Source organism: Clytia hemisphaerica, unplaced genomic scaffold (genome assembly GCF_902728285.1).
Source record: "Clytia hemisphaerica strain Z4C2 unplaced genomic scaffold, Clytia hemisphaerica genome assembly, whole genome shotgun sequence".
NCBI lineage: Eukaryota > Metazoa > Cnidaria > Hydrozoa > Leptothecata > Clytiidae > Clytia > Clytia hemisphaerica.
The window spans coordinates 401,690-462,637 of NW_027103430.1; the positions used below are offsets into that span (position 1 = coordinate 401,690).

General features: G+C 37.1%; 3 protein-coding genes across 3 annotated transcripts in view; 1 reads left to right on the forward strand and 2 right to left on the reverse strand.

Moving 5' to 3' along the window:
• The window catches only part of LOC136798020 (polycystin family receptor for egg jelly-like), a 31,121-nt gene extending 16,619 nt beyond the window's left edge, over nucleotides 1–14,502 (forward strand). Inside the window, exons 21-36 of the mRNA XM_067054611.1 lie at nucleotides 1–182; nucleotides 639–922; nucleotides 1,373–1,573; nucleotides 1,827–2,156; nucleotides 2,952–3,197; nucleotides 3,397–3,958; nucleotides 4,088–4,407; nucleotides 4,812–5,042; nucleotides 5,337–5,460; nucleotides 5,833–5,973; nucleotides 8,398–9,326; nucleotides 9,934–10,034; nucleotides 10,585–10,801; nucleotides 11,540–11,708; nucleotides 12,367–12,972; nucleotides 13,179–14,502. The exon at nucleotides 1–182 is cut by the window's left edge and continues 141 nt beyond it. Coding sequence (XP_066910712.1) covers nucleotides 1–182; nucleotides 639–922; nucleotides 1,373–1,573; nucleotides 1,827–2,156; nucleotides 2,952–3,197; nucleotides 3,397–3,958; nucleotides 4,088–4,407; nucleotides 4,812–5,042; nucleotides 5,337–5,460; nucleotides 5,833–5,973; nucleotides 8,398–9,326; nucleotides 9,934–10,034; nucleotides 10,585–10,801; nucleotides 11,540–11,708; nucleotides 12,367–12,972; nucleotides 13,179–14,374 — 5,839 coding nt within the window. The 3' untranslated portion in view covers nucleotides 14,375–14,502. The remainder of the gene's footprint in view (nucleotides 183–638; nucleotides 923–1,372; nucleotides 1,574–1,826; nucleotides 2,157–2,951; nucleotides 3,198–3,396; nucleotides 3,959–4,087; nucleotides 4,408–4,811; nucleotides 5,043–5,336; nucleotides 5,461–5,832; nucleotides 5,974–8,397; nucleotides 9,327–9,933; nucleotides 10,035–10,584; nucleotides 10,802–11,539; nucleotides 11,709–12,366; nucleotides 12,973–13,178) is intronic.
• A 6,857-nt stretch (nucleotides 14,503–21,359) lies between these two features.
• On the reverse strand, nucleotides 21,360–38,366 carry LOC136797979 (protein MTSS 2-like). Its single transcript, XM_067054565.1, has 9 exons — nucleotides 38,165–38,366; nucleotides 36,913–36,974; nucleotides 36,640–36,713; nucleotides 30,179–30,263; nucleotides 29,422–29,513; nucleotides 28,144–28,265; nucleotides 27,609–27,899; nucleotides 27,081–27,411; nucleotides 21,360–23,148 (listed from the first exon to the last, which is right to left on the reverse strand). Exons 1-9 carry the CDS (start codon nucleotides 38,213–38,215, stop codon nucleotides 22,295–22,297), a joined length of 1,962 nt encoding a protein of 653 aa, XP_066910666.1. The 5' UTR covers nucleotides 38,216–38,366; the 3' UTR covers nucleotides 21,360–22,294.
• A 10,184-nt stretch (nucleotides 38,367–48,550) lies between these two features.
• On the reverse strand, nucleotides 48,551–54,708 carry LOC136797980 (ectonucleoside triphosphate diphosphohydrolase 3-like). Its single transcript, XM_067054566.1, has 10 exons — nucleotides 54,545–54,708; nucleotides 53,941–54,049; nucleotides 53,066–53,213; nucleotides 52,547–52,700; nucleotides 52,194–52,388; nucleotides 51,669–51,825; nucleotides 51,009–51,151; nucleotides 50,115–50,228; nucleotides 49,449–49,580; nucleotides 48,551–48,890 (listed from the first exon to the last, which is right to left on the reverse strand). The coding sequence occupies exons 1-10, from the start codon at nucleotides 54,650–54,652 to the stop codon at nucleotides 48,699–48,701; spliced, it is 1,452 nt and encodes a 483-aa protein (XP_066910667.1). The 5' UTR covers nucleotides 54,653–54,708; the 3' UTR covers nucleotides 48,551–48,698.
• Nucleotides 54,709–60,948: the final 6,240 nt, after the last annotated feature.

Genomic DNA, 60,948 nt, shown 5'->3' on the forward strand with positions numbered 1-60,948 from the left:
AATTGACGAATCAGTTCTGCTGACAATGGTGACAACGCCGCTGTCTAGTTTTTTCTACAGCGCACGCGCGAACGCTTATCAAGGTGACACGTGGTATATGCTCTTTTTCAGGGCATATCGAAGTGAACATGTCTTTGGAGAAACTTCAATGAAATTCTTCGTCAACAACGCCCCTGAAAATGGTATGATTCTTGTTTTTAACATTTGTTTGGTCAAGAGACCAAAAAGCCCAATATTTCAAATTTCTAATTCCTAAGGAAAACAACAGAAATCTAATAAACAAATAACAGGGGGTTTCAAAGGGGACCCGATTTCGCCATTCCGTCAAATTCTTATCCAATTTCGGTCGTTGATTTTTTTCTAAATTCTGTTTCCCCGGACAAAAGTAGCCTGATTTTCCGTCTTCGACAGTGAACCTAAATTCTGCAAATCCGTATAAAATTTTGTAGAATTCCGCCATTTCGTAAGGAAAAAGAGCAGATTCTGTTCGTCCGCCGACCTTGAACCCCCTCCCCAAAATCCATTTAACTGTGTGCATCAAGTTTGTTTCTTAGAGATCTCTGGTAAACAGAATTTCTTTGATTAATGAATTGAGTAAGAAAGTCACAGTCGGTGTTATCTAAAACTTTTCGTGGTAGGTTTTTGCAGCATCGCACCAAAAGTGGGCACCTTCATGGTCGATTTCTTCAACCTATCGTGTCATGGTTGGCAAGATCTCCACAGTCCATTATCGTATCGTTTTTACACGAAGATGGAAAATGTACTGAGTGAGATCTACCAGGGATGGCTCTCTAACGTCTCCAAACAACTTGCGTTGAAAACCGGAGGAGATATGTCGGATAGTGAAAATATGGAGCAAACCATTTATTTTGAAATCATAGACGGTGTAGGAGCAAGAACGATTGTCAACGATACAGTGCAGGTATATGCTTTTTTTTATAAGAACGACCCTTCGGATGTTCTTAGCTCTTTGAGTTTCAAGCCAAATGCTCTTAAAATTGTCACTTTTTTGTATTTGTAGGTAGTTTTGTTCAAATTCTTAAAAAAAATTTTGGCCATCGCCGAAGCCTTATTGTTCTTACATAGTTTGTTATTATAAAAAAAATGTGCATAGCATCGGTAGTACATAACTTTGTGTTTCCAGGACTCATTCGACACTCGCCAGATAAAGTAAAACTAAATACTAATCTAAATAATGTAGATATCCAGAAGTTTGTTCATACATTTTTTGTAATATCTTTTAATTTTCTAACAAAATTAATTTTGATATCCATTTTGAGAATTTCGTTTCAACAAAGATAGTTGCCATTCAAGATATCATAATCGCAAACCATATTTCTAATGTTTTGCATTTCATCATTAACTTCAACAGGTGAACTTGCCACCGGACATCGACAGCGTGGTGAATGAAGTTTCGGACACTTTGACTGGTGAAAATTCTCCTCTCGATGTTCTCTCACAAAGTGGTGATTATCTGGAGTTATCGAGGCAAGTTCAAATCTACGGCTCATTGTTCAACGCACCACGTGATAAAGACCAAAACAATGATACGCAAAAGGGTGCTAGGGTCCAGGTAGGTGTTGATTTTATTTAGTTGGCTTATACTAAGCATGGCTAAACATAAAATTTCATCCTTCTTAGCTTTTTATTTTTTTACGAGGTAATGAGCTTTTTTTTTTAAGTATCAGATATGGAAACTTTCCTTTTATACCATCAACGAAGAATCGAACTATTGTTTGTCAAACTATAACTTATTGAGAATAAAAACTTTACTTTAGCCAGTGAGATTATAATGGTTTTTCGCTTTCCTATTTTACCTTTTTTAGCTGCGGTCATTATTATACGACAAAGTTTCCAGCATCAAAATGAAATCAACGAAAGACATCAACCTCATTGCTGGCCCATGTGGTGAAGTCTTACAAAACCCGGACGAAATTTCGGACAACACCCGCAAAAAAGTTCAGAGCAAGGTGGACGAAATGTTGGGCGTTTTGGAATCCGATGAACAAGCGCCAAGAAGTGTGGTTTTGGGTGCGCTACCAGGTGTTCTAAGCATGACCAATAAAGTGGCGGAGAGCGCGGCCAATTTGGTGTCCGTCGAACGTGAAGTGGATGGAAAAGTTGATGAAGTGGTCAAAAAACAAAATTTGGATAACGTAAGTGACGTGATTATACAAAATTTATACTCCACTCAAGTGGGAGCTGTATTTTTTTTACCTGGGCCAAAGACTCAACAGTGAATTAATGTATTCGAGATGTAGCTAAAGTCACCATCTACTTTTCTTGGCGACGGTAAAAACACCTAAATACCATTGTCTTTTTAGGTGAGCAAAGGTGATTTAGAGTCGTACATCAACTATCGACTTTGTTTTGCGTCGACTTTACTTACCGTTGGCCTCGATATCCCCCGATACATAAGCCCGCTAACCAATTTTCTGCCACCCGTTTAGAAATACATTATGATATTTTTGCAGTTGATTATCCATAACTCGAGCACGCGCTAAGATTTGTTTGACTTGAATATCTTAAGTTATGTACTAAGGTTTGAAAGACATTGTTAACTGAAGTGATCATAAAACTTGTTCGAGTTATAGCGGTTCGACTTAAAGAGACAGCACTGTAAAATGAATAATCTACCCTTTCATATATATGGTTTTTTCTTTATAAGCATTGCGCTTATAAGCATAACTAGGCTCATATATGGCAAAAATTTAAGCATATGCTAAACATTACCTTGAGCCTTCATACTCAGAGTTTGTTTCTTTTTGACTGGAATTTTACGGATTTTCTAAATTTCTCTAAAATTTTGCTTAGGATAAGCATCCCTCAAAGCATTTTTCAGCTTTGTAAATCTCTCGATCGAAGCATTTCCGAGCCAGCTTTTGGATTTTTGTATGCTTATAAAAAAAAACATGTATATGGTAGGTCATAATTCCTCATCTGTTTTTCAGTCACGACGTCAAGTAAAGAACGCCCGCCAACAAATGAACAAAACTTCAGAAATCCTCAAACACTACAGCACACCCGGCGCTGGTACCATCGTCATAGAAACCAAAGATCAAGCATTGGGATTGGCCAAAATATTATCCAATGAGAAAGAAGCTAGCTCAATGGCGGGTGGAGTTGGCCTTACTTTCAACCCGGGTTTATATCGGAGTGAACAAAGCGAAGATGATAATGATTTTGTAACTGTTAAGGTCGGTTCCCTTGAAATCTTGCTCCATTACTATTATTTTTTCTCTTTTACAAGTCTGTTGTTTCATTGCTATGCCTATGCACGGTTTAATCTTTTCAAACCCCAGTTCAATTCTTCCAAACGGCCATCTTTTCTTTTTAAGTTCTACACGATCATTTTCAATTGTTTTAAAATCGTCATTTATTAAATATCTCTGCCAGGTTTTGAAATTCGCCAACCTTTATTCATTCGATCAATCATCGCTTCGTGTCAACTCTGCCGTGACCGGTATCAACTTTGAAAATTCACAAACAAACGGTCCAATGGAAGTAAAGGATGCTTCAGAACCATTAAAAATCATCATCGAAAACCGGGAACCAAAGCAATCATCCTTTGCAAACAATTCATCAGAAAATTCTAACTCAACTGGTGATGGACTAACGGCGAACGTTTTCCGAATGGAAGTCGGCGACAACGGCGAGCAATGGTCCTTCCACGCCGTTGATATTCACAACGAATCATTCCGCGCCGTTATCAACCCACAAAACACAAGTCTACGATTGACTGTTTATATGCGGGAAAACAACCGGCCATCCCCGGACAAGTATCTCTTCCGCTGGATCGTACCGGACAGTTCATCATGTGATTGGTTGAACCGTACTGGTTTCGTGAACCGAACGGTTGATGTCCTCCGCGACCAACCTGAAGATTACTCGTGTAGACTGCATCCGTTTTCTGTATTCATAAGTGACGAACTGGAGCTAGATGGAAAGTTCATTTTAGGTAAATTTCAGCAAGTAGCATAAAAAATATTTGGGTACCATTAAAAGCTCTTACAAAGTCAAATATAACAAAAATATCAGATTCAGAGAAATTATTTAATGCATGGCTTTCAATTTCTCTTTTTTATAGGCGTTCATTACCTACCATCTATGCAACAAGAAGAAAAACAGCAAAACACGTCGCCTGCTAAGAAACGTCGGCGGCGTCGTAACACGCCTTCCAAAGATTCCGATGACTCCATAATAGACCTTGATCTTGTGGATGATGAATTTTGCGTCACCATAAAACCGCCCCCTCCTACACCAGCGCCCACCCTTCCACCTGGTGAATTCGTGACGTCAATCCCAGTCATCACCAACGACTCGGTTACGTACAATTTGACCATCACCAAAGCCAAATGTTTGTTTTGGGATGAGATGAATGAAACATGGTCGTCAAATGGCTGCTTTGTAAGACCGTCTTTCACTTTCGCACTTTTTTCATAATTTTAAAAAGATAAAAGGTCCAAATAGAACGTTAAACTTTTGAAAATGTAATGTCGAACTCAACACCATATTGCAGTTATCAGTAAAAGCCTCAAGGCAATACGCGTTGGTAGTGGATAAAATACAGCAGAGTCCCTCTAAACTCTAAACCAATATAACTCGAATGTCTCCTTAACTCGAACAAGTTTTCTTGTCTTTTCAGTTAACAACGCCTTGCAATCCTTACTTCCATAACTCGAAATTTCCATAACTCGAACAAATTTGTGTTCCCCATACGTGTTCGAGTTATCGAGACTTCGCTGTCTCGGTGCGTTGAGGTCAGGGTGAGAGGAGACGAAAACTCATTACCATTTATCCATTCTTTCCAGGTTGATGCAGAAACCACTCCAGAACGAACAGTGTGTTTGTGTACACATCTCACGGATTTCGGTGGTGACGTCATGGTAGCGCCCAATCCCATCGACATGAACGCTGTTTTTGCGGGCTTGAATAATTTAGGAGATAATTTGGGTGTTTTGATGGTCATCATCTCACTTTTTCTTATCTACATCATTTTGGGAGTTTGGGTTAGCAAGAAAGATCGCAAAGATGAAATTGAGGTTATTACGGTTATTGAGTTTGGACCAATAAGTGAAATGCTTTTATTCTGAAAATTCTGATTCTTCCTTTAATCTTTCTTTTTGTTGTGTCAAATCGCAATTCGAAACTGAAAAGCAATAAACAAACTCTCGACAAACCTCCAGGCTAAATGTTTTGTTTTCATATTCTTTAAGTTTATATCAACTTTTTTTTTTCTTTTTTTTTATATATGATTTGAGAAACTACATTACACTTACGAACATATACTACTTACAAAAACAAACACAGAAAAAATAACTTCTCTTTTTCACCAGAGACAAATGGTGCATGTTGATTGCACCAACGGGCGACCCATCAAACAAACATTGATCATTACCGTAATTACGGGCGCTGGAAATGGATCTGGAACTACCGCCAGAGTGTATGGTTTGCTTAGAGGTACCTTGATGTTAAATTTTCTACTTCACTGTTTTCAATTCTACCCCACAATCTATCTTGATCATGTGAAGTCTATTGTATTCAGCCATGAATTTGCTATTCACTCTATCCTTGGCAAACGATAGCCCTTGACCCAATAAGCATATGATATAATATCAGGGGTACTCAAAGCAAATTTTTCAAATGAGAATGCTAAGCAACCCCACCCCTGACCCGAAAATTGGAGTTGCTTATAAAAAAGTAATTAATTATTATTCAAGCGAAGTATGAAACTTTTGACCAACTGCTTCAGCTGAGGTAATTACAGATTTTTGACCCGAAAACATATCAAAGAGTATCTCTCAAAACGTTTATATTTCTGTCACATCACAGGTAGCAAAGGTGAAATGGTGATCCCGTTAAACACGTCAGAGAACACGCTTTTCAAAACACGATCCACGGTCATTTTGAAAATCACCTTATCACGGGAGATCGGTGAAGTGGATTTCTTTCGAGTGTTTCACGATAATGGAGGTGAATATTCATTCACTCATTCATTCATTCATTCATTCATTCATTCATTCATTTAGTCATTCATCATAGGGTCCTCCAGGGTTCAGGTACCCCCAAAAAATTTAGGTACCCCCAATCATTTTGGTACCCCCAAAATTTTTAGAATTTTGAAGTAAACCCCCACCCCGGTGGGGTGGAGGTCCTATAAATTAACCTTTGTCCGTTCGTTCGTTCGTTCGTTCGTTCGTTCGTTCGTTCGTTCGTTCGTTCGTTCGTTCGTTCGTTCGTTCGTTCGTTATTAGCTTTCCTCGTGATTGGCTCATTAGTTTTTTCTGATTTTTTGCACAAAGATGTGTAACTATAAACCCTCGAATGTGACGGAGCCCGATTTTCGAAAAAAAAATTTTTGGGCAAATTTGGGCCAAAAAACGGGTTTTTTGGACTTTATGAAAAATTGGATCGTTAACTTTTTCAGATTTTTTGCATGAAAGTAGGGTACCATCATAGGTAAAAGATGGCTCAAGCAGATTTTTTCAAAAAAAATTTTTTGGCTCAAAAAACGCATGTTTATCTATGAGAATCACTATTAATAAGCATACATCAATGTTCTTAGTTAAATTACTCAATTTTTTTATGAGATAGATGTTTTTTTGCTCATGAGGGCTTACTTTTGAAGAATGTGTGTGTTTAGACATGAAATTTTGGTTGCTTGGCGTGTTTTTATAGAAAAACTGGCCAAATTCGATATTTATTTATAAGCACATTATCAATTACCTAGGTTTTAGCTTTTCTCGAGGTTGCCTCTTTGATTCTTTATGATTTTTTGCACAAAGATGCATAACTATAAACCCTCAAATGTGACGGAGCCTGACTTTCAAAAAAAAAAAATTTGGGGCAAATTTGGGTCAAAAAACGGCTAAAGAACGGGTTTTTTGGACTTTGTGAAAAATTGAATCATTAACTTTTTCTGATTTTTTGCATGAAAGTAGGGTACCATCTAAGGTAAAAGATGGCTCAAGTAGATTTTTTCAAAAAAATTTTGTTGGCTCAAAAAACGCATGTTTATCTATAAGAGTCAATTGATAAGCATACATCAATGTTCTTAGCCAAATTACTTAATTTTTTGATGAGATAGATGTTTTTTTGCTCCCAGAGTCTTGAATATGAAAGAATATTTCAAGAGCATGAAATTTTGGTTTTTAAACGCTTTTTTTATAAGAAACAAACGACTAATTTTAATAGATCGTCACTATTTGTGTTCTGAATGATTGTTTAATGGTCACGCTTACGTAGATATCAATTATATACGTGTTAAATGCATAACCAGGTAGGTCCATAAAAATCACTTGTTAATTTTTTTATTGTTAGAAATACAAAATGGGGAATTTTTGCTCTTTTGTCATTCCTGGGAAAATACTTCCATGGCGGCCAGCACTTCTTTTTCAACAAATTCAAGGGTGTCATTTTTTACTATAATTTTCCAGGGTTTTTTTTATATACCACAAACTTTCCAGGGTTTCTAGGGTTTTTAGTTGATCTTTGCTAGTTTTCAAAGATTTCAAGGAATTCTGTCGACAAAAGGAGAAAGGTTGAATTTTCAATTTTTGTGTAAAGGAGGACCCTTAAATTGGCTGATAATTGATAATTTTGCAACCACCCATTCTATCACCCAGACCTGCCAATCTCATATAATTCCAGTGGCACTTAGCGGGTTAAAAGGTAAACCCCCTAAGAATGAGTGTGGAATATCCCCTTGAGTCTAAGGGGTTCCAAAAGTATGTTTTCTTGTTTTTAAGTCACTGCGATGTTTGTATCCCACGCAATGGGAAAAATTTCGTAATTCTGAAAGTTAAAATGGCTGAAAATGGCCAAAAAATTTGGCATTTCAAGGGTTTCAAGGACCCCCAAAACAATATTGACTTTTCAAGGGTGTTTCAAGGGTTTCAAGGAATTCAAGGTGATGGCTTTATACAAAAACAACAGCCCCCGCCCCCACTAATGAAAATGCAGGTACCCCCAAACATATCAGGTACCCCCTAAATTTAGGAATACTTCCAGGTACCTGGCTTTTTTTTAGGTACCCCCAAATCACTGGGGGGGTGGATCCTATGTCATTCATTCATTCGTTTATGCATTCATTCATTCATTCCAGCGCCCGTTTGCTGATCTTCATTCTTTACCCAAAACGAGATAAAGCTGATAAAAATTCGTTTTGCTTGCTTCGCTCTCGAAAAATTTCAAGACACATTTTTTCAGTCAGTGTCAAAACTTGCCTCCCCAGTCAACCCTAATTTCGGTCGACCTACCACGATACTGCAATATGTTGGGTCTGATCGAAATTAGGGTTGACTGGACTTATTTGGACTCCAGTAGTTGTATTCAGAAATAGAAAGAAGTGATCACAACCGCCCTTAATGTCTTTCTTTCATCATTTTTATATTTCAGGTCGAAGTCCATCATGGTATTTACGTTCCATCTTGGTAGTGGACACTGAAACGCGTAACGAGTTCCCCTTCGTCTGCGACACTTGGCTCTCAGTTGAATCGGTGGACGGACAGATTGACCGCACGCTCGTCGTGGCGACCGAAAAAGATTTGAAAAGTTTCCATCTTATCTTCGCATCCAAAGTTTCCAAAGGCCTCTTGGATGGTCATATCTGGTTCTCTATCTTTCTGCGACCTGCCCAAAGTTCTTTTACACGTTTCCGCCGCCTCACCGCCTGCCTCGCTCTCATCTTCCTTACTATGCTCACCAACGCAATGTTCTTTGGGGCGAGTGACGCCCCTGGTGGGCGGAAAATTGTCTATCTAGGGAATTTCAAAGTCAATCTGACGGGCGTGATGATCGGTATACAGTCTAGTATTATCATCATCCCGCCTAGTGTGATTATCATCGAGATTTTTCGTCGTTTGAAACCAAAGAAGAAGCAAAAGGTAAAGGAGATGGAGGTGGTCGAAATTGCCGGTGACGAAAGTTACCTTGATAAAGAAGAAAATGAGGATGAGATGAATAATTCGATGGTTTTCCTCAAAAATGACCAAAACACAAAGAAGAAGGAGAAGAAAAAAGAGAGTAAACCTTTCATGCTACCCCATGGTTTTAAATACGTGGCATATTTCGTTGTTTTTGCTTCTGTGGGTAGCTCTGCAACCGTATGTTTCTTTTACTCCATGATGTGGGGGCCGCGTCGTTCGAACGAATGGCTTGTCTCGATGTTCACTGGTTTCTTTCAATCTGTCATTGTTATTCAACCCGTCAAAGCCGTCTTCGTCGCCGTTCTTTTTGCCGCCATTTTGCGAAAACCCGTCAAACACGACGTCACTCTGCTTGATGATGACGATAAGATAGAGGAGGAGAGAAATGAACAGACAAAGGTACAATCAGTAAGATGTTTCCAAATTTTCATCCAAATGATTCTTCCGTACAGCTTCTTGTTTGTTTAAATAACCACTCCCCCCCCACCTCTTAAAGGGGAGGCGTCGTTTATTCGATGTAATACGCTCTTTACTCTTAGATTCTAAATAAACGGCCCCCCTCCCGCTTGTTAATTTTCGAAAATTTTCGAACCCTCCCTCCCCCGGACCTTATTAGGACCCCCCCCCCGTTTATTAATTTTTAAGTATATTTTCAGCTGTCAAAGAGAAGGACCCTTATTTTGCTCTAAATAGCCTGAGTTTAGCCTATATTTACCTTATTTTTGTGTTTTTAGAAGTACAATATCCAACCCCCGGCAATTAGCCCCCCCCCTCGTTTATTAGAATCTCGAAAATTTTCCAACCCTTCCCCGTTTATTCGAACCCCGCCCCCCCCCACGTTTATTTGGAACGTAAGAGTAATGGTGATCTAATAAGCAAGAAAGTATTTATTTTATCGGTGTCTTTCGAGTATTACATAACTGATTGGAGAAAGCTGCTAGGTTAGTATTAGAGACGAATTTAACTTTGACTATTTACAGCCAAATGGCCTTTCTTTATCTTTCAGCATTCGACACCTCAGACAGAAACTTTGGATGAGAAATTAATTCTTGAAGCGAGAGAGGACGACGATGGAATTATCACTGCTAATGAAGTACCCGTTATCATGTAAGTTTCAACATCTTTTCTTCATGTTGGGTTCTCGAACGCTTACGGGGAATTCAAGCCTTCTGGGACATTTCAAGCCTTCTGGGACATTTCAAGCCTTCTGGGACATTTCAAGCCTTCTGGGACATTTCAAGCCTTCTGGGATATTTCAAGCCTTCTGGGACATTTCAAGCCTTCTGGGACATTTCAAGCCTTCTGGGACATTTAAAGACAGATCTGGACAGATTGACAATGTATAAATTGAAGTCTGGATCGCTAGAAAAAGGATGCTGAGCTTGCAAAACATTGCAGTTTATGAAAATTCTGAATCATTTTGCATTGCTTTTGCTTTAAACAGCTTCATATATGTGTGAAGTCGGTCATTTAAAGGAATGCTTGTGAGCTGAGGGAAAAGAACGTACCCCACGGTATAGGGTGGTAGGGTTTTTTTACTTTATTCAATGTTTTTTCTACTGCTTCCAATTTACTCTTTTATTGGGAATAAGAATGAGAATTACCCCAACTTGAAATTGGATGAGCGAGACATCAAACCATGTTTTTTTCTCGTTAGGCCAACGGACAGCGAGATGGCGCGCGCACGTAAGATGAAGTTGAGAGAGAAGATGTCGAATGTTGTGCTCAAAGACATCCTCATCTATCTTTTTTTTCTGTTGATTGTCGCAAATCTGTCGTACTCAGAGAAAGACAAGCACATGTTTATATACCGACGTGATTTGGTCAATATGTTTGAACGGTCTCGATACACCGGTGGTATTCACTTCGATGCGGTAAGAATGTCACATTATTTGAAACCAAGGGAGGCTTTTAGCAAAATTGAACTCTCTTAGGGGGTTTCTTCGATGAAAATTAAGAGGTTTGATAGGGTAGTACCAATACTTTTAAAAAAGGAGAACAATTTGCCGTAAAGTAATCTACGAAATTTAAGAATGAGAGCATTTTATCTTTTTGTTAACATGCAAGCCTTAGGAAACATTTTTCAATTTTTATCTTGATTTAAACTCTTGAATAGCTTCAAGTCAAAAGTCCAGTCTGAAAACTGATGTGGCTGCTTTACTTATAAGGACGCCAAGTTTGCGTTTTGGTTCTTATATATCTATTAATACCTTAAGGGAACTTATTTTGGCGGGAACTAATTTTGGCGGATTTAGCGAATTTAGACGAAATTCGCCAAAATTAGTTCCCACCAAAATTAAATATTTTGCTTACTCGTCAAAATAAGTTCCCGCCAAAATTAAATTTTTTGTTTCCTTGCCTAAATAACACCTGAAATTCGTCAAAATTGCTCAAAATAAGGCAAAATAGAACAGATTTACGCTGTCATTCGCCAAAATTAGTTCCCGCCAAAATTAAAAAAATTCACTATTCGCCAAAATAAGTTCCCGCCAAAATTAAAATTTTTAGGATATTTGCTGCCCGCCAAAACAAGTTCCCTTAAGGTATCCAGTGTACTTCTGATTCTGTTTTTCAGCTCTCCTAAAGTTTGTTTTTTGATTGCACTTCTTTAGATCAGCAACCCTGGTTTGGTGTACACGTGGTTGCAAGATACCCTCGTTCCCAGTATCTTCGGTGGTCCCTGGTACAATGATGAAGAACCCAACATTCCAGGGTTTATTGAAAATCACGAGAACTTCTTAATCAGTATCCCGAGGATTCGCCAACTTCGCGTCAAGAAAAGTAAGGGCTTTTTCATTTCGCGTCAAGAAAAGTAAGGGTTTTTTCACTTCGCGTCGCGAAAAGTAAGATAAGAGCTTTTTCTTTTCGCGTCAAGAAGAGTAAGGGCTTTCTCACTTCGCGTCAAGAAAAGTAAGGGCTTTTTCATTTCGCGTCAAGAAAAGTAAGGGTTTTTTCACTTCGCGTCAAGAAGAGTAAGGGCTTTCTCACTTCGCGTCAAGAAAAGTAAGGGCTTTTTCATTTCGCGTCAAGAAAAGTAAGGGTTTTTTCACTTCGCGTCGAGAAAAGTAAGGGCTTTTTCTTTTCGCGTCAAGAAGAGTAAGGGCTTTCTCACTTCGCGTCAAGAAAAGTAAGGGCTTTTTTATTTTGCGTCAAGTAAAATAAGGGCTTCCTCATTTTGCGTCAAGTAAAATAAGGGTTTTCTCATTTTGCGTCAAGTAAAGTAAGAGTTTTTCACTTTGAATAGGAAATTCTACTCGCTTCGCAAACAGGCCATTATGATTTTTCAAATTAGATTTTCTCCATCTCTTTCCTTCGAAGTTTTCCTCCCTTACGAGAAATTCCGCCTTATTATTTACTCACAACCGGCCGGCCACTGCTTTAGCAAGGGCAGTTTTCCAACATAAATCTTGCACTTTAATTCACTTCCCCTTTCTTTTAGATTCGTGTAAAGTACCGAACGAGTTTCGTGCTTACATCCATCACTGTGAAGGAGATTACTCTTACTCCAGTGAAGATACTAAAGATTACCGAACAGGATGGGTTGCTATGGACAACCAACAAAACAACACTGTCAGTCGAAAGCGTCGTGACTTGACTTTCGTGATGGAACCGAAACGTCGAGCACGTCGCTCAACATCGAATGGGGTTTACAAGAATATGGTAACCGGTGCCGGCAAAAAGAGTTCAAAAGCTCGAAGATTAGCGAAGAAAAGGTCGCCCGGTGGTAAAAGGGTGTATTACGTCAGCCCTAAGGCTCTCTTGCCTGGCGGTGCTGTTATCTCCTGTTTTGATCGCTGGGAGCACCGAACGCAATCTGAACTCAGGGGTTTTCCTTTTGTGGGAAGAATGCTGACGTATGCAGGAAGTGGTTACCATGCCAATCTTGGATACAACGAAGAAACAGCGTGGACAGTGATTGCTGATCTTCATTCACATAATTGGTTCGATGAGCAGACACGCGCCATCTTTATCGAGTTCACTGTCTACAACCCGAACGTCAATTTATTCGCAACTGCTTTCCTTTTCACAGAAATGACTCCCACAGGTGAGCCCCTTTGATATTTTTTGATTTCTTGAGTTTTTTTACTTTTAAATTTCATTGCCTCCGTACTTACCTGTGAGAAAATTTTTCTCTTTCGTGAATTCGTCGATTCAAATCTTCCAAGTCTCTGCCATTCCTCGTTGCTATCTTCTTTGAGACCTTTTGCTAAACTCTATGGCAAATGATAAATCTTGTTTTTTATCCTTTAGGTGGATCCTTGCCATGGGCTGATTTCAAAATTTTCAACGGATATCGCTACTCTGTCAATGTGAACGCAATGAGTCGAGTTGCCGAGCTTATTTTTGTCGGCTTCGTTATTTATTACACTGTGAAGGAGATCCGTAAACTCCTGAAACAAAAATGGCTATATTTCCATAGTTTCTTCAACATCATTGAAATTCTACTGATACCCTTATATTGTGCCATGTTTTGCTTACTTTTGGTTCGCTGGTTGACTACAGCCAGAAACATCAAAATGTTCAAAGAGAATCCAAAAGATTTCGTGAGTTTCCAATACGCGGCCACTGCTGACGAAGTTTTGCAAGCCGTCATCGGATTGGTGGCTTTCTTACTCAACATCAAATTTCTTCGACTTTTCCAATTCGCCAAAACCTTCTTCAGTATAGGCCTCATCATGAAGACGTTCGTTCATCCGTTGTTGATGTTCATGGTCCCCTTTCTCGGTTTCTTCTTGCTTTTCGCTTACTGCGCCCACCTCGGGTTGGGGACACAGGTATACGAATACAATTCGCTGGGGCGCACGTGTGTTTCGCAATTTCTCCATTTGCTCGGTGCCGTAGATTTCGAACTAATGCAAGAAGCGCGGCCGTTGTTCGGGCCGCTGTATTATGTGGCCTTTTCAATGTTCATGCTGAACGTTGTTTTTAACGTTTGTATCGCCATCATTTGTGAAGCGATCGACGATGATTATGAGGAAGAGTACGTCAAGCAAGCAGGTGATATCCAACTCGTCGAATACATGATCACGCGTTTAAAACGTTTCGTCGGGCGGTACGAAGAGGGCGCGTGGCGTGACCAGTTGGATGAAGAAGTGTCTCGGGATAAATACGAAACCTGTGACGCTTTGATGACGAGATTGGAGAAAAGTGTTGACGAGATACACAATTATGTCTTCCAACAAACGGCGAGTTGTAATGAGAAAGAGAAAGGAGAACACACGAATTTGGGCGTTGCTACGGAGAACAGTGTAACTGTGGAAAACGTTGAGGAGGAGCGCAGTGAGACAGTAAATGGCTCAGTGGAGGAGTGTGATGAGAGAAGCGTCAACGAGAGAGACGAAGATATGATGCAGATTAAAAGCGAGAAAGAAGAGGAAAATACAGAAACGAACGAAAATGAAGAGCAAACTGTTGACGAAAACACTACTTCTCTTGATTCGAACTGAAATTTTGTTCTTTCATTTTGAATATTGTGATATTATTTTAGAGTGACCTGTGCTATATGATAGCTACAATCTCAGTCAAAATATATTGAGAATTTTGGTTAATTCCTCGTTTTCAAACAGTTTTCAAACAGTTTTCAAACAGATTAAAGTTCGGGCGAGAGAAAGTCGCTTTTGGGAAAATTGATAAGTCTATTCGAATATTTCAATTTGCGAGGGGTTTACAGGGGTTCGCAGACTACCAGGCTATATCCTAAGCTCTATTGGACCATTCTTGGACTTTTAGTTCCTCAGATCCTAAGGTTCTAAGTATTAACTCTAGCATTAAAAGTCTACCCGTCCAACCTAATTTAGAGCGCTTCCAAATCGATTGTGGTTGTAAGATTTCGTGGGAATTTCCCTTTTTCTCAAATAGTATGACTTTGATTGTACATCTATTCTGTCTGTCGTAAATTCTTTAGTGCTTCGGCACAATATTTGTGATATTTCGAATTTCTTTTATAATTCTTTTTGCGTGTGTTTTCATGTATTATATCATAATTCAAATATCTTTTGACTTAAAACTACCGCTGCGTCCTTGCGTCTTCGGTACCAAATTAATTCCAGTTCACCACGTGCTGAGCTAAAATCGGATAATATAAAGTCTGTCTGCCTCTTTCTCTGTTCACCGTTAGCAGGCTTGTCATTAACAAAAATTTGCATTTTTCCAAGGAGTTTGATTTAAGCTAATTTTTTACCAAGGGGTTTGATACCTATATTTCTTTTTCCAAGGGTAAAATGATTTGCTGGTTTATGTATCTAAGGGTCCGAAGAAAACAGGAAAATTTCTCAATTTATTCTGAAATTTTCAAGAGAAAAAGAATCCATCCATCTTCCAGGGGTTCCACAAGTTTTGCCATTTTTCTAGGTAGGTGATTATTATTATTATTATTATTATTATTATTATGATGTATACAAGCTCACAGGCCCGAGGTGGACCTCTACGAACCGATTTCTAATTACAATATTAATATGTCAAGTATCTTAGTTGGTGTTTTTCCCACGCTTTGTTTAGGCTTTCTTTAAACAATTTGATTGAGGTCGACTCGATGACAAATCGCGATAGTGCATTCCATGTTGGTCGATCTATAGTAGAAAGATTTCGTCTGAGCCCCACGAAAACCACATCATCAGCAAAGTTTGGAAAAAATTCATGATCATGGAATCTGTTTGGACGGGTTTTTTTAACAAACTTGTTCCGAGTTGTCTGTGGGTCGTAAAAATGAATATGCTTATATATTTGCACCATATCACTGAAAAGCCTTCTGAACTCAAGAGATGGAAGCTTGAGTCTTTTTAACGTTCTTCGTAGTGGAGATTACGATATTGAGGAATCAGTCTTGTCGCCCGTCTTTGAACACCTTCAATCAAGTTTATACTACGACGTAATTTTGGCTGCCATACTGATTGTGCATATTCCAAGTGAGGTCTGACAAAGGTGGTGTACAGAGTACAAAGTGCCGAAGGACTCAAGTCGTTAAAACTTCTTTTGATAACTCCAAGGATTGAATTTGCTTTGTTAACCTTTTGGATATATGCTCCTCGAAAGTTAGTTCCGAATCGATCAAGATGCCGAGGTCTTTTTCTTCAAAAACATGTTCAAGTTCATTACCTCCAAGCTGGTATCTGTGTGCATGCTTGATGTTGGCGAATTTACCTATTGTTAAGACATGACATTTATCAGGATGGAACGTGAGTAACCAATCCTGTGACCACTTTTCCATTTCATCGATATCTCTTTGTACAACGATAGAGTCTTCTACCGAATCTATAGTCTTCACTATTTTCGTGTCATCAGCAAGAGAATGCATCAGAAACTACTTTGTCTGGCAAATCATTGATGTAAATGACAAATAGCAGAGGTCCAAGTACACTTCCTTGAGGATCCCACTTACGACAGGGTTTGTTGATTTGTTGATGCGAGTTGACTTTGACCAGCTGCTTGCGATCTGACAAAAACGATGTTATCCAGTTTAGTAGACTTCCACCTACCCCGTAACATTCCAGTTTTTTCTTTAACCTCCTGTGAGGGAAGGTGTCAAACGCTTTTGCAAAATCAAAATAGATGCAATCGACAACTTTGCCTTCTGCCATCGTTTCACAACATTGGTCAATGTAGTAAAGAAGTTGAGTGACTGTTGATCGCTTACCAATAAAACCTTACTGTTTTTCAGATAAAGATTTTCTTCCACAAGATGATCCATAATTGCTTTTCGTAGCACTGACTCCATCATTTGCATACTATAGATGTTAAACTGACTGGACGGTAGTTTATGGCTAGGTTGTGAGCACCCTTGTTCTTGTAGATTGGCGTGACATGCGCCATCTTCCAGTCCTCAGGTAATACGCTATCTTCTAATGTTTTGTTCATGATTATCTTCAGCGGTTCTGCAACGAAGTCAACTAGTTCCTTCAGCATCAACGGATGAATCTCATCTGGTCCAAATGATTTGCTGGGGTCAAGCTGCTTGATCTGTCTTGTTATTGTTTCTAGAGAAATTTCAGGGATATCGATTATCGTATCTGTTCTTTTATCAAATGAAGGTAATTGTCCGTTTGGCTCATTCGTAAATACACCACAAAATTGCTTTTGTAGGATATTTGCCTTTTCTATGTCTTCATGCTTCAATGATTCTTTGTTGTCCTCCGACTCCAGAAGAGATGCAACTCGGCTTGTCGACTTCAATTGATTTCTTACATGCGACCAAAATCGCTTCGGGTTGTTCTTTGCCGATCTGCTAATTTCTCGTTCATGGTTTCTACGCGTGCGTCTCATTATACTGTTGACTCGGTTTCGCGCCGAAACATATTTTGCTCTATTGAACTCCTTGTCAGCATCCGAAGAATTAATCCACTTCCTATGTAGGCGATCTTTTATCCTGATTTCATTTCGAATATCTTCCCCTATCGGAATATTTCCTTTTTTCTTCCAGAAGGAATTTCCAACTTCTTTTAGCGGGACGAATCGGCTCTTTAGATCGTTTAGATCAGTTTTGAACTGTTCCCAGAGCTCACATACTGTCTTTCCGTTTGATGTCGCGATAAAGTCTTGCGTCCAATTAGCCGCTCGAAGAAAGCGTCGCATTTCCTGGAAGTTAGCTGAATTGTAGGAATACTTTTGGCAACTTGGCTTCTGCTCAGCACAACACTTGAAGTCAAAGACAAGTACACTGTGGTCACCTTTTCCAAGTGGACTAAGATATTTGAGATTGTTGACTTGGTTATATTCACTGGTTAGAATGAGGTCTACTAGAGACGGATCGTCTGTTCCTCTACATCTCGTCGGCTCTTTGACGTATTGGTAAAGAAATGAATCTCGTAGTGCATCCAAGAATTTTTCTTCTTTACTGTCCTCAATATGGGGGGTTGTCCAGTTTTCCCAATTTATTGTTGGTAGATTAAAATCTCCAACTATACATTTGTGTGAATATCTCTTGTCTTGACTCAATGACTTCAACAGGCTGTTCAACATAGAATTGTTTTCGTGCGAGTTAGCTTGCTTCGTAGGGCTTCTGTATATACACGCAAATACAAGTTTGTCTTTCTTTGCTAGACGAATCTCGATAATACAGGTTTTTTCGAATTCAACAGGACTTTCGATGTCAGCAACTAGATGGTCTATTGATGAGTGTGCCAATATAACGATTCCTCGACCTTGTTTATTGGTATTAGTGGAAGTTAACAACTTTGTAGTTTTCATTTCGTATTCGTGGATTTGCCATTTTTCACCATGTTTGGGTTTTACTTCACAAATGGCGATTAGGTGCGGTTTCTCGAGTTGATTTATCTTATTTAATATTCCTTTCTTTGCTTTCGTAAATTGATCGGAATTTGTTGATAGGATTATTTTCAGGTATAGTTCTTGGGTTAGGGTTTGCTTTATGCTAGTTGTGCTTGTTTATAGCGGTTTGTTCTATTGTTGTTTTTTGATTTTCAGCTTCTTTTACAGCGAAACCGTTTTTTGTATCACCTCTGACTCGATAAATTTCAGTTTGAGATTTTTCTCAGAGTTTAGCTTCTTTGCATCGTTCGATAATTCCTTATATACTTTCCGTGTGCGGTGTTAGGTCCTCTGTAATACTGATACCTTTGTAGTTTTCTAATCCCTTTAAACTTGTTAAATTTCCGATAACGGTCCATTTTTCTTGTTCATTTTTGAGTGATAACAACAAGGGTCGCTTTTTTATTTCCATCTGCTACGCCTAATCTTCTGACACGCTGAATGTTAGCTCGGGCATGGGTATCCTTGATAAAATCTGATGCCCAACTTTTGTCATTTTCTTCATCTTTCTCTGGTAAACCATGAACGATGACATTTGGTGCACGCCTTCTCTTGTCTGCCTCTTCTGCTCCCTCTTCACGCCAGGCATCTTTGATAACTTCCTTTAGTGAGTCTTGATTTGGGGTAGCAAGATTAGTGGTGTTGGAGGAGGTAACGGAAGCATACGTTTTTTCTGAGAGTGCTTTACACTCTGTTTTGATTGTTTGTTCAATCATTTCTTTTGATAGTCGGTTGAGTGACTCGAGTTTCTCTTCAAACTTTTGCTCAACGTACTCTATGGTGTGGAAACCCGGATCTTCATTGAGATTTCTCTTTAGGTTCGCCAGTTCTTTCTTTTGGGATGCAATAGTAACTCTATCGACTTCGTTTTGCTTGAGAACGCCCCTTACAGGCTTCTAGCTCTCTTCGTAGGTTTTCGACTTCCTGTTCAGTTTAAGAGATGATTGGGCTCGTCTTGAAGGGATGAGGGCTGAGAGTACAGGTTTAACTTTACACAATTTTGGCAGGTGTACCTGTAATGAGTGCTTTTCGTCTTGTCGATGAACTGCTGTATCTGGTACGCGGGAAGCATCGTACATCTATAGTGAACACTCCTCTTGCACTTGACACAGGTCAAGCGGTCTTTGTCTTTATCAACGATATCGTCGGTGCATTGTTTTAGTGTGCAAACCAGCAATCGGCCACCACCTTCTTCTGGCCTTGATGGCATCATGATGCCGGCTTCCAAGCTCGGGTAAACCAGAAGGATTGGTGATTTTTATCGAAATTTGATGAATTTTAGTGAAGTTGTGCAGAAAAAAATTTCAGATCCAGAAAAGCGTGTGTCTGCGAAAATAATTGACGTCAAATAAAACTTCATACCCGCACAATTTCAAGAATTCTTTTAGCTTGATGAAAGCCCCCCCCTTATGGATATTATGTAACAGCCCACCGTTCCCTAAAAATTTTTAAAATGTTCGCTTTTGGGCATGGGAATACCTGAAGCAATCCGGTAGGTAAAGAATTACTAGCCGGAAATGATTGATTGAATAGGAGATTGACCCTGACATTGGCTAGATTTTTTCGTATCAGAGTGAACATAAAACGTCTTCAGTTCCGCCCGCTAGTATGTAGTAATCAAATCTCGTTATGTTAACAATTTCATTGGTTGGTGTGGAAGTCGTCTTCGTAATTCTAATGCCAAGAGGAGGTTTGAAATAAGATTAAAGAACGAATGGGAAAGGCAATGTATATACCCAAGGCTCCCCACTTAAATATGAAAATTTTCAAGATTGCTCCATGTTCTAAAACATTAAAATTTTGGGCCACAATTTACATCTTACAGATTAGAAGTCGCGTTGAATGATTGAAATTAAGGAGCGGATGCGATTCCAACAACGAAGAAATTATTTGCCAGATTCAAATTGTAAGCCATTGTACTTTAACCGGCAGAACCGATAGTAATCTTTTAATTGGGAATTTTCATTTAATGAATTCAATATCAAGTAGTTAAGAGCGTGATCTAATCGCTCGTTTTTCTCCTAAAAACACTGTATAGTAATAACGAAATTACTTTTAAGGTTTTTTTTTCACCTCCTGTATAGAGTCAAGTGCGGAATACACGCTTTTTTTTACAAGAATATCTTCTATAAAAATATCAGGGTGAAAATTGGTCAAATCGTAAGAATAACCTCTAGGGTGAGTTTCACAGAATTTTATAAGAATACAGTCATTTTGTATTTGGTTAACAGAAAAATACTGCTTCTGCTGTTAGACTTGAATTTAAACTTTGAGGCAGAAATGTAATTTTAGCTCCAAATGTTTTCATTCAAAAGCCCAAAACTCTCAAATATTGATCATTTCTCATGTTTGTAAAAAAGTCAAGTCTAAAAAAGTAAGAATACGTTAAGAATATTTAACCCTCAATTTTGGCAATTTCTCATCCAAAGTACACTATTCTTATAAAAAAGCGTGTATTATACAGCCGTAACCTACCGTTTTTTTTTTGGGAGAGAATTGCGGATACATCACTTCAACTTTCTTATATTACATTAGATATTTCGATTTCAATGGCTTCTAGGCTCGCTGCATTCTTAGCCAAACAAATTTGAGCTTTCCGATTCTGAGATCGTAATGTCCTATTTCTCATGTTAAAACCCAGAGTTGAAACTCTACATTCCAGAAGAAATTAACTAGATCACTAGATCCTCAAATTTTGTGGTGTTTAAAATTTAGCAGCAGGGAATTCCCTCTTTTATCAAACACTTTCATTGAAATAGTTTGTCCGAACTTTAAAGATGCGGATCTACACAGTACCGTATATCTTCTTATACAATAATAATATGAAGGAAAAAGTGTAAAAATAAACAATTTCTAATTGTCAAAAACATAAATAATTATAACTTTCTGAGAATAAAAACAACAAAATAAAACGCAAACGGTTGCAAATTGGTAGCAAAACCTCGTAGGACTTCATGAAAGTTATGGTGACATAATTCGATAGATATCAGTCTGAGAAACTAGAAACTAGCCAAAGTCATGTGAATGCAGACCATGTAAGCGTACCGTACCGATAATTACAAATCAATAATCAAAATACCGAAGGAAGATATTCAATGATATATTATTATATATTATTATACCAAGTATTTTGGTGATTAAAGAGATTTGAAAAAAAAAAAAATTATATAAGATATTTTACAAAACTCAACAATGAAAAATAACAAGCAATCCTACCTAAATAGAAGGAAGAGAATCATTCCACGAGCAAGACAAACAAGACAGCTTAAGGAGAACAGCAACACAGCCGCCCAATTCTAACCAGCAGAATTGAACTTACGCTGCCTCGTTGTTACCGGGTGGGTGAAGGGTGAGGGCGGGGGCGGGATGAGCTCAACATGTAATCCTAACGCGTAAAGGGTGAGATTTGTTAATGAAGTTAATGAGTTGCGAAGGGCGAAAATGTATCTAAGATCCACAAAGAGTAACTAAAAACCCCCCAAAGATTGTAAAAGCTTGAAATAATAACTATGAAAAAATTGTTTAAAAAACTAAAAAAATGTGTCCACTGCATAAAACAAAACAAAATTAGTCTACAATTTTAGTTTATGGTTCTCTGCTTTTAAAATAACGTGAGTGTAGAATATATATAGATCGAAGGCTAAATATTAATACTAATTTAAAGCTATTTTAAAAACACGCTTATGTGATAAAATAAGTAACCGTTTTTAATGTGCCCGTAGCTTGGATACATCAACCATTCGAAATATCAACTCAAGATCTCTCAGTTCAACCAGACATTCGATGTGTCTGTATTTCATTATATTTGTGATATTTTCGAGTGCATTTCTAGTCCTATTGCACTTATTAATCTTTACCGTTTTGCTACCATACACCATAAAGTCACTGGCGATATAAATTTAAAAAACACTTTCTTTGAAGTGGACCTTCTCAAAATAAGTTGCTGAGGATCCCAAGAGCAGATCCTCGCTAGCCAGGAGGCTTAAAGAAAGAATTCACCTTCTTCTCCTCCACCGTCAGTTTCCATTGGAAACCAAATACTAACAACACATGTGTGTAATTTACGGACTCGGGTTAGTGATCATCGGTCAGTCCAGTTCAGTTCAAATATAAGGACCGACAGAGCCTTCCGGTTTTTTGGTGGCACTCATTCTACGAATTGTGAGGCGGCGTTTGTTGAGCTCATCTTGAAAGGAACCAGGCGTAATATCCTCCACTTCGGGCTCGTTATCTTCTGTGAACGCCTTCGGTTCCGCCCTCATCGTTTGTAATGTCATTGATCGTTTGTAAGGGCTTTTCGGTTTTGGGGTGGTGGGTGGAGGGGCGTGATTGGATGTTGAATTACGTCTCGGTAAGGGTGGTGCTGTAGCTTTGACGGGTGAGGAAGTTGGACTGAGTTTCTTTCGAAGTTCAGCGGCTGTTTGTTGATCAAAGAGATTGTAAATGGTTGGTCGGCCATTAGACGAGCCGTTTGTGTTTGAGGGAAAGGCTGTCCTTGCAATAGTGTTCATCTTGTTTTTCGGCAGATTCATTTTGTAATCCGGAAACGGGTTTTCGTTTTCCCCGAAACTGTTTGATCGTTGCTTGATACCTCCGTTCTGTTCACGTAAGCTTGACGTCAACCGCTGATTACGTCGGAAATGACTGCGATCAATTGTGGCGTATTTGCCGGCGTCATTACCGTATTTCATTGGCGTATTGAAATCCATGGGCGGGGGTAGCGGATAATTACCGACATGGTCTGGATCGGGGAAGTCGTGCTCGATTCCCTCGGATTCATTACTGCTGTTGCTATGGCAATAGTTGCTAGGTAGCGTGGTTGTTGATGAGTGGCCTGACCGAAGATGGTGCGAGTTGAGAGAGTTATGAGAACCGATCCCTGAGGAAGAGTCGGTGGTTTCAATCGATGACCAACTTGTTCGTGCTTTCAACGTTTTATGGATGGTAGATGAATGATCTAAACAGAATGCGAATTAATAAGTTTGTTCAACTAGTGCAGTTTCTTAATCCTGAGCAAGCATCAAATTCTTTTGATCGGAGTACTTTTAAAGGTGGCACTACTCAATAGCGATGTAATGCACCGAGAGGGCTAACTTCCTTCAATACTTGTGAGGGAGCGCTGTTGAAGGTTAACGAAGGTTTTAGCACTGCGGTGTCTACTTTGCGGGGGGTACCACTTTCAAAAACAATCCCATCAAAGAAGCGGAATATGCTCAATCCAGGGTTTATAAATTGAGGGAAAGAGAGAATCTGTGAGAAGGGTATGTCTAAGTGAGATTGAAAAGTTGATAAGTCAAAAGCAGGGAGGGAGGTCATTGGAAAATATTTGGGTGAGGTTCGGGTTCCATAGTGGTAGAAGTTTTTAGTCTTTGTCTGACTGTCACGTGTCTTGTCTAGTCGAATGTTTATTTTATTGAGTTAAAGTTAACGATAAGATTTAATAAGGTTACAAATTTTACAATAATTTTACAATTTATAACGAAATTTCAGTATGAAAATTCAATATTAGTGACTTCTAATAATTTATCATTGGTAAATGATAATTTCTTCCCCAGGATGAAGAAAAACACAGAAAGAAGAGATGCTCCTAGCTTTCCGAACAGACTTTAGAAGGAGACATGTTTCAGAAAAGAGGCTGGTCTTCATCAATCACAATAAAAAAAATAGATTGGTTCATTTCATAACATCTAAACCTCAAAAGCTCTTTGATTGAACAATCGTGACTATACAAATTTGATTGTGTGATTGCATGATTCAATTCTCGTGAGCTCTTTCATAAAAGATATCTCAAATTATTTCAAATATCTCAAGTCAGGGGGGTTTCACCTAAGTTTTACAACTAGCTCTCGATGTCCGAATTTCCTTTTGAAATATTGAAAGTTTCCTTTAATTGAGAATAGCGTTAGTTTAAATCATAGAGGTAATAAAAGTTAGATGGAGTACAGTATGTGGCCCCCAAAACGGCGATCAAATTTGATATTTCTCTCAAATCTAGAGGAAAAGAGATTTTACAAAAATTTTAGCTGCATGAAAACCTTTAACATCTCTACTTTATTTCCTGGAAGTTCTTTTTCAAAATTTTCAATTTCAACAATATTTTTAAATTGCTTAAAGATAGGTAGCTTTTTTCTAATGGCCCCAAAAACGGAGGTTTGAAATTTTAGCGATTTCTCGAGATATCTTTAAGATATGAATACAAAATTTTGACCATAGTTTTGAAATATGATTTAGAGGGTTTTGGGCATAAACTTATTTGATAAAATTTTTACAGTATACCCCTGGTTGTCAAAATGCAGGTTTGGGGCCCCCAAAACGGAGGTGTATGTAGTTAAAATCAAATTATTAAGCCCAGTGGTAATAGGGGGAAAAACTATGAACATATTTGTGTTTCCCCTTAAATTTACGACCCGATGGATGTAAAATTTATGATTTTTATGAAATATTTCAAGATTTTCGATATTGCAAAGTCCAAACTGAAAATTTAGAAATTTTCAAAATGACAATTTTGATTTAACAACGTCTTAATCAAGTTTTTGAAAACAAATCTCTTTTGAAAATAGTTCCATTTATGTATGGAATAAGCTGTGAAAATTTTAGAAAAAAGCTTAACTGAAACTGAAATATTAAGCTTTAAATATATTTTCTCTTATGTTTTGCAAAAAAAAATGACAGAATTTGCCGTTTTTGCTGATTCAGCGAAAAATTTTATATATAATGTTAATTTTTTGTTATAAACTATTAACTCAAGGTGATAGGAATAGAATTCCAAGATTTTTTGCTTTTTCTCATATTTAGAATTTTCGGTTTTGTCAATGCTGATTCTAGGGCTCCAAAATACTGGTTGACCTTCAAGATGCTATATCTTTTACCCAGCCTCTAAAGTCACAGATTTTTTCGCATTTTCTGAACGGCATTAGGTGTAGAAAGTTTCCTATACCCCGTTTTCATAACTTATTTTCAATATTTAAGGAGCTAGAGTGAGCTATATGCAATTTTTATCTAATTTTGGTGTTAAAATATTTCCTTTGGACGCAAATATGTTATTTTGAATCTGTCTCAAACCAGCAAAAACATGCTCATTTTTAAGTATAACCATCATTCTTTCAAAATAAACAAAAATTGTTTAATTCTGATAAATCTACAAGTCAAAATCTTCATTTTAATGAAAACCTCCGTTTTGGGGGCCGTCTCCGTTTTGGGGGCCATATACTGTAACAACTTTTCTGTAATGGCCAGAGAAGTCATAAAACTCTTTAGAAATTTCTTTCAAATCGGCCTCCTTTGATTACCAATCCTTGATAGCAAAAATCAGTCAAGATATAGATTATAAGAACTAAAGTAAAGTTATTCTGTCCAACCTCGTATTTTTAGGTAAAATGCGAATTTGTTTCGAGTAATAATTTCTTTATAGTTTTAAAAGAAGTTTTTATTTTATCGGGAAACTTTCGAGAGGTAAACTTCTTCAAATTTTGCGAATTCTTTGTTGTTTGTGGAAGGTTCTTTGCTATAAATATCTTTAGATCTAAAATAGCAGCTGCCTCAAAATTTTGATAGAATATAGTTGAAAGATTGGCATTAGTAAATATGTAAAAATTGACAAAATTTGCCGAGGATTCCCTGAGCAGCGAACATTTCAAATTCGATGTTCTGTGCTTATTCTTGCAAGGTTTTCTTATGTTTTATAAACAAAACTTTCATCACACAATGAACAAATTAAAAATGTAGCGTGATTTTATTCAAATTCTCTTCGACTCAAGTATTCCCATGAGCGAAAGCAAAATTAATGGCTTTTTCCCAAAGCAACAGTTTGCTATCAACGATACAATACAATAGAATAGTAGGAGTGGTATCTCCATCTATATCTTTATTACCTCCATGTTTAAATCTAGCATTTATTTATAACTCTTGCTTATTTGATTATTAGGTTCCCATAGTAAAAATAGTGTCTTGTCGTGTTACGTAATCTGTTCAATTTGACGATTTGATTTTTTGCTTGCGGAAACAATAGGCTAATTGCAACTCATCATTAGCCAGCGCAAAAATTAATCAATGCACTTTTGAAGGAGAGCGTAGAAGCGGGCGCTCCCGATTACGTAACCTCAGTATTGTCAGAGGAGGAAACAACTGAAAGTGTATGTATGTGTGTAGAAAGTTGTTTCCTTCCCATGTCAAAGTGTCAAATAGTACGTATGTATAATGTGCGCGTTGTGTGTTTATGTGTATGTGTTTTTTATAAGAATGTTCGTGATTGCGTGCGTGCGTGTGTGTATGAACAAATACTATTTTAAAAGCTCACGAAACAAACCAAAATGTCATGTATTAATTATTTCAAAATTGGTTTGACGAGTAAAAGAAATTATGACTTTGATTGTGCTGTAGACGGAAGGGGCTGAGAATTCCGGTGCACATTTAGGTTTGTTTTGTGAGCGAAACATTAGTAAACACAAAAAAAACAAGTTTACCTCAATTTTAAAACAAATTTTAAGCGTGTTTTTAAGCGTGATTTTACTCTAGTGTTGCATTTAAATCTTCTAAAAAACAAACATTTAATTAGACTCTGGTTAGAAATCATTAGTGTATGTGCATGAAAGTGCATTTAATTATATGATCATCGACAAAAACACAATCTACTGCATGAAGAATCTAAGACAGCGTGACAAGACATTATTCTAGGCTACGATTTTTGTAATCATACACACAGGGATGAATTTTCCAATTTTTCCCCCAGAAAAAAAGAAGGTACTAATTACCCTTGACACAAAGTAATAGCGAAGCCAAGGGCTGTTTAAGAAGCTTCGGGGATGGCAAATCAGGAAATTTATGACCCACGAACAAAAAATAAAGCAAAAAAGAGTATTTGCAGATTATGCAAACCCTTCAAAAACAAACCTCCATTAGTTATATATTCATCAATTTGTCCGAGCGAATCGTGTCGGTGGTGGTGGTGTCCGTTAGTTGGTGTTTGTAATTCTTCCAAAGTTACGGGATCGAAGACTGGCATATTATTTGCGTGGTCGAGAGAAGACGAGGATGAGAAGGAGCTTCTCGAAGAAGACCTGCTGTTGTGACCCAACCGTGGCATGTTGACAGGGACGGGGTCCGGACCTCCTTTACTATAGTTTGAAGGGAGTGTCGCACTTCTCGTTAATGAGCCTTTTGATGAGTTGCTACTGACGCTCAAAGAACGATCTTTCACGATAGGAGGACTTGATGGTGGACTCTGTTAAATGAGAGAGTAAAAAGAAATATGACGGTGATGTCCACCAGAAGTGCAAAGAAATAGGCTGTTTTTCTTAGGTAAATACAATAGTTGCAAAAATTCTGGTCGTTGGCGAATTAATTTCTGCTTTGCGAAATAGAGACGCCATAAAAAAGCACGAGTTATAATCAATATAAAACAAGAGGATTCCGTCTTACCGGTCCTGAGTTGGATTCTCGGTTCCCAGGGCGGAGATATTCGGGAACTTTGTATTCCTTAATTATATCTTTAGCAGTTTCTGGCAATTCTGTTGGTTGTTGACATTTCAACGTGGTTTCATCGACGATCGATTGAAGTTGTTCGATTTCGGAGATGAGAGTGAGCTCTTGGTCCATTACCGGTTTGTAGAACTGGAAGAATTGAGCGGCACGTTTTCGTTCTTCTACCATCACTTTCTCCAGGTAGGATCGTTCCTGATCTTCTAATGTTTTACAAATCGAGTTCGCAACCTGAAAATTCATCAAAAATTTGTTAAATATTGATTATATTGTTTCAAAGAGAGATCATTATTAAAAAAACCGTTGATACCAACCCGGGCTGTTCGTTTCAGATATTTACACTTAAAACAGGTGACCGAATAAAATTATAATAGAGTACTAAGATAGCCTGGTGACATGACATGCCCAAGAAGGGAATGGCAAACATTTAAGTTAAGACAGCTAAGAATGAGAACCAAATGTAGATACAACTCACCCTCATGGCTTCGCGGAATTGGTCGGTATATTCTTGCTTTCCAACTTTCTTCGAAGCTTTCTTCTTCAATTTTGCAACATCAGCATTTGCTTTCTTCAAATCACCCTTCACCTTTTTGTAGTCTGGAAACGAATGAAAAGAAGTGCGATTAAAGTATTAATACCTCCAATAGAGCCTTGGCCTGACACTTCTATAGCTAAAGTTTAGAAGAACTCCGGTAAAAACAGGTGTCTAATATCGCAAAAATCAGTCCCGTATACCTTTTCTAACTTTCTAAATAAAAATATACTCATAATGTGCAGAGGGGTGAACCCCCCATTTTTATTTCATCTCCCCTATATGTGTATCCCCCCTATTTTAAATTTTTTTTTGAATCTGCTTGAAAACACTATGATACTTCAGTGGATCCATAACAGAAAAACTGAAGAAATGGTGCTTGAAAGTTGCAAAAGTTAAAGAGGTGCACAATCTTAAGGCGAAGATAAAGCCTTATTGAGATAAAAGAAAGAAATCATTGGAATTATCAGATCAGCCCCAAGTTCGATTACTCAAACCGTAGCCCCCTCTCCTATCGAGGTAGCCCCAGCATTTTTTCAAAAATAGTTCCGAAAAAAGTGAAAAAAGGGTTTTAACATTCTAAGCTCATTCAGCCAGAATTTAGAAAAATTAGCCTTACAATTTAGAAGACTTGGAAAATTGGGAGCTATAAAGGGGCATGGACATGTGTCACGATGAATCAGATCAAAACAAGGATTAGTTACATAACATTTTGCAAGAGACACATAACCACGTTATGGGAAAATTGTAAAAGAGATAAAACTGTTTGTGGCTTTCAAATCAAAAGTGTGATCCATAAAAATACGGTTGTTGACCAGTGAACAGATTTATCACTAGATCACGGGGGAGAGAATCAAATTCACAAAATATAGTTGGATATGCGATCCTCTTGTCTCAGAGGTTTTATTTTTAAACCTTCCCTTTTAACGATTGAAGTACCATCTTTTGACGCTAGAAAAGATAAATTTTCCAAAAGCACGTTCGTAATCTTATTCAATCAATAGCGAGTTTATGTATTTGCGATTTTAAGGACGGTAAAGTGACTGAAGCGATTTGAAAAAACTTGCAGTTCTGACCCGCAAAATCGAAGAAGGTAAGAGTGCTGATTTACCGACGTCCTCAGTTGGTCAGGATTTAGAAAAATTTGAACCTTATCGTCTCCGTCGTAGAAAAACACGCATACATAAACTCGGTAATGATCAAGGGAGGATGGGAACTAACCTTTGGCGTGATCTTTTTCTAGCAAGCTGTTCGTTTTCTTCCATTCGTCAACAGCTTCTTGAAGAGGCGTCAAAAAGTTGTCCGCTAATACCCTGTAATGAAAATAAATGCGATAAATTTTATATTTGGGGTATGTTTTGCGGCCTTTTCTACCGTATGCACGCCAATGTCAATTTGTTTCAATTTCTTCGTTACTCAGAGTTTCTAAGAGGAAGTTATCAAAAAATCTTTGGGATACGTTTAGCCGTTTCAGTTCAATCGCACACATGCATTTGTCGATTTTTTAGCTACTTTTTCGTTACTCAGAGCTCTTAAGAGGAAAATATGTACCGGGCCGCTCAATGTATTTATTTCAAGGTCGATGGGGTTTGGGTATACTACAAACCCTCAAAAATATACTCAATAAACAGAGAGGCTCAAACGGACTTTAGAGTAGCACGTGCTTTACGAGGTGCTTATCTTAAGGGGATTTATTGTCATCAATGACTAAGCGCTATGATAAGGCTTATCAATTTTTAGAAAAACTATTTTTGTCATAATTTAAACGTCAGAAAACACTCGAAATCAAAAATAGGCTTTCTATGACTTTGAGAAAATATACTATTTTCAGAGGGGGGATTTAGTTACAGTAAGTGGGTGGCAAAAAGTTAATTCGTGGCGGTGTGCTACACACAAAGGTGAGAAACAGGCGGTACTCCCTCACGACAGGAAGTCCACCCTGAAGATTTCAAGAGTCTCAAATCATCTTTTAACTCACCCGACATACGCCTTGAGTTTATATTCAATTTGCTTGTGACGAAAAACGATTTTGCCAAAGGAAATGCCGATGTCCCGAGTGCTTCCTAAAAATATAGATTTAAATGAAAAGATTAGGGTTGAAAGCGAAACGCAGGTAAACTCGATTTAGAAAGTAAAGCCAAATCCAATAACATTCTGACAAGACGCAGATTCTTCAAAAGTTTAATGAAATAAAAGTTGGCGGAAAGGTTGTTTCGGTCCACTGTATAAAATACTATAGTACTAATTGATTTTAAAACTCACTTGGAAATTTAAAATCTACTCTGTGAAAATTTAAACTTACTGTGCACTACTAATTGATTAATAAAGTTAGCAAAGCGAGGCGATACAATGAAACGCACAAACTTTAAAAAAAAAATTTGTCACAAACTTGTCTGACATGCTAGGTGAATAAATTTTAAAGAAAGTGGAGGTATGGTAGATTGTGTGATTGACATTATCATATTACCCCGTTACAATTATCATACAACACCTATATTACACTGTATTATACGGAATATAAAAGACTTCAGTCTACTAATTTGGCCATTTTTGACACCACTACCCCGTTATTCCGATCATTCTGACTGGAGTTTTGTTAACCTCAGAGCGGTAAGATCATTGAAGGTTAAGACGTTTAAATCGTTCAAGTGAATACTTGCAATGTATGCTTACTTCTCCAAGGGGACGGTTGGTCAGGTCACTCTTAAATCTTTTTTTTCAGGAACTTTAATTCAAAATACATAGCAGCAATCATTTGCCGAAATTCTTGTTCGTCAGGATAAGTCACTGTTAGAACAGTAACTGGATCGGAACGGCTTTGAAATGAAAACATCGTGAGGATCTATTTGAAGTCTTGTTTCAACACTGTTCTACACTTTGTCACGCTAGGATTGATGGAAGTTGACTGTTTATGTTAATCTCGAAATAGCTCACGAACGAATGAAAGCAAGCGAGCCGGCGAAAGGACGGAGTTCGTAACATAACGGACCTGTGTCTTCCAAAGATAACAAACTAAGGGATTTCGTTTATTTTTCAACAACATGATAATGAAATAACAAGAGGATTCATTGATGGAGGGGATATTCTCTCTACAACTTCATAGTAAATTGATGTTGAGAGAAAATATTTGTGACATAGAATCTTAAAGCGCTCGTGAAGCCTTCAATGATTTCTATACACGATATAATATGACATAATTATCTTAAGCGCTTGTAAAGCTGTCAATGATTTATACTAAAACTATTTAAGCATCAAAACAATTTTAAGCGACACAGTACAAGGTTATTTCAAGCAGAAACAAATTTGGCTTCAAACCCCCCCCCCTCCTCAATGTCCCTCGTTAGGGCTTTTGCAACATTAAGACATTGTGAAAAGTTAATCGACTCTTACGACAGACTTTCCCAAAAACTGAAATATGATGAAAAAAGAGGCATATGTTTTGAAAACTATCTATCACTCATTGCTCGAGTTTCTTCCACTGAAAAGCCTCTCAAATCATGAGAGAGCATGTTAATTGTTATGATCTTGTTGTCATCTATACATCCATGTCTGCCTGCCACTAAAGCAGTAATGAAACTTTCAACCTATGTGCAAATTTCCTGATCAAATTGTTTGTTAATTCACTTCTGTGTACGAAATTCATCGAGACTTTAGTAAAACAAATCATGTTTTAGAAATGGTTCTGTTGTTTAAAATATATAGCAATGAAAGATAGCTCGAGAAATTAGTGTTATAAAACTTTAGAGTGACTTTTCAGACGGCTAAAAGTTCAGTAACGTGTTTCAAACCCCCGTGACTGTTGAAAAAGATTTGGCATACCATGAAAGAGCTTAAAGGTTGTTTTTTACCTTCGACAACGAAAATAGGACGAATTAAGAAAGCACTCTACGGGAACAGGAACGTTTATAGAGAATCATTTCAAATGCAAAGCTTCCTTAACGCTTTAAGCGCAAATAAAAAGAACCGGCGAGAGAGTTAACCGTCTCAAAGTAATTAATCAATGTCCACTACAGATTAAATGTCTAAGAACACTCCAAGCTTCTCGACAACCTTTCAAAAAATCTCGAGGATCCAAAAGCATTTACTGTCTTCATCAGATTGCTTATAAACAACGCCTCATCATGATGCTTGACAACATAAGGGCCCTCAAATGTTCGAAGGTTGGGGCTACTGTCAAGGATGGAGTAATGACTGACACATTTGAAACATTTGCATTTATACACTCGTTTGCAAAAACATTTTTGAAGATGCCTAATGAAAGTAAGAGCTGAAATCATAGTAAGAAAGTAAACTTATGAAATTTGTTAATTAAGTTTCCATATGCTAGCACATGTTGCTTACAAAAAAAAACTCGTCGAGGAAATTTTCGACGGACTTCAATAGGTCGTTGACTTTTCGTCTCTAATTAATATCATTAAAAAAAGCGATAATAGCTTTTTTAATGAATTAGAAAAGCCATTAAGGGGTTTCCTTAATACACTAATTAGCTCATATCAATGAATGACTGATTATAGAAAGATTGGGATTGATGATCTATATTAAATCTACTGGGTGCTAAACAGTAGTTGTAGGATCATCTCTATCCATCACCACGTGAAGAAAACCTCCGTCAAAAATCACCAAAACAAAAACAAAGCGAGGCCCTGGAAACTGGCCAATTGGTTTTTCCTGTCTGGCAATCAAAGCGAGCGAGCGGGCGAAGAGACAACGCTTTTTCGTCACTTCCTCAAAACAAAGTCATTAGTAGAAGAGAAGAAGGCAATTAACAGCCAGTTACCCAATGACGTCATAGTGAATGACTGGCAACTTTCCGAGTGGGAAACACTGGATTGCCTCATTATCTCCAGGGTGTCGCGTGTTGTGTATTTCTATCTGACATGCTCTTGTTGCCAATAGATTTTGATAGATTGTTTCAATATGACCTTGAATATCAAAAGTTTGTCGTACTCAGGTTAAAAATGTTCTGAAAGCGACAAAGCTTTTTTATTTCAAATGAAAAAAGTTGGATGCCCTGATAGTACTTTTTATCATGAAGTTTAAATTTCCAGGGGATGTTTGATAGATTTTCTCTAAAGGTTAAACTTCGCTTGACGAGGTTGTATCAACATTTGTATCCAATCTATTTATCTGCAGTAAATTCTGCGGTTTTTATGATTGAAAAGCAGAGAAAGCTTTCCATACACATTAAACAATAAACCACAAAAACAAACAAAAACTTCTAATCCCTGAGAAAATGTTCCATCGTCGAATAACACTCAACTGTAGAAACAACAGACTTGAGAGAACAATTTCGACCACAAAAACATTTTCAAGTTATATGACAAATAAATAATGCAAGAAAAATTCCAAACATTACATTCCAATATTCCACCTCCAAATTTTGGGATTGGCAAGCCGCTGCTTTTAAACGGCGAATGGGACCACGTCAAAAAGTTTTATTCAAGGGAAGTGCAAAAAGTTCGTTTACATGTGAAACGGTCATTCCAAAGGAAGGGGTAACGTTACTTCACGCTCTTTCTTGTTTGGATACCACCAGCAAGGGTCTAGGAGCGCTGCGACCCATGCACCTATAGAGGTGGTTTAATCGGAAATGGACTCCAATCTCCAAGTGGGGTTGACAATTTCTCGGAAGGCTTAAAATGGTGAAAGGAATTTCAGAGAAATGATAAATCAAAATACATGAACATAATCCAAGATGGGAGGGTAGAGAGTGTAATGCAATGCTTATTCAGCTAGACCAATAAGATTAGAGGCGTCCATTAAAGCCTTGTTTACACTTAATGTTAATCTCTAAACAAGATCTCTCGATTGGAAAAAGTGCGAAATTGGTTATATAATATTTTATAGATTCTCATTCAAAGGGATCTTTTATTTCTTATTTTGAGGTGCTAAAATTTCCCTCGCAAAAGATTTTATTCGACTAATTTTTTGTTAACAAAACTTGGTTTTTAGGATGTCTTTTTCAAGTTTTCCTTTTTATGGAACAAAAACGAAGAAATGTAATTGAAAGTGAAGAAAAGGAATAAATATAGGAAGAAGAGAGAAAAGAATGAAGAAGGAAAAAATATCCCAAAACAGCTGGAATCATAAATCTATATGACTCAAAAAGTTCTCCAAAGAGTTTGAAGGGTCGAGAGGTCTGTAGGAGCACTTTGCTGAACGTGTGACGTCAAAACTCGTTTAAAATTCCCCTCTTCACATAAAGGACCAAGCTAAGATATATTTTCACCGGTTTTAGTGTTTCTCTAAAACAGTCAACTACCACAGGGTGCTATTGCGACTTGTTCTTTTTCAAGATTTATAGGGAAGAAATTCGATTTGAGAAATGAAAACAACACAACTGTGTGTGAGAGAAGCCCTTGATAAAATTAATTTTGAGACCAATGGACCAATACATTTCAAAAATTGATTTCATCAAATTCATACAAGATAAATAATAAGCTAAATATCATTACTTGCACGGAGAGTTCTGATAAGCTGGTTTAATTATGCTAACCCAGAAATAATAATATCTTCCAAAGAAAAACTTAATAGCTTGTTTCTCAAATAAAAATGTCTAAACCTTATTGATGAGGGGTTCAGCTTAAAAGTAAGCTTAGCAAAGCTCAAAAGATATGAAAACAAGATGGAAAAAATCATCAAAAAGTTGATGAAAAAAGTAGAAAAAGAAAAAAAATAATGTTGAAAAATAATAAATTTCATACAATTTGACGTCAGAGGAAAGTTTATAGGGGTCACCAAGTGACAAGTAAGAAAGAAAATCGCTCACTTCATAATTTTCTTAACTTTCAAAACAGATTCAGTAGTAAAAATACACAATAGAGGAAAGTTTTAAAACAGCAAGTTTCTAGCACTGGAAATTGAAAAGTAAATAAAGCACATCATGTATTTTTCCTTTGACGTGACAGACTGTGTTTAAAAGGTTACATCGAAAAACATGGCAAGTCAAACTGTTAATACCTTCCTTTACAGAACATGCTGTCATCTATGATTTAAAAATCTAAAGGAGTGACAAAAAACACTGATAAACTCATGTCACAGTTTTCTACTATTTGATTCCTTTAAATGTCTCAATGGAGCTGCTTCCCAGTAGTATTTTGAAAACTGAGATAAAATGACGTAAAATGATGGCATAGTGGAGACTATAGTCTAAGCCTTGTTTTAACATGGAAAGCTTAACATGAAAAAAAACATACAGTTCCATTAAGACAAGAGATGAAATAGATTAACTCTTACTCACTATACATATTCACTTTAAGGATTTTAAAGCACGCACGAACAAAAGTACGTACAAAAATAAACATTTTTTACAAGTCAAATACGAAAAGTTTGTTGGGTCAAATTTTGACTAAAATGTCATTATTATTTTCCTGTGAAAGATATCATATAGGCGAGAAGACCAGTCACACCAAACAAAACTTTGAATCGTAAAAATGGTTTTCAGCCTTTGAAAGGTCAATAACCCTTAATAGTAAACAAATTTTTCAGATTAAAAAAATATTAGTAGAGATACTAGTTTTTACAGGTTAATTTTGTTCTAAAATTATCACAATTTGAACAGAATTGAATGATTTTTTTTTCTTTCTGACAGATAAGAAAATGATCTTTAAATTGATGAGAGTATTTAGCAATAATTGAGCTGGGATTAAAATGACAAAATGTACTAATGAAATTGGTTGTTAGTTTATGCAAAGAGAAAAACACTGAGACTTTTGTAAAAGTGTAATGAAGATAGGTCTGAAATCGTTGAAGATTGCTCTAAAAATTGCAAATCATTCAAGTTTCAAGTCAGAACAAAACAAATTGAAATGAGATCCTGGAAACACAAACAAAACACAACAACAACAAAAAGAGTGTAAAATCTTCATGAAACATTATTTCTGGTTGTCAAGAAACCTTTTAATGGGATGGTAATTATGTTTTTAGAACACAGGGAAGCAACAAATTATATAAGGCGTACAAACGGAAACTTGATACAAAAGAAAAATCTACTTCAAATTTAAATGGATCATAGACAAAACATGCACAGTTACTTCATAAGCAGACAGAAATGTCAAATAACTTTTACAAATAATGAAATTTGAATCCAAAGGCAACAAAATACAACATAGTAGTAAGCTCAGTGATAGCTTTTAAACTTCAAATTGTGCTACGTTCTCATCCATTAAACCAAAGAAAGCGGATTTTATATATCACTATATTCAAAAAAAGGACAAGGGAACAAGGAAAACTGCCACAATCTGCCACAATTGTGTGGTGTTATAATTTTGTTCCAAAATTTTACTATTTTAACTTGACTGAAACAAGATTCAAAAGTAATTAATCCTGACAGATCCGGAAAGTAAATTAGAAAACACTGACAAATTAATAAAATACTGTGTAGCACAATAAGAGCAATAAGGACTGAGAATATAATAAACAAATACAAAAAAAAGATACCTTTAGAATTATTTGTGGCATCTGCAACTTTTTGGAAAGATTCCAAGAATGCATCAGCGGTTATGGCTGTTTGCCTGAAAAATGATGAGGAGAAGTTATATAATCAAAATGTGGTTTCATTAAACCTTTTTTTTATTAAAAACTCTTTCCTTGACATTCATTTTACAATTAACTCTTTTTTATAATCATTATAATCAACTAATGTGAGATTTCTGTAATTTTTATACCATAGTTCGGAACACAAAAGTACAGAAGACTGGAATGATAACTTACTTAATTGCGCCATAAAATTTTGATGCTTTCACATAAAGGTCTTCCCATAAGGGACCCATGTTCTAAATAAGAGAATAAAAAATTATTTTTTTCAAAGACATTAAAATTATACCTTTATACTGATTTCTGTAGAGATTTTCATGTTTTTGGGTGTCTAGCAGGTGCATTCATTTCTGTAAAATATCACTTTATCAAAGATCTTTAAAATTGTTAAACCATTTTATAAAAAAATACTTTCATTCTCCTAAGGGGTTAAGAAAACAATTCCCTGGCTTATCAGTTTTTGATAAATAAAAAATATGCTGAAACCCATATATATAAGAAAATTCAACCAAGACTCTTTATATTTTTCTGGGCCAACTTGAGATGACCATTTTTGAGGAACATTTTGAAACTTTCATATCTTTTATCAGTAAAACATATTTTCATTATTTCTATTGAAACAATTTATCTAAAATATACTGTAGACCGCAAATAAACATTTCCTCCAAAAACTTTCTCATTGCCATTTCTTGGTCTTGGTAGGTAAAAAAATAATATTGTGTAGGTTGTCCTTCAAAATAAGTTCAAGGATATATTGAAAAGGCCTTAGTTTGTATTTGTACACAGCTTGAAAACTGTTTTTGACTACCAATAAAATTATGGCAAGGTGCCAAAAGTACACCAAAAAAGATTATTCAGGAATTGTCGTAGAGAATCTTGGGTAACTATAATGCTCGATTTTCAAATCAAGCACTAACTCTTCAATTTACTAAGAAAGGTACACTACGGTGTGTTTGAATAATGATTACTGCATTAAAAACATGCATGCCTAATTTATTGTTTTTTTAGCATAAAACATTAATCTTCGCAGAAATAAACAAATAAACAAAGAGGAATGAAATCATGGGTGGACAAACGATCTGATCTGGGCCGGGCTTGTTGATGGCAAAGTTTACTATTCTTTATGAAATTTAACGTTCTTTTTTGCTGTTTATAGCAAATGTAGGAATCACAACGCTGAAGCCCTCCTAAATTCACGCAGAAAGAATCACAACGCCATTCATTCAATCATTACAAATTGATACTTGCTGTTTATTTGAGGGAGCCGGAAAAGCCAGCATGAAACTATACACTATTTCTAGTAACATAATGTTTCTTATTAAGATTTAAAGTGATGCAGAAGCTGCCTAAAATGTGATACTTATAGGAATTTTACTCGAGAAGAACTACTAAAATTTTCAAAAAACAAAAAGTCTTTACACAAACAAACCTTCATATCTCCAATGATATTGTTGAAAAGCGTTTCTTCAGAGTCACCCATCTTGTAAATTGTTCAAAAAGTTTAATACTATTCTATTTCATAACGTGAGAAAAACAATTTTTGTACAATTTCTATAATTTTATAGCGATTTCAAGGTTTACTCTCTGTAAAAAACTCTGCCAACTCTCTCTCTACCACATTATCAAAATGTAAATATTGAAACACAACTCGGGTTTTTTTCTAATTCAGGGGGTGACGACTGCAAATGTGGTTGATTCATACTTTTTTAGGGGGTAAATTATCATTTAGTTTATGCAATTTTTAGGAAAGACTGACTGAGATTTAGTATTATTTTTTGAAACAATTTATATTTCGAAGTATTAATTTAGTTTTAAAAGTACCCATAAGACTCAAAAATGTAATAATGACTAGTTTCTATAATGAATAATATTCCTATCAAAACCCCCTAATCATAGTATTCCGTGCAACATTCACCAGACCCGAAGAAAATTATGTTCTCTTTGAGCTTGCCGTCTTCAAAATGACGTCACTGATTGTTTCATAATCAGTCTGCGTTTTTGACGTTACTATTTTTCAAAAATGTAAACAAAAAAGTTCTTTCGTTTTCTCAAAAATTGCACGGAAACAAAATTGCGATGAAAAGAGACGAAATCCGACTATATCTTTATCGTGATCGTACTAGTCTGTACCAGGGCTTACAAGGGCAACGGAAACAACGGGTGATAACTTTAAGATTGAAAAGTAATTAAAAAGTGAGCTAAAGTACAAAAAGTACGCTTTTTCAGGGCACCGCAATAGACACCACCCACGGAGCATTTTCAACTTGTCGATTGATCACTTTAAAAAATTAAAGCAGAAAAAAAAAGCAGCATCGTAATATGGAGAGGTAGACAGAGATGTGACTGGTGATTTGGTGATTTGGTCAATAAACCTGCCTAGCTTGAAGGTCTTCTGATGGTGCTTAGAGAAAATTTTTATAAGGTCGCCCAATTTTTCGACTGATATTTTTTTCAGATTTACATGAATACATGAATACTGAGTGCAAAGGTTTTTGGTCAAAGCGCTTAGCAACTCAAAGACATATTGAGACCTCAAAAAATAAACGAGTATTGAAAATCAAGTTAATATCTATTCATGATGTAACTAAATAAACATAGGATTATTTGACCCAATTTGACCTGTATTATGAAAATTTTTTCAATCATAGGAAGCCAAGATATGGATATTTTTGAGCCTATTTATAAAACTTGCAATAATCAAGAGATATCCTTTCTCTTTCCTGAAATCATGTTCTATTGTTCAATATTTTAACGAATCTTCAATATTTAAAGCCTTCAGGAACGTTATCCCATTCAAGAAGGCAACATTTTCGAAATCCATGTCGCGGATTTCCGTAAGAAAGTGAATTTTATCAGCAACCACAGTCAGCCTGATGAATTTTTAAACTTAAGCTTTTTTCCTGGTTCGTATTGCATTGAAAAATAAATATGTATTAATGAATGGACGCATCGGGATTGTTTCGGTTTAAAGTGCTAACAAAACCTGATCCAAAGTTTTAAAATTGACCCTTTTAGGTTAAGAGTCCATTTTTCTGATTTATGACGTTTGTACCACCCTTAGAGAGACTACTTCCTCAAAATTTCTACCAAAATTTTAGTCCAAATTTCAAGAATTTATGAACCTTTGAGGGAGTTGATTTTTTATTTTCGTAATTTTGGAACCCTACCGAGACTCAATTTTCTTTTTAAATTCAAATGGTTTTTGTACCCACCCCTTTGAGTGATTTTCGAGGGTGTGAAAAATGGATCCTTATGGCTCACACATACCCGGCACCCATTTTGCCTAAGTACCTGCCCCCAGTTAAAAAACGCATTTATATAACAGCAATTTGGGAGACAGAAAAGTTTTAGCACTTTCAGACATGACTTAGGAAGGATTTACTACCCTTCATGTCTGAAAATGTATTTTAACGTAAAAGTCCTACTCTGGTCACTGATTTGAACAGAATTTTTTCGTTTACATTTACTAGTTGCTGGCTGTAGCAGTGCCAAGAGCAAGGCCTTAAAGTCTGGAGCTGTCTATTGTGTTGTGTTCTCCTACAGTTAACAATGCCTTATAAACCTACCAAAATTTCCTTTACTCGAACAAATTTGTGTTACTTGTGCGTGTTTGATTTATTGACACTTTACTGTATAGCCTATATACGCAACCAGACTTTTTTTCGTGTTCAAGATAGAAAAGTAAAAGAACCTTTGGAAAAATTAAGGGAAAAATAACAAATTCAATCGTGATTGACTTTTGTTAATCTTGGTATCATATATGGTAAAATATGTTCGAGGACGTGGACCAATCAGAGGGAGTACATAGCCTTGGTGCTGGATCAGTGCAGAAAATGTGTACTAACTTTTATGGGAATCGAGTTTGTACCATGGTACAAAGTAAAGTTGAAATCTGTTTTCAATTAACTTTCAATATATGTAGACCATTCCTAAGTTAGCTGGAAACCCTGTACAACCATCCTGATATTTGACGGGAAAGCAAAGTACCATATAAATTTTTTCAAAAAATTAGAAGACCCCAGTACCCTGCAAAAATAAACTAAATTTCTATTTCCCTTGAAAAATTTGAAAAAATTACATGACTTTCCCAAACTGCAGCACCAGGTCCTGATGGTTTTCCTGCAATCTTCCTAAAGAAATGCAAAGAAGAACTTTCCATTCCTTATTGTATCCTTTGGAGACAAAGCCTGGACAAGGGAATCGTCCCAGATGAACTTAAAAGATGCACAATCGCAATCTACAAAGAAAGTAGCAGATCACTCACAGCTAATTATAGACCGGTAGCGTTTTAACATTCCATGTCATCAAGATATTTGAAAAGTACTCAGAGCACATAAAAGTAAAGTATACATGGATGAGAATAATCTCTTCAACCCCAATCAACATGGATTCAGAAGCGGGCGTTCATGTTTGAGTCAGCTATGAAGGTAACAATATGATCTGATATCAATTATACTGGACGAAGATGCTAATGCGGATGTTGTGTACCTAGATTTTTCGAAGGCTTTTGACAAAGTAGACCATGCAATTGTCCAACGAAAAATAAAGCAACTAGGAATGGATGGGAAATTACTACAATGGCTAAAATCCTTCCTAACAGAGAGAAAGCAATCAGTGTTAGTGAATGGCGTCACTTCTGAATCACAGCATGTCATTTCTAGGAGTCCCTCAAGGTAGTGTTATGGGGTCTCTGATTTTCCTCGTATTGTACTTGTACTTGATGCATCCGTTAGGTGAAGTATACAAAGTCTTTTCTCCATTTTTCACGATCGGACATGGCTGTAACGAGGTCTTTCCCACTGAGTCCAGTGTCATCTTCAAGGATTTGTCGCAGGGTGATGTTCGGTCTACCAACATGTCGATCTTCTTCGGGGGTCCAGGTGAGCAATTTTCCAGCAGGTTCGTTATGTCTTGAAACATGACCGGCTAATGCTAAGCGCCGGCGACGGACAACATTTGAAATGCGGGGTAATTTACCGTAGATTTCAGCAATAGTTGGGTGATTCTTCCAAGAAATATTGTATATAAGACTGACCGCAGCATTCTTGTATAGATGCCGTCAAGGCGTTTTGATCGGGAGATGTTTTAAGTCCAAGATTCCGAGCCATATAGTAGTATAGATTCTACATAGGCTTTGAATACTTTGGTTTTGGTAGATTTAGAAATGTTCGATTTCCATACTTTGCGAAGGGAATGAAGTGCATTCCAGGCTTGGGCTATTCTAACATTCATATCGTGATCTGTCTCAGTGTAACTACCAAGATATAGAAAATCATCAACTCGTTCGATCTCAGAGCCATCTAAAGAATACAGTTTATCATTGTTAGTGCGGTTGATATGGATAAATTTCGTTTTTCTGGCATTCAAGAATAAACCTACATTTTGACATGCCTCCTCCACAGCACGAAGAAGAGATTGAGCAGTTTGAATATGATTTTCCAGTAGAGCAATATCGTCTGCGTAATCTAGATCAGCCAGTCGTTCAGGGGGATGTCTCCTACTTCGACGACGTTTTAGAGTGAGACCATGGTCACTGGTGATTGAAGATTGAAGAGCGTAGTCCAGAACGATTATAAAGAGAAAAGGTGCTAAAGGGTCTCCTTGAAGAGCGCCAGTACTGATTACAAAAGGATTAGTTTGTCCTTCTGGGGTTGTAACCGTGGCAGAAGTATCTCGGTACATTACTTTAATGGCATTGACTACAGTTTCAGGAATACCATAGGCTTGGAGAATTTGGAACATACGGTCACGATTGATAGAGTCAAATGCTTTACGAAAATCTATGAACGAAATAACTGCCTCTTTTTTGTGATTTTTAAGTTCTTCTACGATCCTACGTAAAGCAAGCACATGGGCCGAGGTATATATCGACCTTCAGCGAATCCATTTTGATTTAGGTGTAAAAGCTTGTCGACAACAGAACGAATGCGATTCAGTATAAAACGATTATATACTTTAGAGGCAATTTGCGAGAGGGCGATACCACGGTAATTATCAGGTTTTGTAAGATCACCTTTCTTTGGTATTGGAATAAGAATCGAAATTACCCACTCATCAGAGCGATCCCCAAGAAAAGTTTCGATACAGAATTTGAGGAGGATGTGGCAAACATTCTTCAAATTCCAGAATTCAGGAGGGAGTCCATCTAAACCTGGCGCTTTTCCATTTTTCATTTGATCAATAGCAGAATCAAGTTCGTCTTTTGTTATAATTCCAGATGGGATTTCTAAAGATTCATCGTAAACTTTTGTAATTGGAGGGAGATTGTTTAGATCGAGAGGATCAGCATTGAGAAGATTTTTGAAGTGATTTTCCCAAGACTTGAGACAATCAGTGCCTTCAATAAAAACAACACTACGGGACTTCTTTCCAGAAAGCTTTTTGACCAGGTCCCATGCGTTTTTTATTGCTGATGAAGAAGAGGTTTCAAAGGAGTCCAAGATACTGTTGATGCGCCTGTCCTCGACACGATCGTAGGTATTTCGAAGATTTGATTGGGCTGTGCGAATATTTGACTTTGATGATCTGAGTGTGGCTTTTCGAGCAACCACAACATCAGGTGCGTCAATAGAGTTGGAGGGAAGTTTCCGTTCACGTTTAGGATATAGGTTTGATCCAACTTTGTTGGCAATTGAAACGAAAGTGATGTAATTTTGATTGATATTGGGAAGGTGAGTAAACTGAGAAACGATTTCATTGTCGATGCGTTTTGACAGAGTTTTATCGAATGTAAGGGATTGCCAGAATAATTTCTTTGAGGTTGACGGAGAAGGGCGACGAACACTGAGTTTTACTCTTGCGGTTACAATCCTGTGGTCACTGCCAATTGGGTTTGAGCTTGAAAAGGCCTGGAAGTCGTGGATGCTGTTTTGTCATCTTTTGCGATACAGAACAAAATCAATTTGAGAGAGAAAACCATTTGGCGACCGGTGGGTCCAAAGTTTAGGAAGTGGTTTCTGAAAGACTGTATTACCCGCAATGAGATTAAATTGATGTAAGAAGTCGGTCAGGCAGGTCATCGAGTGGCTTAATTTATCATAAAATTCCATAACTCTATCCTCTGGAAGATTATTGTGGGGAGAATAACACGAGTAAACCATAGTTTTAGGGTTGCCTTTGAATGTGGCACATACGATTTTTTCATCAACTTTTTTGATAGATAAGAGAAGAGGGAGGATTTTTGAGATGATTGCAATTCCTACACTGTGGATGGCTGCACCAATGTCATTACGTATGGCTGAAGCTGTGAACAGGGTAGACCATGGATTTATCATAGAACTCTGGATAAACATCAAATAAAACGGTGGAGAGCAAACCATTGTCTTTCCATTGTTTTAGAAAACAATCGAGGATCTAGCTTTGTCCGCAAAGGACAACTGTCATAGCGGCTCGAAGGTCTCTGATTTTGAAAAAGGATTAATAATCCCATTTCTAAAAAGTCCTGTAACTTCTTGTTTTTGCATATTTACTGGATGAAACTTTGAAAATGAAAGCAAGAAAGCTTAACGAATACATTTATGAAATCAAATGTGACAAAAACATCATCAAACAAGAAAAATAGAGTAAAAAGCCTAGAATGACGTAGACTAGTAAACTAGTCGTTGAAAACAGACCCATTATACAAAAAATCAAGCTCCAAATAGAAGTTGCGTCTCTTTTCTGAATTTCAACGACTAGAAGCTACTTCCTTCAAAAAACGTTGTTTAATTTTACAACTTTTTTTAGGTTTTTGAGAATCCATCCAACTTTTTTGACTAAATAATATTTCATAGTAACATTGAACTTGGGGACATATAAATAAATGAGCATTTCTAAAAACGCAATAAACAGAAAGAAAAATAAATGCAATCCCGCACGGGTCAGACATACAGAAATCTGTATGTCTCTCCTTACGATTTTAGGTGAAGAAAAAAAGGCGTTGGAAGTAGCTTCTAGTCGGTTATTTTTCTTTTCTCTCACGCGCGCTGAATATTTAATTAGTGTTTACATTATTTGATTGACAGTTTTATTATAAGGTTATAAGTAATAACCGACTAGTTTACTAGTCTAAGAATGACGCTGAAAATAAGGTTGGCAATAACTTTCCAATTTTTTTCCTGGGAAGAGCTAGGATTGACATATGTTAGACTGGAGTATCTTGGCTTCATAGTGATATGAAAATCTTTTGGAGGCACGCGGTGGCACGGTGGTTTTGGCGAGGTGGAAGTTTGAAATTTTCTGGTGTCAACATTCAATTTCTTATACATAACATGTTTGTCGCATCTTTCTCATAGCTTGAAACGTCATAACGACATATTATTTATTTATAGAAGTGTATTTCTCAGGTCTATTGACCTCTATGAAACAATCTTACATCTTTACAATTTATAGATCTTATCATTCCATTCGTTTGTCAATTCTGTTTTACAGTTAGGCACCTTGGTATCTAACCCACTCTTCTTACAATCATGTTGTTTCCGTCGTAAATTTCTTTAAATAGAGTTTAGTCCTAGGACTACCTCTCACTTTCCATATATGACTCTTGTCTTCTTCTTTCGATGTTTTTTCTTTGGCTTTTCGATGCCATTGTTTTATTATCTCGCGTTCTTTCCTTGAAAAATCGTCTGATACTCTAAAATCATCGTCTTTATTTAGTTTGTGGGCTGATGCAAGTATTCTAATCCTTTCTTCTTCACTCTTGAGAATAACTTTTAATGGTCTCCATCGTTCATTTGTATACATTTCATCTTTACGAGCACCTATGCGTTCTACCTTTATTATCGTCACATCGAAACCCATTTGTTGTTTCAGTGTTCTTTCTATAAAATCTTTGTCACCAACTCGTTGCTCTTCTTCGTTTTCGTGCTTGTTTTCACCTAAATCATGCACCATGATGTTGCACTTGGTTGATTTGAGCCAACGCTCCTCTTCGTTCACTGATCTGATGAAACTTTTTATGGTCACCTCTTGTTTTTGTAGATCTTCTTTGGTGACTTCTGCATATGATTGTTTTTTTGTTTCTGTGCTGTTGAGCTGTGTTTCAGATCGTTTGTTGTTCTGTTCTTTGTTGACGTCTTTTTTATTCATTAGCTTCTCGACTTTTCTTTCTAGAGAGGTTATTCTCTCGTTGAAACCTAATTTCAATCCATGATGATGTTCATCTTTATCTGCTTCCTTCGTTGTAATGTTACTGCGAGCTTTTTGTCTGCTTGTTTTAATCCTCTCAAGTAAGAGTGGTGTTATTGTAACACAATTTCCACATTCGAAGCGCCGGCTTTTATATTGCAGACAAAGCTGAATCTGATAGGCCGGGAGCTCAGAGCAAGCATAATGGACAAGTCTATCACATCTTCTACATTGTAAGGTGTCGTTATCTGCTACGATGGTGTTTGTTAAACAGTTATTTGGTGTGCAATATCCATAATTTTGTTGAATTTCCTTGTTAGAATGTTCGTTGATTTCCGCCATATTGTTGCATTTTCAGGATCGTGGCAGCACAGGACAGTGGCAGCACATTATTAGCAGTTAATTTGATCCATTTGAATCTCTTGAGATATCTTTAAGTCTCATTTGGGAATTGTATAGCTGTGTTTTGATGAAAAAAGCAATAAAAAATTTTACGAAACAATGATTAGTGAATGGTGGAGGGTGAACAATAATATCATTACTGCGGACAAGGCTAAAACATGAGAAATCGATGAAAAACCAGCTCGTTGTGTATCCAGAGTTCTATGATAAATCCATGGGTGGACCAACCAAGGTCACGAGCAACAATGTCTGGGTCTGAATCTTTATGGACAAAACGGTGTTCTTGAATGCAGCAGATATCAATGGACTTATCATGAAGTAGTTTATTGAGTTCGGTTATAGCTGAATCATTTTGGAGGGTTCTACAGTTGAGTGTTGCAATTTTGAAAATGCGACGGGGTTTGGAGAGACCAACTTTCGATTTGCGACGATCGAAGCTCTTCCGCCTGTCAGGGTTTAGGATTTGCTTGTCATTGGTTGAATGTACAACAGTGTCGGACCGATGGGTTGGACGAATGTCAAGGGCTTTAACCTTGGAGCTGTTTGTGGACTTATGCATACTTTTTCATATAGCTAGGTATTAGGATAACACGGTTCGCCACACCTGTGAATCCTTTACGGTTCCCTACTATCTTGGGCGATGTACCTTCCCGTTGTCATTGTATGATCGTCCGCGAAGCTACCCTGTTCTCAGTACTGAGTCATCGGTTTGTTGAAGATCACCACTGGAACTACGGACTAACCGTAAAAAATAGTCGGGTTATTTTATCGAGGTTTTCCTTCCTCTAGATTGGCTGTGTTTCATTCCAAACAGGGGTACCACGTGAAGGCAACTGGCTCCCGCCATACACAGCAGTCTGAGGAGGTGAGTGGCTATGTGGTACGCGTCAACCTCCCCTGCTTACTTTCACTCCGATAGCACCACCCCTGGCTCCCGAAGTACAGGTTGAACTGATGCTACCGAAGCTTTTCGGCCCACTCCCTCGTATTATTTGGGGGTATTGACAAGGAAGTGGTGCACAGCTTTGTTAAGTTTTTCGCTGATGACATTCGTGCTACAAAGGAAGTCAAAACTCTTGAAGATGTTGTTCTACTTCAAAACGATCTTGAAAGAATATACAAATGGACGGATGACAATAATATGAAGCTAAATGATGTAAAATTTGAACTTTTGCGCTATGGAAAGAACCAAGAGATCAAAACTCAAACAAGCTGTATATCACCGTCTGGAGTTGCGCGATTGAAAACAAAAATGTTCTTAAAGACCTTGGAATCCTGATGGACAGCAATTGCACATTTCAGGAGCAAATTACTGCAGTAATTGAAAAGGCTAAAAACTTAACATCTTGGATCCCGCGAACTTTTTCTTCACGATCTTTCAATTGTATGATCACACTATATAAATCATTGGTAATACCAATATTAGAATATTGTTCCAATTTATGGAGCCCGAATGCAGTTGATCTCATGCAGAGACTTGAAAATATTCAAAAGTCTTTTTTAAGAAAGATAAATGGCACCTCAAATAACTATTGGGAGAGTCTAAAACAGACAAACATTTTATTCAATTCAAAGGCGAAGAGAACGCTACAGAAAAATGTATGGTTGGAAGGTGATGGAAAAGATCAAAGATTGTACCTGCTGTAAATGGTATTAAAACCACTGAAAACTCCCGGCTGGGCCGGATGTGTACACTGTCAATTCCAAAGAACCAAACATCTAAATTTAGAGACAGCACACTTGCGGTGCAAGGTGCAAAACTTTTTGATGCTATGTCAAAGAGCATCAGAAACCTCAAAAACATTTATGTTGATAAATTTAAAAGCACCCTGGACACACCTTAAGTCTATCCATCTGGATCCACCCCAGATCCATGGATATACCGGGTGCAGGAGAGCTAATCCAAATTCAATAATTGATATGAAAAATGTCTGCTGAGTTTCTTCTTCTCTCAACAGATTCTTCACTCAGAGGTGTTGTTCACCAAGAACCTTACCTGAAGCAGGATGCTCAAAGATCTACACAAGTAAACACAAGTAAGTAGACATTTATGGATACTGAGTATTCATAATCGACCTTTTTCTCGACGACCCAATATTTATTGATCTTGACTGCCTTTTTAGTCCAAATTTGCACATGATGCTATGGTACTAAGTTGAAACCCAGCTATTAACTTTAAGTGAATTTACAGCATTCACCACCCCAATTAGTACCTGGTACTTAGTTTGGCTTTTACCACCCAGCCGGAAGTGGTCCCTACAGCTTAGTTCCGACGCCCTCTGGACAAATGAAAAAAACTATAAATGAGTTATTCCAAGTTCTAGTTATATTAAAAGTCTAACTGAACATATTTATAAAGCCTTGTACAAAAGTAAAAGTAAAATATTGGTGGAAATATAACCTAACCCCCATACCCATGAATGACTATAAAAATAATTAAGCTAACTAATCGTTTCTTAAACAGGGTCGTAGACGTCCCTCTTTTTGCAGGACACAACAAAATAAGCGATCACGACCACCAGAAACACACCCATGATAACCATCAAAATGATGTATGATTTCTCGGACATTCCGCGGACAGTTTCGTACAAAGCGGCTGATAATTGATCTTTGTCTTTAATGATGGATCCCAAAGTCCAACTCGTTTTCTGTATAAGGAAGCAATGGAAAGGATCAGCTCAGGAATGAGAAGCAAAGATTAGGATTTCTGGATAGCCATAGCCATTAGGATAGCCATATCTCAATGTAAATAGGAAAAAGAAAATTGTTCTTGAAAGACGGCCCTATTAATGACAAAATTTACTTTACGTGAATTTAAACATATCCGGTCAAAAAATGACATCTGATGAACAATCTAAATAGTTCTAGCTCTGATGGTGATGAGCTTTAAATATTGAGGTGCATAGATTGAATTGATAGTGTGTGAGACCCCCGTCTCACTGACTAGTTGACTTTTTTCCTAGCAGTTGCCATAGGTGCAGGACAAAACTTAATGCCAATGAAGAAAACTGATTTTAGTGCAAGTTTTTCAAATTTTGTTGATTATTGTTGTTTCACAAGGTCCATTGGAATTATAACCAAAATACCTTCTAGGGATGAAATTTCTGTAGGATATTGTTATTATTTGGAACATATCTTTAAGAGCATTAGGTACAGATCTTTAAGATCTTATCACGTAAAAAGGAAAATGATTGAGACTTTGTTACCTTGTTGGTGAACATGAAGTTACCAGGAATGGTTGTGTCCACTTGAACGACATTTTGAAGCACGTGATTGGTCAACGAGTTCGATAAACAATAGGTGAAAGAGTACTTCCCAAACCCTTCACGCTGTTCAACCTGCGCATGCGTCGAATGAACAAAATGAATGGAATTAACCGTAAAAGCCAAAAATTTATTTTTCACGAGAAGCTGACCAAGTTTTTTTCTTTGTTCTATAAACCAGACACGATATAAAGACCCTGACCCTCGCTTATTCAAATTTCTATGATTCGAATCCCTCTAACTTGAACTAATAGTCTTTTTCATGAATTACGTAACGAACATCACTTGCCTCGCATTCAAACAATTACCATGGTGATTAAGTCCCTTGAGACATAAATGAGACATTTTTTTATGAATAGGAAGTAGTTTTTATAAAATCCGCTGGGAGTCAATCATCGTGGCAATAATTTCGAAAGGAGGCAAGTGATGCTCGTGACGTAATTTATGAAAAGGTCTATTCCCAGTTCCCGTAAAGAAGAAACCCTCTTAAAATCTTTTTATAATTCGAATATCTCTGTAATGCGAAAAATAAGATTCCTCGATCAAATTCCAATTATGAATAAGGGTCAACTGATCTCAGATTAGGAGTAATGTTTTTTTTCAGCTCACCTGTTGAACATTGGATTCACACAATGCTTTCAAGTGTTGTTGAAATGTCGTCAGATTAAAATCGTTCGGCAGATTCAGAAACTTGGATGCATAATATGCTGCTCCTCCGATCGCCTGTCGTGTGAAAATGAAAATGAAAATACTCTTTAGAGTAAGTAGACATCTTTTTTGTGGAGCCCAGTTTATTCTTGGTAAGCTTCTGAAAGCATTACCGCTCACGCATAACCTGTAACCATCTTAACTGAGTGCTCGACACCATATGAGTTGAAATGAAGAAAAAAAAGATCTTACCACGAATTAATTGTATCCGATAAAGTTATAGCTATAGCTGAAAGCTAGAGTCTAATTTCCTTTAGAGGATTTGAAGCCATTTATTCCCTACATAAGTTGTGCGACCCTTGTGGCTTTTAAAAACGCCAGATTAAGTAACAGGAGAACCTTTACCACCAGAATTCAAAAATTTTGTAAAGCACGAAATCCGTCATCTGAAATGCAGCGCAAATTTCAAAGCATCGCTTTGTCTTGCTTGGAAAAGCTCTTTTCTCAATAGCATTCGGCTAAGAACTCAATGATATCAACGCCACAAGAGAATACACCTTTTCCACCGTAATCGCGCGGTCAGGCGCTTGTCACTTTATTATTAATTACCCCCCTAAACACGATCCAATTCTTTTTTTACAACTTTTTACATGGTTTTATTAGGGTAGTAAAACGGAAAAAATGCCCGTGCGGCAATTGGCGGCTACGGTCGAAAAGGTGTATTGGGTTTCAAGTTTACAATGGAATCTAAATGTCCATCATTTGACACGGCGGCTCTAAATCAACCCCTTTTCATGCTATTTTTTGAATGAATATATTCTGTTCCAAGATATCGAATACACAAGCTTTACTTACAATAAATTTGCCGTGTATTTGGGGTTGAAAGACATCGAACATGCCGCATGACGTTTGATTGCACTTTTTGATATCAAACAATTTTTGAACGTTATTTTGACATTGTGTGTAGTCACCAGACCCTTTCATTGTGTAAAGTTTCCCTGGAAACGAATCAACACCATGGTAGGTTAAACGATAGCAAAGGCAGCAGGTTAAAATTCTCTATCAAACAGTATTTTCATGAGTTGCAAGATTTTTAAGCTTTACTTTCAATATTTTTGATACTCACTATTTTTGATTAGCTTTCATGTTTTACACCCCTGTCTCAGCGACCCGATGTGAACTCTGAAAACAGTGGGGATAGAATGAAAGAAATACATGTCGATAGGAATGTAGGTTACACCATGAAGGTAAAGGGTATCCTTAAAATATTTTTTGTTCCAAATTAGAGGGATGTTGCCAGCCTTATAAGAATAGCAATTCAAATTTTCTCAGCAAATCCATGAAATTTCACGGTTGATTTTTCGAACAATTTTTCGATATGGAGAGGGTCTCATCGGTTCTGTTATACTAAGTGTTAAACACTTATTTTTCAGTTTTCTCAGGATTGAATCACTTAATGAACCGCCAAAGTTTAAAAAAAATGACAAAACAAAAAATGAATCGAATATGTCTTACCACTACTTGGATCACTTGGGATGCTTTGACCGAGGAAGCTGTTGGCAAATGCTCCACTTATACAAGGCTGTTTCTCCCATAAATATTGCTCTGTGAGGTTCAATTCATATCCTTTGTTTCCACAGGGATTGTCCACTGTTGTGCTGTAGTTGGCGTCCTGGATGGAAAAACGAAAAAATCTTATGTTTGAGGATGTTGATACATTTAGGATCTTGTTTGCATGTGACCGAGATCAACCAAAGAGTTTGAAGTTACAATATTCTACAATTATAATATTTTACAATATGAAATTATTAATAAATCGCAAACATTATCATATCTGTAATCTGGATTACTTAGGTCTTAGAAAATTAACGGGTGGAAAAAAGATAGCAAATGGGTCACCGACAGCAAACTTAGAATTGGAACTAAGAACGAGCTTCTGTTAAAAGTCAAGTAAAGCAAGTATGCAGCTGTACAAAGTTATTCAATTTTCACAGTGGATGAATCTTTAACCCAGACGTTTTCGAAGCGTCACAAACTCACACGAACAAGTTCAGCGTAATATCTCCTCATAAATTCTTCTTTTCCTAAACAGAGATAGGAAGTTGCGTAAATTTTGTAATTTCCTCCATTGATATCGACCTCAGATGAGTATGCTGCAGGTAGGTTTGTACCCGATGCTGGTGCAAAAGCAATTTGTAACGAAGTGCTTCCAATCTCAATGATTCCGTTACTTTCCTAGAAAAAAGAATATTAGTTTAAGCGACGTGCCACTGGACAGTTGTAAATGTGCAAACAGTCTGTGTTGGAACGCCTAGTCACATTTCTGCTAAGTATTTATTTAACATATCAAGATAACTGTTCCTAGGATATTAAAAAGTTAAAGTGGAAAATACCTTGCTAGGGAAAACTTTATTAACAGTGGTCCAAGAGTAAGTTGCTTCATCTTTGCCAGGGATGGTACCCACAGTCGACACTGGGAAATTTCCATCGGAGAGAATCTTTCGCACTTCTGACCAAACATTTTTATACTTCGTTCCATCTTGTAACCTGAAATGTTAAACGAGACAAAACGAGTCATTTGTTAACTTGTTGACTACGACAAAACGAGTCGTTTGTTAACTTGTTGACTACGACCAAACTACCAAAAAGAATTGAGGAGGGCGAATAGCACTCATAGTGAAACTGGTGGTAATTGAAACGAAACATTGGTTCCTACAGCGGGGAAAGTGATATAAATAACTCCTTGTACTTTGAATCTTTCTGTAATTCGAAAAACATTCTAACAAGAGAGACTCGATAAAAAGGTCATTTGTAGATGAAAAATGATAATGGCCTTCGTGTAAAAGATATTTTATATTAGTCCCCAGGCCACCCAGTGAGTGCTGCGAATCACATAAAGAAAATATACTCACTTGAGTTTTCTCATTCCAGCAGTAGCCTTCATGAAGAGAGGAGTTGACTTGATGATATCTTTTGGAATTTCAGCTTCTGCATCATGAAGACATTGAATAAGAAGTGGTCTCAGTTCCGTGATGTTTGAATATTGCGTCAATCCTTGTTCTGTTGGTAAAAAGGAAAACTTGCTGCCGTCAAAGAGCGAAACAAAAATTTTTGTATTCGAGAAATAAACCTTGTACAAAGTTTGATCATATCACACAATACTAACGCGTGGATACAAATCATAATACTGTTTTAACCGGTAGCGTATTTTCCTGGAGGGGCCAATACGCCGGTACCGAACTTGCTTATCTTTCAAAAGAGTTTGTTGATCAAAAGTAGTAGCGAAACAGTAATTTAAGATGCGATCCTTGTCCTGGTTATTGCTGTCAAAGTACAAAACGAAATGGTCGATAAATAAACTTTGCACCAAGATGGTTCGGTAACTAGAATAGAGCGCGTGATGTCCAGGAGAAGCCAATACATCATTACCGCACTCACTTATCTTTTAAAAGAGTGTTCAAAACCAGTACAGCAGTCGCTCTCTAATTCAATTTTCAAGGGAAATTAGATTTTCATCGAATATGGGAGAAATGAAAGTTTTTAATGGTGACGGTGACTTTCAATATTATCGAATAATGGAGCGTTAAGAATAGTTTGTTTTGTTACATGATAAATATGGGCTTAAATTTCCATTTCTTTCTTGCTTGTTGCAATGATTGCTTTTTGGTTATTTCCGCATAAAAGTTCTGTAGAATTTTCGCACATTTCACGTGTCAAGTCAAGTTTCGGTGTTGGTATCAATGGGCGACAGTACAGTTGACTTGAGGAAAAATAAATGTGGTCTTACTTTCACATTTCTTGCTAAAGATGTTACGTATGTCATCCTCTGATCGATATTCGTAAACGTAAAGACGGCTCCCCGTACCTCCGGCATCAATTATCACGCCGTAATGTCCCTGTAAATGAACAAGATATATCTGGTCAAATAACCCACTCAAAGTTTATATATGCATTATGGGGTTTATTGTTAAGCTCTAAAGTTTAACAGTGAGACAGGGATGCGAACGTTTCACACATGTTAAACATTTAATTGCCGTTTTTAGTAAGTTATTAACCCTAAAAGTCGATGAGTATCGCCCTTTACAAAGGGATAGTAAAGGTGGGAAAATATATATGCGCATAATACGGCAGTAACGGCGGTGAACGGAAAAAATCTCTACCGGCTTTAAATTCTTTTCAGCAAAAAAACTTTTTTCCGAATTTGCTTCGGCTTTGGGTCTTAAACTATAATAGCATAGTCTTGATAAGATCTTGAGCATTATCAGGATCATCAAAAAGCGAGCTAAGGGACTGGGTTCGAGAAACGAGACAGAAACGAGATAAGTCTTATAAAAAGAAGTGTGCGTAGTGGTTGAAACCATACAAACAAAGGAAAGCGTTTTTCTACTTACGTGTTTCAGCACTTGATTCTGCTGACTGTATTTATATGAGAAATAACCGATACACGCAATGCAAGCTACCAAGATGATGGCAGCTACAATTTGATGCCAACGAGCCATGATTCGTGAAATCAACACCAAATAAATATCACAAACCTGCTCAAATTTACAGCAAAGAGAAAGAGAAGTTATTCACTGATTCAACTACCTGGACATCCAGACTGTGAAACTAAACTAAATCATGCGTACTCTACTACTAATCCAATCAATCATTGCGCGCGCAGCTAAGAATTTGCCAACACAGAGTTTTCAAGCCTTCTAGGTATGAGTGGCAGCAGAAAAATACCACGATACAAGATATAAGTTTACAGTCTGGACACCCAGGTTACTTACATTACAAGTTTTCAGAAACAACAATTTCTACAGATTTTCAAATCAAAACATGACTGTGTATGCACTCACACTGTCGTGTGTTGTAGAAACTTTTATGAACTGAAAACATGGTTTGATTTGAGATTTGATTGTCAGATAAACACACGATTTTCTTTTCTTTCAAACGATTGGAAGCAAGTCCTAAAAGAAATTGTTTGTTGATCCAATCAAAAAAGAGGAAATAAATCCATGACGGCGCGTCAAACTCTAAAGGGATCAAAAATACATAAACGGACATCCTAATTATGGCTTTTAATAAGTTTATGACGATCTCGATTAATCTTTTAATGTCCCAACTGTAATCTTGCAATCCAACCTGTGTATTATTTTTTTGAATTTTGTTTCTTCTGCTGTTAACCGTCTGGTCCACTAACTTAGAACTTTAAGTTGTTGTGCCGAGGTTCGACAAATTCTCACAATCATTAAATTGACAAAATAAGGATTTGCCGATTTCACAAATTTGCAGCTTTTGACTTAAGCGGCATATTTTTCGAAACCTGGCGGAAAACCAAGGAAAACATCAGAATAAAAAAAGTTCACATCCTTGGATATCGATATTTACAATGCTTTCCATAATTCTGAAAACTTGAATGAATTAGTTGCATTATTACTACCCTACAGTAAACAATTTATTTAGAGGAAACCCAAAATGCAAAACAGTTCCGCAACTGAAAATTTTGCATTCTTACATTTGTCTATAGTCTGAGTCGCAGACATGGTACAGGTACACGAATCCGTTAGTGGATGCCAGCAGCCTAGTATTTGCCGAGCAAAAAGAAAAATTAAAAATTGTCTAATTAGAATAAAAGTCCAAATAACGGATTGAATCTAGCAGGTTTTTCGAAGAGCTCATTTTTCCAGATCTTGCGATAAACTCTGATTTAATTTTGCAGACGAGACGTGTAATGCCGTTTCTCGTTCAATTTACTCAGCTCGAAATGTATTATCAACCTTGTTTACAGATTGATGTTGTCAAGGTAACTCTGACTTTTTCAGTTCCAGACAAATAATTGCCTTTCTTTCGAGCTTGTTGTTTATTTAGAATGAACAAACCAAATTGGTAGTAACGAGAAACTTTCAGAAAGGAGAGACTGCCTAGACTCCAGTATTGACCAGTTTTCTGGTATTTGACGAAAAGATGACGGGTATACTTCCAGTATATTTTTGACCATTTTTGGAGAAATTATTGGCCGGTACGCCGTTATTTGAAACCAGCCAATTCCTGAAAGGATTGGAAAAATCAAATTTTAGTCGCATCAATTTTTTACCCCTAAAAACATCGAAATTATGACTATGGTCCTGCTAAGGGTCTTGGTGAAATGAAGATTATTATTTTCTTCCATCCTGTAACCCGGGTGATATTTGGACAAACGCTGGATTGAAATGAAAGTAAAGTCTGTCGAAAGATTTTGAACAATATGCTGAATTAAAACCCAAGATTTGATTTAAAGTTTTTCTGACTCAGTCATTGATTTTATACTGATTTAGCGAATGGGGCCGTCCAAATAGTACGTACGCACTAAAATGTCGAAAATTACCCCCTCCCCCAGTACGCAAATGGCTAATACCCCTTGTTAGTACGTACTTTTTCATTCACCCCCCCCCTCGGTTGAAGAAAATTTTAAAATCGAATCGTTCGGACCTTTATTTCATACATGAAAATCAATGTTTATTAACCCTATTCAAGCTAGGCTTTTAGCAGGGGCGGTTCAGAACTAGGGGGGGGGGGCTTTTCCTGTACCACCCCTTAACTTTTGATCTAGTGGGTCTTTTTGGATGAAATTTGAGGTTGTGTCACATAATAAGGTAACTTTTGACAAAAATCTTTTTGATGACGTCACTTATCATGCCCAAAGTGAGCAAAAACCGAAAATTTCCTTTGTTCGTAAATAGCTATTGTATTCTAACAAAGGCTTTATAAAAAAGTTGCCCGAGTTAAAATTGCTTACCTTTAGTGGATAAATTTTGGCATGGACTTAATTTGGCGATTGGCCAAAATACAATTTTTGACGGGGATTTAATTTGGCGATAGACCAATTTCGTAAAATTTGACGGGGATTTAATTTAGCGAATTGGAAATTTTGTCACATTGAAATGGGTGAAAATTACTCAAAAATATGCTAAAAAGTTGTGATTTGTATATGTAATGAGCTATTCTTTCTTATTTGGCGCCCCTTCATCAAAGAGAGCAATTAATCGTTAATCGCATCCTGTAGAGAGCAATTAATCGTTAATCGCACTCTTCGATGCCTCACCAATGTTTACAAAATTGATTTTAATGTTTTTTTCTTACATTTTCTTTCATCGAACGTTTTAATTGCATTCGAAATTCATTTTGTGACTGTGAGAAAGAAAATCTATAAACAACAATTAAAGAAAAACATAGAGAGAAGAGAAAAATATTAAACGTTCAGTGTAATTTCTGTAAATTACTTTCGATACTTTGCTAACTGGGGAAAAGTAGTAAAACCCATTGTGCGCTTAGCTCGTAAATCACATAATAACTCGTACAATTCGAAAATTGCACTCGTGATTTTTTTGTTTCGAATTTTCCTCGTCCTTTCGGACTCGGAAATTAATAACAAACAAGAAGCCCGTTGGGCGTGAAGGCCCAGCAAAAGCGAAATTTTCGCGCGCGATTTTCGCGAATTTTGGAATTTCTAAAAATTCCAAAAAATGTTTAACAAGATTTCAAATTTCCCCCAGGAAAGGGATGGCCAAAGGATTTAAAATTTTACTGCGTCAAACAAAACACAATGAAACATAAGTCGACAAGGATAATTCTCCCTTTCTTCATTTCTTAGAACAGGGAAGTGAAAAAATAAACGAAACATAATGTATTTAATCAAAGATGAATTTAATGTTGAAAGCTCGAAACTTTCTACTCGAAGGTAAACAATCAAATTCAAAATCCCGGGGGGGTACTAGGGCAAGATGGGTTACGGGGATGCTCCGCTGGTCAGGGTACTTTTTTTAACCTCTACGAGTCTCAGGTAGGGTCGCAAAAACACCAAAATAAAAAAATCAGTCCCTCGTAGGGTGCCTCTTTTTGGAAAATTTGGGGAAAAAGTAGAAAATTTGAGAAAATTTTGGAATTTCAGTCCCATTCAGGATCGCTTTTTTCGCAAATATCGAGTCCCACGTAGGGTCCATTTTTCGAACCTCAGCGGAGCACCCCCGTCGGTCAACAAGGGTAGTACCCCCCCCCCCCCGGGTTCAAAATATCATTAAATTCAACTTCCATAAGAAACAACATCAAAAAATGTAAAAATTGGTGCCACTTCGATTTATTGAGCTTCTTCGTTGTATTGTCTTTGTTCATCTTCTCCCTCTTTCCTCCATCAAGGTCAATTCGACTTGAAAATAATTATGTGTCGAGTTTGAAAAATCAAGCCACCAATTCGTTGAACGAAACAGATCCAGAAACAACCATTTTCACACGTAGCATCATGGAAAAAGTTCCAATCTTGTTCAAGTTTACACGTGAGCTGCATTTTAGTCTCCATTGCCATATTCCATTTAATCGGTATATATTTGAGATAATTCTGTGTCGTGTTTGAAAAATCAAGCCACCAATCGTTAAACGAGACAGATCCAGAAATAACCATTTTCACACGTAGCATCATGGAAAAAAAAAGTTCCAATCTTGTTCCAATTTACACATTAACTACATTTTAGTGTCCATTAACAAATTCCAGAATCAGTTTACTTGAAATAATTCTGTGTCGAGTACGTTGTCGAGTTTGAAAATCATGCCACGTCCCACTGTCACTGTACTGACCGTTGTTTAACAGCGACAGATCCAGAAGCAACACTGTGTCTTATTTAAATTTACACATTTCAGTTTATTTATTTCTATATTAGAAGCCATTATTTCTTAAAAATAAAGTCTTTTTGAAAACAAGAAACTTAAAATGGCAGTGATTTAATAAGGTAGAATTTTCACCCCTAAAGCTTTATGAAAACTTGAGCAAAAACTATAAGATATGACAGAATGTTGAAAAAGGTTTACAAAGAAAAATCACTAAAAAGTTTCTTTGGTTTGAAAGTCTCTAAAGCAAAGAAAATGTTCAAGAAAGTAATGAATCAACACGAATCAATTTCCTCGAGTGTGATTATTTACGTGGGTCCCGTGCCCTCGTGGGTCCCGTGGGTCCCGTGCCCTTGTGGGTTCGTGCCCCCCGTGGGTTCGTGCCCCCGTGGGTTCGTGCCCCCGTGGGTCCAAAAAAAAAACCCGTGGGTCCGAAAAAAAAACCCGTGGGTCCGAAAAAAAAACCCGTGGGTCCAAAAAAAAAACCCGTGGGTCCGAAAAAAAACCCGTGGGTCCAAAAAAGAAACCCGTGGGTCCGAAAAAAAATCCGTGGGTCCAAAAAAAAAACCCGTGGGTCCATAAAAAAAACCGTGGGTCCAAAAAAGAAATCCCGTGGGTCCAAAAAAAAAACCCCGAAAAAAAAATCCAACTTCAGTCAAATCCTTGTAGTTGTATATTTCTTTTAAGTTCGTTTATTTTGTATTTGAACGAAAAGCTAAAAGAAATATTTTCTTTATCATCATCCAGACTTAAAACTCTTTCGATATCGCCCAGCCAAAAAATCGTTCCTTTTGGAACGACGTCTTCTTCACCTTATAGCCTCTGATAGAAACATCCACTCGCTTTGAAACTGAATTTTCTTCAAAGAGAGGCCTCCCCAGCGATTTGCGTGATGGCGTGACCGGGGGGTTTTTTCAAGCGTGATGGCGCGATTCCGAATTTTTTTGGCTTGATTGCGTGATTGGAAGTTAGAACGTGATCTCGATTTGACAAAATTTTGGAGCGTGATGCGTGATTAAACGAAATTTTGCTCTGTATGTATTGCCGATAATTGCGTGATGAACTTCGATTTGGTCATTTTTCGTGAAGAGTGATTGAACTTGAAATTTAGCGTGATCGCCTGATTTGGGTCTGATCAGGGGTCTCTTCAAAGTTAATGAAGTTTACTTTCGATTAAAGCAAAAATGAAGCAAGTCTTTTCAACAGTGAGAAATCGCCCTGCAACAAACTTTCTCATTTGTCAATTGCTAGAATCCGGAAACTTTCTCTTTCTGGCGGTATTGAAAGAGTTGATATTTGACTGTTTTGTCCTACCTTGAACTCGAGAAAAAGACTTTCGAACACTCAGTCTCCCGCAGACAATATCTAAAACCGACCCGCAGTTTAAAACACACAAGCAAACAATAGAATGTTTCGAGACATTTATTTTTCCGGAACCAAACCAACCAATGAAATCCACGAAGTTGGATTTTTTTCGGGGGTTTTTTTTTGGACCCACGGGATTTCTTTTTCGGACCCACGGGATTTTTTTTGGACCCACGGGTTTTTTTTTTGGACCCACGGGTTTTTTTTTCGGACCCACGGGTTTTTTTTTGGACCCACGGGTTTTTTTTTGGACCCACGGGTTTTTTTTTTGGACCCAGGGGGGCACGAACCCACGAGGGCACGGGACCCACGGGACCCACGAGGGCACGGGACCCACGTAAATAATCACACTCAATTTCCTCGCTTCGATCTTGTTTTATTTGAAAACATTTGTTGTTTAAGGAGCGCGAAATCAGAAAATATATCTTTTTTTAGCCAGTACCCGACTTTAGCAAGCTTTTCCCTGTCCAGACGGCAAAAAGTGTGGTACTGGTATTAAGCGCCGTTTCTACCAAAACGGACAGACACACGGAAGGAAGGACGGAAGGACGGACAGAGTTGCAAATGAAAGGCCCTATCGCTAGCGCTGGGCCAAAAAATCACTCGTGCAATTATATACGAATTGCACTCGTTATCATGTGATTACATATACTAATTCTCTTTTTGTTAAATTTTGCGGGGATTTAATTTGGCGAATTGCCGAATTTGGAAATTTTGGCGAGGATTTCAAAATTCGCCAAATTTAATCCCCGCAGAAATTTATCCACTTACTTAAGGTAATTTATCCTAAATATTCAATAAATTACGG

Excerpts from the sequence above, each read along its gene's own strand:
- LOC136797979 (XM_067054565.1), bottom strand. The coding sequence starts at position 38,215 with ATGGGTGACTCTGAAGAAACGCTTTTCAACAATATCATTGGAGATATG. Across the intron at positions 36,975-38,164 it reads ATATCATTGGAGATATGAAG|AACATGGGTCCCTTATGGGA; the intron begins GTTTGTTTGTGT and ends TCTCTTATTTAG. Across the intron at positions 27,412-27,608 it reads GAGAATCCAACTCAGGACCG|AGTCCACCATCAAGTCCTCC; the intron begins GTAAGACGGAAT and ends CTCATTTAACAG.
- LOC136797980 (XM_067054566.1), bottom strand. The coding sequence starts at position 54,652 with ATGGCTCGTTGGCATCAAATTGTAGCTGCCATCATCTTGGTAGCTTGC. Across the intron at positions 50,229-51,008 it reads AAATACACGGCAAATTTATT|GCGATCGGAGGAGCAGCATA; the intron begins GTAAGTAAAGCT and ends TTCACACGACAG. Across the intron at positions 48,891-49,448 it reads ACTTCATGTTCACCAACAAG|AAAACGAGTTGGACTTTGGG; the intron begins GTAACAAAGTCT and ends TTCCTTATACAG.